The sequence below is a fragment of the Emys orbicularis genome, chromosome 20 (genome assembly GCF_028017835.1).
Source record: "Emys orbicularis isolate rEmyOrb1 chromosome 20, rEmyOrb1.hap1, whole genome shotgun sequence".
NCBI classification, from domain to species: domain Eukaryota; kingdom Metazoa; phylum Chordata; order Testudines; family Emydidae; genus Emys; species Emys orbicularis.
The window spans coordinates 22,651,361-22,721,961 of record NC_088702.1 but is presented as its reverse complement, the minus strand read 5'-3'; the positions used below and the strand labels follow the sequence as shown (position 1 = coordinate 22,721,961).

The 70,601-nt window shown below is 50.4% G+C and overlaps 3 protein-coding genes across 3 annotated transcripts in view; all 3 read left to right on the top strand.

Annotated features, from left to right (window-relative positions):
* The window catches only part of LOC135892131 (phospholipase A2 inhibitor and Ly6/PLAUR domain-containing protein-like), a 7,161-nt gene extending 2,069 nt beyond the window's left edge, over positions 1-5,092 (top strand). Inside the window, exons 2-6 of the mRNA XM_065419826.1 lie at positions 563-685; positions 2,234-2,389; positions 3,104-3,244; positions 4,014-4,239; positions 5,005-5,092. Coding sequence (XP_065275898.1) covers positions 563-685; positions 2,234-2,389; positions 3,104-3,244; positions 4,014-4,239; positions 5,005-5,092 — 734 coding nt within the window. The remainder of the gene's footprint in view (positions 1-562; positions 686-2,233; positions 2,390-3,103; positions 3,245-4,013; positions 4,240-5,004) is intronic.
* An 11,554-nt stretch (positions 5,093-16,646) lies between these two features.
* Positions 16,647-23,568, top strand: LOC135892136 (phospholipase A2 inhibitor and Ly6/PLAUR domain-containing protein-like). Its single transcript, XM_065419832.1, has 6 exons — positions 16,647-16,704; positions 19,977-20,099; positions 21,248-21,403; positions 22,107-22,247; positions 23,033-23,273; positions 23,472-23,568. Exons 1-6 carry the CDS (start codon positions 16,647-16,649, stop codon positions 23,566-23,568), a joined length of 816 nt encoding a protein of 271 aa, XP_065275904.1.
* A 13,306-nt stretch (positions 23,569-36,874) lies between these two features.
* LOC135892125 (phospholipase A2 inhibitor and Ly6/PLAUR domain-containing protein-like) lies at positions 36,875-47,005 on the top strand. Its single transcript, XM_065419820.1, has 5 exons — positions 36,875-36,930; positions 42,550-42,674; positions 44,962-45,120; positions 45,793-45,946; positions 46,696-47,005. The coding sequence occupies exons 1-5, from the start codon at positions 36,875-36,877 to the stop codon at positions 47,003-47,005; spliced, it is 804 nt and encodes a 267-aa protein (XP_065275892.1).
* Positions 47,006-70,601: the final 23,596 nt, after the last annotated feature.

The window sequence follows — 70,601 nt, the reverse complement described above, 5'->3', positions numbered from 1 at the left end:
CCAAGATTTGAAAGTATCTTGTCCCCTTATTGGTCCTTTGGGTCAGGTGTCAGCCAGGTTACCCGAGCTTCTTAACCCTTTACAGGTAAAAGGATTTTGGAGTCTCTGGCCAGGAGGGATTTTAGTACTGTACACAGGAGAGCTGTTACCCTTCCCTTTATAGTTATGACAGAGGGGCACACAAGGAGTTTGGGAGGGCCACGGGGGGCTGCCAGGAGCCCCGGGCCGTGCAATGGACTCAGCCTATACACACTGCGAAGTGAGCAACTCTCCAGTACTGTGAAAACCTGCACAATGGGAGCCACATCTGGGGTGGGCGGAGCTTATTTTGTGGGTGGGGCTTGGGAAGAGCACCATCCCCTTGACCTGTCCCCAGTCTGACCCCCGGGTACCGCTGGCCCAGGGGCTGAAAGTGTTCAATTACTGAGTGTCCAGGAGGAAATCGGGTCCGTTAGCCCCTCGGCTCGTTTGGAGCAGAGAGGGAAGACTGGGGCTAAGGGACGTGTCAGAGTGACACTGTCACGCCACAGTAAGAAGGAAATACTTGTTCTTCTTTCTCCAGGTGAGACCCTGACATGTAACACGTGCTTTGGCCAAACGGAGACCTGCAGTTTCGCTCCAGGAACCTGCCAAGTCAACAAGGCTACTGGTGGCTGCCTCTCCGTGGCAGAAGATATTACATTGGGTAGGTGACATTGCTGTCACACCAGGCACATCCTATCCTGCAGTCTGTCACCATCCTCACCGCTAAGGCCAACCCCAAACAGTCCATCAACAAAGCACATTCACCCGGCACAGAACACTCAGTCTGTGCTCGACGCTTCATTTATTCAGGCAACGTTACGGTGTCTTATGTAGCGACTGGAAGACACGGCGGTTCGAAATCCTGGCCCCATTGGAGTCAGTTGTAAATCTCCCATTGACTTCAGTGGGGTCAGGATCTCGCCCCTTGAGCTTTATCCCCACAATGGACGGCTGCGCTGCAACAAGCGAAGCTGCTTTGGGTGGAAATGCCCGTTCTGAATTGTGTTAAAAAAAAGAAATTGGCGCTGAGATCCCTTGTACACTGCCGCCTTGCTCCCAATGTGCTGTCTGAAGCTGTTAGTCACCTGCTCAGGGCTGGAGCCCTGCCTTACACGGTTCTTCCCCTTGCTTGGGATGCAAATTCAAGATACTTTTTGCCGTTTGACTTAAAGAGATTCCAAACCGTCTCCATGTTCAACTCCCTGAGGTCCTCACGCCAGCGGATTTCACTAGTTCCCTTCATTTCTCAACGTTTGCCCTTTGGAATCGAAAATCTGAGTTACAGACCTGGTTTTGTTCATCCTTCCATTGAATTACAGAGAGTAAATGGCTCCTTCCATTTACCTTGTAAGAAGGATGCATAGCACAGCATCAGCTTTAACGTGGGCTGTCTTTATCTACCTACCTATCTGCTTATCTATCTATCCCCATCCACCCCCTCCATCTATCTATCTATCCCCATCCACCCCCTCCATCTATCTATCTATCTATCCCCATCCACCCCCTCCATTTATCTATCTATCCCCACACCCCCCTCTATCCATCTATCTATCTATCCCCATCCACCCCCTCTATCCATCTATCTATCTATCCCCATCCACCCCCTCTATCCATCTATCTATCTATCTATCCCCATCCACCCCCTCTATCCATCTATCTATCTATCTATCCCCATCCACCCCCTCTATCCATCTATCTATCTATCTATCCCCATCCACCCCCTCTATCCATCTATCTATCTATCTATCCCCATCCACCCCCTCTATCCATCTATCTATCTATCCCCATCCACCCCCTCTATCTATCTATCCATTCCCATATGTGCACACCTGCCTCTCACCACACTCAGGAAATTTTCCCAGCACAGTCACAAAATGTTTTATTAAAACTTCCACCCACTCAGGGTACGGCTTCACTGCAGAGTTCATGTGGGCCGTGACCCAAGGTTTAGCCCTAACCCGCCCCCACGCCGCTCCCTACTCTCCACACACAAAACCCTTTAACTTCAGGCTAGCTGATGCAATTTGGGGTGTAGTTTAGATCCGGGTTCCTCTTTAATTTCTTGAATTGTGGGCCCCCTAACTAGACACAGGATCCCAGCAGCATCACCCCAAGGCCAAATATGGAGGGAAAATAACCTCCCTGCTGTTACTCGAGGTTCCCCTCCTAGCCTCTCATTTTCTTTTTTGGTTTTCTGTCTTTAACAAAGATGGGACAGAGAACACGAACTTCTACAAACAGTGTCTGAGTAGCTATAAGAGTGACATAGAAGTCCCCATCTCCTTCACTGTTGGGAATGGCAAGTATGTGAGGATCAACACCACACGATGCAACACAGATAACTGTAACTCAGCTGTACTTGGAGGTAAGTTATGAGTGTGTTTTTACCGTCCCTCTTTAATGGCTTGTCGACATGAACAGTGAGACGGCGCTGAGCTGGGGTGTGAATCCAGCTCTCCGTGTGCCCCCTGCCGATGCACGTGACTGTTCGGGCGCTTTGGAAGGGCACTAGCTCAAAGCACATTAACGAACAGTTCACGTGATTCAGCAGGGTGCACGTGGACAGCTAGGCCGTGGCAGGCTGGCGCAGGGTCGATTCACACCTGGTAGATCCTTACATCCCAGCCCCCCTTGCCACAGTCGCAGGGTTCATGTGGACAAGCCCCAGCACAATTGTATTTGTTCCCATTTCTCCCCTTTACTGCCCCCAACATCCATTCACTCGAATGTCATTTCTGTCTCCACTGAAATGCCTGTCGCTGGCAGGTCTCCAAACCAGGGGGTGGAACAGTCGGGGCCCATGTGAAATCAGACGGGTGAGGGCTGCACGCGAGAGAGGGGGCAGCAGCCGGGATGGGCTCAAATCTAAACCTCCCTGAACCTGTCAGGCTCCACCTTCAAACTCGCCGGGTCTGGAACTGATCGGATGCGGCGTTCACAGATAGTCGTGTCACAGACAGATGGAGAAATGCCGTGGGGCTGGGGGTGGGGCCTTCACCTGCTCAGGCAATGCAGGCCACATCCCCCAGTTTGAATGAGGTTTAACACACCCTGTCACCATCTCTCTCTCGGTTCTCAGTGCCCACGGGGAGCACCACCGAGAACGGGCTGCAGTGCCCAACCTGCTTCGCTCTGAACTTTGCTGTGTGCAACAACTCAGTCACCCCTTGTACCGGGGACGAGACCTATTGCATGGATTTCACTGGGTTTCTATACCAAGGTAAATGCTGCCAGCTGGCCGCAGTGTGGGAGCTACCCCGGGAATCTCACACCGCAGGAACTCCCCAGAGACTGGTGAAAACTAGTCTGTGCTGGGCCCTTGGGCAGGTGGGGGCCGCTAAGAGGGGTTTTTTACCGGAGGGAAGGAGAGAGGAACTTGGAAGTTTTTCCTTCCTCACCAGTTCCCCCCTCTCAGTGATGCCGCCCTGCTCCTGGAGTTATGACAATGCGTCTCTTGCCATGGGAAGGGTTGTTATGTCGATGATGCAGAGCTGGGGAGAGAACCCAGGAGTCCTGGCTCCCAGCCCTACTGCTCTAACCACTAAACCCCACCCCCTGTATGTTTAAGGTGGAGCTAAGCTATTGCTCAGTGCGGAAGCTCCTGTTCTCAGTGTGTGTCCAGGACTCCCAGTGCTTTGGGGTGTTTATACAATAACTGAACCGAGCGGTTGGGGCTGCCGGGGACGGTGAGAGCCGGGCGTGTTCCCCGGGGGAGCCGGGTGCTGGGGAAGGAGCCGCCCCCGGCGATCAGCTGGTTCCAAACTCCAGCTTCAGTCTCCTGTGGCGCTGCAGAAAGGGGCGCGGAGGAGGCAAGAGGGGATCAGACGCCCGCCCTGCCCTGGCCAGTTACAGCGAGAGCAGGGAGAGCACCAGGCGGGTGGGAACGGGAGGCAGAGGTGGGAACCGCTGGGTGATGGAGACAGAAGTTCTGGGGGCAGAGAAGGAACCAGAGCTGCCTGGTTGATTAACAGGCTGATTTCCTCCATCAGGTTCATCTCATTCACCATTTCAAGCAAAAGGCTGCGCTACTGCGTCTGCTCAGGCCATTAAACCTGGAACCAACCTGGCTACTGCACTCTACACATTTGACTTTTTTTGGGGGTCCTCTGTTCCGGCGGAGAAAATACCCACCAACCCCCCGCCCACAACCGGTGCCTCTCTAGAAACAACGACCACCACCCCTAATACAACCACCATCCCTGCAAGAACCACCCCGCCCAAAACAACTACCACAAAGAAAACAACCACCATCCCCAAAACAACGCCCACCCCTACAACCACCACCACCCGTGTTACAACCACCACCACCACCTCTGCTACAACCACCACCACCACCACCACAACCACCACCACCACCCCCTCAAGAACCCCCCCGCCCAAAACTACCACTAAGAAAACAACCACTATCCCCAAAACAACGCCCACCCCTACAACCACCCTCACCACCACCCCCTCAACAACCACCACCCCCAAAACAACCACCACCACCCCTGCTACAACCCCCACCACCCCCACCACAACCACCACCTCCTCAACAACTACCATGCCCAAAACAACGCCCACCCCTACAACCACCACAACCCGTGCTACAACCACCACCACCACCTCTGCTACAACCACCACCACCCCCTCAAGAACCACCCCGCCCAAAACTACCACAAAGAAAACAACCACCATCCCCAAAACAACGCTCACCTCTACAACCACCCCCCCCACCACGTCCAAAACAACCACCACCCCCAAAACAACCATCACCACTACCCCTGCTACAACCACCACCACCCATGCCCCCAACACAACCACCACCACCCCCTCAAGAACCACCACCCCCAAAACAGCTACCACAAACAAAACAACCACCATCCCCAAAACAACGCACACGCCTACAACCACCACCACCCACAAACCCACTACACCACCTAAAACACCCACCACCACCAAGACACCTACCACCACCGAAACAACCCATGCCACCACCAGTGGGGCCAGCCCGGCTCTGGGGAAATTCTCCTTTGCCCTCTACCTGCCTGGCCTGACTGGGCTGCTGCTGGTGAAGCTGATCTCCTGATCCCGCCCGGCACGGCCCACGCAGCACCTGGTGCCTGTGAATAAAGGCCTGGAGTCCCAGCTGCCCCCCCTCCAAGGCCTCTCCGTGCTGCTGGGGCGATGCAAAGGGGCCGCTGCATAGCCAAGAGTCTGCACAGCGTATGGGTGTGCGTCTGTCCCGGTACCTCACGGCTGGTTGGAATCTCTCTGTGCATTAGCAAATTCACTGAATAAATCAGGATCCGAAATAAAAGCCCCCGTTGCTGAGCCCGTCCGCAGGATGAAGTTTAATAAAGACAAAGTGCTCCACTTAGGAAGGAACAATCAGTTTCACACATACAGAATGGGAAGAGACTGTCTAGGAAGGAGTACGGCAGAAAGGGATCCAGGGGTTATAGTGGACAACAAGCTAAATATGAGTCAACAGTGTGATGCTGTTGCAAAAAAAGCAAACATGATTCTGGGATGTATTAACAGGTGTGTTGTGAGCAAGACACGAGAAGTCATTCTTCCGCTCTACTCTGCGCTGGTTAGGCCTCAGCTGGAGTATTGTGTCCAGTTCTGGGCACCACATTTCAAGAAAGATGTGGAGAAATTGGAAAGGGTCCAGAGAAGAGCAACAAGAATGATTAAAGGTCTTGAGAACATGACCTATGAAGGAAGGCTGAAAGAATTGGGTTTGTTTAGTTTGGAAAAGAGAAGACTGAGAGGGGACATGATAGCAGTTTTCAGGTATCTAAAAGGGTGTCATAAGAAGGAGGGAGAAAACTTGTTCACCTTAACCTCTAAGAATAGAACAAGAAGCAATGGGCTTAAACTGCAGCAAGGGAGGTCTAGGTTGGACATTAGGAAAAAGTTCCTAACTGTCAGGGTGGTTAAACACTGGAATAAACTGCCTAGGGAGATTGTGGAATCTCCATCTCTGGAGATATTTAAGAGTAGGTTAGATAAAAGTCTATCAGGGATTGTCTAAACAGTATTTGGTCCTGGATTGTCTAAACAGTATTTGGTCCTGCCATGAGGGCTGGGGACTGGACTCAATGACCTCTCGAGGTCCCTTCCAGCCCTAGAATCTCTGAATCTATGAGACTGGGGCGCTGTCAGATGCATTAGCTACATAAGAATTTGCTTGGCTTTGTGTGTGTGTGCGTGTGTGTGTGTGTATATAAATATAAAATCTGCAATAAAAATCTACATTCCAAGCACACCATGGAGGTTGCCCACTCAAGCACAGAAGTTAGGAAATTTCAGAACAAACGTTGCCAGTACAAGCTTAATACAATCCCCCGGTGTGTTTGCATTGTGCTACAGACTTTGATTCCACGATCACCCACTGTGTGTTCTCCACCGCAGCCCTGCCACGGTCAATACGTCTTTTCCTTCTCGTTGGGGCATTACCCCAGGCCATATTTCCCACCTGCCGTTCCTAGCCCGTGCTTCCCTGAATGATTAATGACACTTCCTGGGCCTCTCTGTGGAGTTCTCGCCACGGGATCTGAGGACATCACAGACATTCATCACTTGGTCTGTGCAACAGACCAGTGGGACCCGGGAAACTGAAGCACAGTGGGGCTCCACACAGGGAGTCCTGACACACATCTCCCCGTGCACGTGGCCACACTGCTATCCACACTCGAGCATAAGAACATAGGAATGACCATACTGGGTCAGACCAAAGGTCCATCTAGCCCAGTATCTTGTCTTCTGACAGCGGCCAATGCCAGGTGCCCCAGAGGGAATGAACAGAACAGGTGATCATCAAGTGATCCATCCCCCATTGCCAATTCCCAGCTTCTGGCAAACAGAGCTAGGGACACCATCCCTGCCCATCGTGGCTAATAGCTATTGATGGACCTATCTTCCATTAATTTATCTAGTTCTTGTTTGAACCCTGTTATGGTCTTGGCCCTCACAACATCCCCCGGCAAAGAGTTCCACTCCTCTTAGTCATCTCTTTTCCAAGATGAAAAGTCCCAGTCTTATTAATCTCTCCTCATACGGAAGCTATTCCACCCCCCTCATCATTTATGTTGCCCTTTTCTGAATCTTTTCCAATTCTAATATATTTTTTGAGATGCGGCTAACACATCTGCGCACAGTATTCAAGATGTGGGCGTACCATGGATTTATATAGAGGCAACATGATATTTTCTGTCTTATCTATCCTTTTCTTAATTATTCCTAACATTCTGTTCACTTTGACTGCCACTGCACATTGAGTGGGTGTTTTCAGAGAACTGTCCCACAATGACTTCAAGATCTTTCTTGAATGGTAACAGCTAATTTAGACCCCATCATTTTATATGTAGAGTTGGGATTATGCTTTCCAATGTGCATTACTTTGCATTTATCAACACTGAATTTAATGTGCCATTTTGTTACCCAGTCACCCAGTTTTGTGAGATCCCTTTGTAACACTTCACAGTCAGCTTTGGACTTAACTCTCTTGAGTAGTTTTGTATCATCTGCAAATTTTGCCACTTCACTGTTTACCCCTTTACAGATCATTTATAAATATGTTGAATAGGACTGGGCCCAGTTCAGACCCCTGGGGGACACCACTATTTACCTCTCTCCATTCTCAAAACTGACCATTTATTCCTACCCTTTGCTTCCTATCTTGTAACCAGTTACCGACCCATGAGAGAACCTCTCCTCTTATCCCACGACAGCTTACTTTGCTTAAGACCCTTTGGTGAGGAACCTTGTCAAAGGCTTTCTGAAAATCTAAGTACACTATATCCACTGGATCTCCTTTGTCCGCATGCTTGTTGACCCCCTCAAAGAATTCTAGTAGATTGGTGAGGCGTGATTTCCCTTTACAAAAACTATGTTGACTCTTCCCCAACAAATTATGTTCATACATGTGTCTGACAATTCTGTCACACATAGCCGTTGGTGTCTGGCCAGCCCAGCCACACTTTCAACCACCTCTGACTGTGTTCAGATCAAAGAACCAGTTGGTGGTGCCATTGACATAGTCCAGCCCATCAAAACCCCCCAGCCCAGCTCTGCCCAGCGTCCCCATGGAGCTTAACATGTTACACCCTGAGTGGCTGATCTCCCAGACAGAAAGAAGGATGATGGGGGGAGGAGAAATGCGGGGCACACAGCACCCCTGGCATGGGGGGAAAAGTGGGGAACCCTGTGTGGTGGGTGTGGGACTCACCCCTGTGGCGCCTCCTGCTGGTCGTCTCTGGGAATTAGCTCTCCAGCCATCGGAGCGCCCTCTGCAGGACGGTGTCCCACTTGCTGCTGGCCCCCCATGTCCCTCCCGGACCCCGGTGCCTTTTTACCTGGGGTGCTGCCCCTCCAGGCAATAGCCCACAGATCTGGGTCTCCCCTCCCCAGGTAACCCCCACCCTCTATCCCCACCTTGCCTCAGCCTATGGGCTACTGCCTGCCAGTCACCATCTAGCCCCCTTTCACTGGGGCCAACTGCAGTCTGTATAAGCCACTCATCATAGGCAAGGGAGGTTTTGACCTGCTGCCTTTCCCTGCAACCCAGTACCTCCCGGGGCCTTGTGCAAGGCCCTGCAGCCTCGGGAGTTGCTGGCCCGGCGCTCCCCAGCTCCTCTGGCCTTTCCCCAGCCCTGCTCCACTCCAGTACCCTTTAGCAGTCAGGCAGCCATGTCCATCTCCCTCCTCAGCTAGAGGGGGACTGCCTGCTCCTGGCCCACTGCCCTCTTATAAGAGCCAGCTGGGCCCTTATTAAGCCAGCCTCGGCCTGATTGGGACATGGCCCCCAGCTGAGGCTGCTTTCCCCAATCAGCCCTTCTTTTCCTTCCCTGCCACAGCCCTCTCCCCGGACTGTTTTAACCCTTTTAAGGCAGGAGCGGGTAACCACCCCGCTACACCCTGGTACAGGGGAGGGGAAATGGGGGGAACACAGAGCCCCTAGTATGAGGCGGGGGGGCTTACATGACGTCTCTGCAATAGAAGGGGGTGGGACTGGCACCCGAGGAGTCTGTGAGGGCCACGGGGGGCTGCCAGGAGCCCCGGGCGGCTGTAATGGACTCAGCCAATACAGGCTGCGAAGTGAGCGAGTCTCCAGTACTGTGAATACCTGCACAACAGGAGCCACATCTGGGGTGGGCAGGGCTCATTTTGTGGGCGGAGCTTGGGGAAAACACCATCCCCTTGACCTGTCCCCAATTTGCCCCCTCCCCCCACCTGGTACCGCTGGCCCAGGGGCTGAAATTGTGCAATTGCTGAGTGTCCGGGAGGGAAATGGGTCTATTAACCTCTCGGCTCGCTTGGAGCAGATGGTGCTGGGGGGGGAGGGGCACTATATGTGAGAGACAGCGTAGAGTCAAATGAAGTAAAAATCTTAAATGAACCAAACTGTCCCGCAGAATCTCCATGGACTGTAATTCCATGCTTGAATATTAAGAATATAGCAGGAGGGATATATAACCGACCACCTGGCCAGGATGATGATAGTGACTGTGAAATGCTCAGGGAGATTAGAGAGGCTATAAAAATAAAAAACTGAATTATAATTGGGGATTTCAATTATTCCCATATTGACTGGGTACATGTCACCTCAGGACGGGATGCAGAGATAACGTTTCTGACACCATAAATGACTGCTTCTTGGAGCAGCTGGTCCTGGAACCCACCAGAGGAGAGGCAATTCTGGATTTAGTCCTAAGTGGAGCAGAGGATCATGTCAAAGAGGTGAATATAGCTGGACCGCTTGGTAATAGTGACCATAATGTAATTAAATTTAATATCCCTGTGGGGGGGAACACACCACAGCAGCCCAACACTGTAGCATTTAATTTTAGAACGGGGAACTACACAGAAATGAGGAGGTTAGTGAAACAGAAATTAAAAGGTACAGCGCAAAAAGTGAAATCCCTTCAAGTTGCATGGGAACTTTTTATGGACACCATAACACAGGCTCAACTTAAATGTATACCCCAATTTAAAAAAACATAGTAAGAGAACCAAAAAGAGCTACCGTGGTTAAACAGCAATGTAAAAGAAACAGTGAGAGGCAAAAAGGCATCCTTTAAAAAGTGGAAGATAAATCCTAGTGAGGAAAATAGAAAAGAGCATCAACTCTGGCAAATGAAGTGTAAAAATCGAATTAGAAAGACCAAAAAAGAATCTGAAGAACAGCTAGCCAAAGACTCCAAAAGTAATAGTAAATGTTTTTTAAATACATCAGAAGGAGGAAGCTGCTAAACAACCAGTGGGGCCACTGGACGATCGAGAGGCTAAAGGGGCACTCAAAGCCGATAAGGCCATTGTGGAGAAACTAAATGAATTCTTTGCATCGGTCTTCACAGCTCAGGATGTGAGGGAGATTCCCAAACCTGAGCCATTCTTTTTGGATGACAGATCCGAGGAACTGTCCCAAATTGAGGTGTCATTAGAGGAGGTTTTGGAACAAATTGATAAACTAAACAGTAATAAATCACCAGGACTTGGTTTTATTCACCCAAGAGGTCTGAAGGAACTCAAATGTCAAATTGCGGATATGCTACTAACTGTCATCTGTAACCTATCATTTAAATCAGGTTCTGTACCAGATGACAGGAGGATCGCTAATGTGACGCCAATTTTTAAAAAAGACTCGAGAGGTGATCCTGGTAATTACAGGCCAGTACGCCTGACTTCAGTACCGGGCAAACTGATTGAAGCTAGAATAATGAACAGAATGGTCAGACACATGGATGAACATGATTTGTTGGGGAGAAAGTAAATAAGGAAGTGCTATTTACTTCTCATAACACCAGAACTAGTATCCACCAAATGAAATTAACAGGCAGCAGGTTTAAAACAAACAAAAGGAAGAATTTTGTCCAATCCAAATTGCCATTGCTTCTTGTCCTGTCCTCAGAGGTTAACGAGAACAATTTTTCATTCTTCTCCTTGTAATATAGAATCATAGAAGCATAGAATATCAGGGTTGGAAGGGACCACAGGAGGTCATCTAGTCCACCCCCCTGCTCAAAGCAGGACCTAATCCAAACTAAATCATCCCAGCCAGGGCTTTGTCAAGCCTGACCTTAAAAACCTCTAAGGAAGGAGATTCCACCACCTCCCTAAGTAACCCATTCCAGTGCTTCACCACCCTCCTAGTGAAAAAGATTTTCCTAATATCCAACCTAAACCTCCCTCACTGCAATTTGAGACCATTACTCCTTGTTCTGTCATCTGGTACCACTGAGAACAGTCTAGATCCAACGATGTTTTATGTACTTGAAAACTATTATCATGTCCCCCCTTGGTCTTCTCTTCTCCACACTAAACAAACCCATTGTGACGGGTTTGGTCACAGAGATCCCCTTGGGACTGTCATCTGATATGCTGAAATTACCTCTGCTTTCCCTGCCAGCTTGGGACTCCAGAACCCTGCCTTGTTGAGCCAGACACACTAGCCTGCTGCAACACAGACCCAGGGTCTGAATCACACCCCCAGAGCTGCAGACTTAACTGAAAACAGCTCAGCAGGTTACCTGTGTCCAGCACCCAAACACCCAGTTCCCAATGGGATCCAAACCCCAAATAAATCAAATTTACTCTGTATAAAGTTTATACAGGATGTGGCAAAGCTTATACAGGGTAAATTCATGAATTGTCCGCCCTCTATAACACTGATAGAGAGATATGCACAGCTGTTTGCTCCCCCAGGTATTAATCTCTTACTCTTGGTTTATTAATAAACAAAAGTGATTTTATTAAGTATAAAAAGTAGGATTTAAGTGGTTTCAAGTAATAACAGACAGAACAAAGTAAGTCACCAAGGAAAATAAAGCAAAAACACGCAAGTCTAAGCCTAATACATTAAGAAACTGATTACAGGTAATATCTCACCCTCAGGGATGTTCTAATAAGCTTCTTTCACAGACTAGACTCCTTCCTCGTCTGGACCTAATCCTTTCCCCTGGTACAGTCCTTGTTTGTTCCAGCAGACATCTCTGGTAGTAAGAAGGGGTTTTCTCATGACTGGAAGCCCCCTTTGTCCTGCTCCACTCCCTTTTAGAGCTTTGGCACAAGGTGGGAATCTTTTGTCTCTCTGGTCCCCACCCCTCCTTCTAAATGGAAAAGTACCAGGTTTAAGATGGATTTCAGAATCAGGTGACATGGTCACATCTCACTGTAAGACCCCTAGTCTCCATTCCCCATGGGCTGGCCCACACATACACAGGAAGGCTTTTAAGTGGCTCAGGCCATTTACAACTGGGGCATCCTTAATGGCCTCCACTTAATATGTTTCCATCAGTGATACAAGTTTATATCTTATTCTCCCAACTCCAGATATAGAAATAATACATGAAAACAAATAGGATGAACACACTTAGTAGATTACAAACTGTCTAATGACACCATACAAGGGGTATTTAGCATAAAGCAGTTATATCATATTCATAAGCATACTTCCATAAAGCTTATGGAGTGCAACATCACACCCATGTTTTTTAATCTTCCCTCATAGGTCATGTTTTCTAGACCTTTAATCATTTTTGTTGCTCTCCTCTGGACTTCCTCCAATTTGTCCACATCTTTCCTGAAATGTGGCGCCCAGAACTGGACACAACACTCCAGTTGTGGCTTAATCGGCGAATACAGCCCAAAATGATGTTTGCTTTTTTTGCAACAGCATTACACTGTTGACTCATACTTAGCTTGTGATCCACTATGACCCCCTGATCCCTTTCCGCAGTTCTCCTTCCTAGGCAGTCATTTCCCATTTTGTATGTGTGCAACTGATTGTTCCTTCCTAAGTGGAGCACTTTGCATTTGTCCTTATTGAATTTCATCCTACTTCCTTCAGACCATTTCTTCAGTCTGTCCAGCTCATTTTGGATTTTAATCCTATCCTCCAAAGCACTTGTGACCCCTCCCAGCTTGGTATCATCCACAAACTCTATCAGTGAACTCTCTATGCCATGATCTAAATCATTTATGAAGACATTGAACAGAACCAGACAAGAACTGATCCCTTCAGGACACCACTCGTTATGCCCTTCCAGCCTGACTGTGAACCACTGAGGACTACTTTCTGGGAACAATTTTCCATCCGGTTTTGACCCACTTTATAATAGTTCCATCTAGGTTGTATTTTCCTAGTTTGTTTATGAGAAGGTCATGGGAGACAGTATCTAAAGCTTTATTAAAGTCAAGATTATACCACATCTACTGCATTCCACAAGGCTTGTTACCGTGTCAAGGAAAGCTATCAGGTTGCTTTGACATGATTTATTATTGACAAATCCATGCTGGCTGTTACTTAGCACCTTGTTATCTTCTAGGTGTTTGCAAACTGATTGCTTGATTATTTGTTCCATTATATTTCCAAGTACAGAAGTTAAGTTGACTGGTCTGTAATTCCCCGGGCTGTCCTTATTTCACTTTTTATAGATTGGCACTAGATTTGCCCTTTTCCAGTCTTCTGGAATCTCTCCTGTCTTCCATGACTTTTCAAAGATAATTGCTCAGATATCTCCTCAGTCAGCTCCCTGAGTATTCTAGGATGTATTTTATCAGGCCCTGCTGACTTGAAGATATTTAACTTGTCTATGCATTTTTTTAACCTGTTCTTTCTCTATTTTAGCCTCTGAACCTACCTCATTTTTACTGGTGTTCACTACGTAAGACGTCTGATTGCTACTAATCTTTTGGTGAAAACTGAAACAATAAAATCATTTAGTTCCCCTGCCATTTCCATTGTCCGTTATTGTCTTTCCCCCCTTCACTGAGTAATGCGCCTACCCTGTCCTTGGTTTTCATCTTCCTTCTAATGTATTTGTACAAGGTTTTCTTCTTACCCTTTCTGCCTCTAGCTAGTTTAATCTTGTTTTGTGCCTTGGCCTTTCTAACTTTGTCCTGACATGCTTGTGTTGTGTTTTTATATTAACCCTTCATACTCTGACCTTGTTTCCACTTTTTGTGGGACTCTTTTTTGAGTTTCAGCTCATTGAAGATCTCCTGGTTTAGCCAGAGTGGTCTCTTGCCATCCTTCCTACGCAGTGGGATAGTTTGCTCCTGTGCCCTTAATAACGTCTCCTTGAAAAGCTGCCAACTGTCTTTAATACATGGATATAAATAATCCCCAGCTTTTCCATCACACTTTTCATCCGTGGATCTCCAACCACCCTCTCTCTTTAGATTCCTGAAGATCCCAACACCTGGATTCCGTCTGGAAGCCCCCTACCCACCTCGACAACCTCAGGGAGCAAAACTGGCCTGAAATACATCCAAGGCCGAAATGCTCTTCACCGCTCAGTTATTCTATAAATAAATTCCCCCAACTGGGTGCGATGTCATGTGCTTGAGACCCATTTTGCTGCAATGCCCTTGACATGGGGCAAGGAAGAAAATGTGTCAGCATGAATGTTTTCACAATTTAATGATAAGGATATCATTAAATTGTGTAAACATTCATGCTGACACATTTTCTATTTAGTAACCTGTTCTGGGAATGGGAGGGGAGCTGTCGTAATGGAGCCAACTCCATGGCCATCCTTAGTTTCCTTGGGATAGTTTCAGTGGACCCCCCATTTGGTGTCAATCGGCCATTGCTCCATTATTGTCAATGGAACCAGGTCCCCGGCTGCTGTCAATTGGCCATTGTGTGATTTCCAGCACCCGATGAACTGGCTAAACACCTCTAATGTGCAAACAGTCGCACATCTACCCTTGTGACTAAGCTGAATATCACCTCTTATCTCTGTTGCACGAACCAGCTGATTGTATGGAACAAGTTCTATAAAACACAAGCTGATGGGTTGATAAAGGGTCAGTCTGAATTGTATTTAAAGACATGAGGGTCGTGTAATATATTACATTTCAGTAAATCATTCACTGTTACTCCCTATGTATATATGAATCCGATTCTGTCTTTGGACTATATAGAGAGGAAAGGAGCTGTGCTAGACAGGTTAGTGCATCTCTTCAATTTATAGAGAACTTGGAGGTGAACGGAAGGTAAGAGTTTTTAAGCTGTGTAAAATTATGGTTTGTAATCTTTCATGATATGCTGCAAAGCTTGTAAAGGCTGGAGATATATTTCAAGTGCAAGCTCCCATTGTAAAAGCCCATGATGATGATAAATCAGGGATAAAGAGGCTCAGTTTGTGCAAAGGAAAAGAAACCTCACTCATGTGTGTGAGCGAAATAGGGAGATTTTCAAAGGCAAAACTGGCAGTGAGGGTGCCAGCGTCTGCTGAAACTCATTGGGAGTCGGGCCTCGAACTCCCTTCGGCTTCTTTGAACGTCCCAGGTTTAGAGAAGAGAAGAACCAGTTGACATAATTGATTTGGACTGTCAAAAAGACTTTGACAAGCTCCCTCACTGTAGGGCAGTAACAGGGCCAGCCCACAACTTTTTGGCACCTTAGGCGGGGAGCTCAAATGACGCCACCATGTCCTGGATCATCTAGACTTAAGGAACTAAACTCAGCAGCAGCTGTCTCTTGTGCCTCCACCACACTCTTCTCTGATCTACACTTTTCTTCAGGAATGTGCATGGTTACATCCATTTCAGATGGAGATATGGATGCTGCAGTAGCTGCTAGGTCACCTGCCCTCTGAGGCTACATCTACACTACGGGGGGGGGGGTCGATTTAAGATACGCAAATTCAGCTACGCGAATAGCGTAGCTGAATTCGATGTATCGCAGCCGACTTACCCCGCTGTGAGGACGGCGGCAAAATCGACCTCCGCGGCTTCCCATCGACGGCTCTTACTCCCACCTTCGCTGGTGGAGTAAGAGCGTCGATTCGGGGATCGATTGTCGCGTCCTGACGGGACGCGATAAATCGATCCCCGAGAGGTCGATTTCTACCCGCCGATTCAGACGGGTAGTGTAGACCAGGCCTTACTAACTGGAAGATCAGGCATCTTCTCACCATTCACATCCTCACTGGGGCCGGAAGGCTCACCGTGAACATTTGTGTCTACGTATCTCAGGAGATATGGTCCCACGCAGAGCTCTACCCTGGAGTTCCACTCTGTTATTTCTAGGCATGAAAGAGCTGAGAGAAATGCATGGTGTCAAGTATCGGGGGTAGCCGTGTATCCAGGAAAACAACAAGGAGTCCGGTGGCAGCGTAAAGACTAATAGATTCCATGGGTAAAACGAAAGCTGATGCCCAAATCAATCTATTAGTCTTTGAGGTGCCACCGGACTCCTTGTAGTTTCTGAGAAAAATATTTTCTCTTCACAATTCCAGAATTAAATGTTTTGATTTTTTCAACTCAATGTCATTTCAAAATTGACGGCAACATTTATCTTTAAACCATTTTAAGAATGTTTTTAAATGCCTGAAAATGAACCAAAACCATTTTTTGTTCGGCTTTTCAGTCGGATGAGAATTTTTGTTCAACCGAAAACGATTTTTATTTCCTGATCGTTTGGAACTGCCAGTGAACCAAAAAATCGGTTATTTGTGCAGCTCTGATCCCTGGTGCTTTCCCCACCAAATCTCTGCTAGAATTCCCTTTCCATCCTCATTTTGGTCTTTACTGTCTCCTCCTCCCCCCTGGCAGAGCTCGCTGTGTCAGCCGTGAGAAGCTCCGTTCAGCTCCGAGCCCAGCCCCGTGAGCCTACCAGCACCAGGATGGTTTCCTTCATCCTCTGCCTTCTCCCTGCTCTCCTAGCTACAATGAGTGCACAAGGTGAGTCATCCGCTGCTGTGGCCATGTAACCCACCCTGGACAGATCATCAGAGAACCTTCCCAATGGGGAGCAATCCCCACGAGCCTAGGGGCCAAGACAGCTGGCTTCTGCACCCCAAACCCTTCTGTCAGACCCCTCTGCTGGCCGGCTGCAGGGCCGGCCCACAACATTTTTGTACCTGAGGTGGGGAGCTCAAATGACGCCCCCATGCCCCGTCGCTTGGGCCAAAACCTTGAAAGGTCTCAATTCTGCCTTCTTCCTGTTCTACTCCTTTCATGGTACGGCTCTTCTACCTACGCCAATAAAGGAGAACTAACAACTTAAAATGCCTTCTTCAAAAATTTTAAGTAACACTTAACTTTCAAACGCCTGAACAGCAAATGTAACTTCTCTTGTCTGCATAGTAAACACTGGCATTTTTATCTGTTTGAATAATCAAAGTGGTGCTTTCCATGCCTTCTTGGTTGCAAAGATTTGAACTGCTCCCTGCTGAAGGTCCACAGTCTGGGCCAGCTCATGCTCTATTGAGATGGTTGCAAGGTCGACCAGCCTCTCCTGTATCATTGTGGAGCGCAGATGTGTTTTTATTAACTTCAGCTTGGAGAAGCTGCGTTCTCCACTGGCAACTGTTACAGGAAGTGTTAGAAGCATGCGCAGAGCAACAAAAGCATTTGGAAAGAGGGTGGTCATATTATTTGTGCACATATATTCCAGAACAGCCTTTGGAGTTGATCCTGCTGAAATGTATCTTGAAAGGGCTTTCAGTTCATCACCTAAATCACTCGCATCAATATTGTCTCTAGTGCCCTGCATTGCTGGTGTAGGTCTTCTTCAGGTATAGTGAGGAGTTTTGGAATATCATACAACATCCCAAATATACTGCTGGGTTCCTTGAGCTGCATGAAACGTTCTTCAACTGACTGTATTGCACAATCCAGCACCTGGTTAAAGAATTCAACTTTGAATTGTTGTTTGGGGTCTCTTATGGGATTATCCCGTGCCTTGTAATCAAAATGTAGTCTTCTTCTTCGGTTACTCTTGTATAATTGAATGCGTGGGAAAATAGTTTCAGTGTGAAGTTCCTCTGCCAATATCTCTGCACTCTTCAGAATGTTTTGAAATCCCTCATCTGACCAGTAAGACTGTAGGTATGACTTTGCATTGTCCAGTTGTTCCATTGCTCCAGTTATATCAAGGTCAACACCTTGGAGTCTCTTGCTTACAACATTTATTTCAAACCGTATGTCATGCCACAACACTACGCCACACAGAAATTTGAAGTTATGTGTGTTTCTGGTGATTCCATTTCCCTCTGCCACTGTTCTCCCACGAACAGTTCTTGTCATACCATTATCCTCCATAATGGCAACTAGGGCATCATCTATCTTCCCAATTTGGTGTTTGATAGGCTTTATCGCCTCCACTCGACTTTCCCATCATGTGGCACTCAGTGGTTTCAGTGTCAGAGAGGATGTTCCCAGATGTTGCTTCAAAATTTGCCATGGATGAGTTGATGCCAAGAAAAATACATAGATGCTTTGAATTACATTAAAAAATTCAGCAGCCTCACTAGAAGCTGATGCTGCATCACTGACCACCAAGTTCAATGAATGAGAACTGCATGGGACAAAAAAACCTACAGGATTTAACTCTTGGATCCGTGTCTGCACTCCTCTGTTCTTTCCTCTCATGTTGGCACCATTATCATAGCCCTGACCTCTCATGTCAGCTATCGCAATTCCTGTATCTTCCAGCTTTTTAAGTCATACTAGCTCCTGTAGTATCATCAATGTCAATAAATTCTAGAAAATGCTCTCTGACAGTCACCATTGAAGGGACATTTTTACTAGGTTCTGTTGTTGTTACAAAACGCACCATTAAAGTCATTTGTTCCGTATGGCTGATGTCAGGTGTGCAGTCCAGAATAGTATCTTGCTGACTTCAGATCTGCCACAATTTTCTGTTTGACTTTGTTGCCAGTAACTATATGATCTCATTTTGAATTGTTTTTCCAAGGTAGTGGTGTGTGTACATTTCTTGAATGATGACTCTCCTTAGATGCTCCTGGAGTACAGCATCAAACTCAGTCATCAGCTCCACAATTTTGAGGAAGTAAAGAGACTCTGATCCAATCTTCTCTTGATGCTGATCATCTATGGTGGCCTTTAACCTTAGTCTCATCTCAAGCTCTTTCCACCTATGGAATGCTCTCTGGTGATTTGCTGCCTTCTCATGAGCAGAGAGAATACATAGGCACCAGCAGCAGACACAATTTTCTACACTCTGTGTCCTAGTGATGCGTCTGCCTCAATTTGCCTCATTGTAAGGCCAGCCCTGGCCGGCTGGCAGCCCAGAGAGCCTGGCTGCACTCACATCAGTGGCTTTTCCCTATTTCTATGCAACCAAATAACTTTTGAACGCTGCGTTCCATTGACTCCAAAATGTCAGGGGATGTTCTAGGCATCACTGAGCCGAACCACATTGACTTTGGGGGAAATCAGAAAACAGGAAGAGGGAAATCGGGGACACACCGAACCCCTTGGCTTCTGGCCAACCACCTCTGTAACTGTGTGTACGTCAAAGAACCTGTTGATGGGACCATTGACATTTTCCCGCCCATCAACTCCCCCCAGCCCAGCACTGCCCAGCGTCCCCATGGAGCTTAATATGTTACACCCTGGGCAGCTGATCTCCCAGACAGAAAGAAGGATGATAGTGGGGGGGAAGGTGAGCTGAATTGGGGGCATACAGCAGCCCTGGCATGGGGAAGAATGGGGGACCCTGATATGGGGGTTGGGGAAATGGGGGGCACACAGAGCCCCTGGCATGAGGTGGGGGGTGGAGGGGGTTGCATGGTATCCATGAAATAGAAGGGGGTGGGAGGGGCACACAAGGAGTTTGTGAGGACCACGGGGGGCTGTCAGGAGCCCCGGGCCGTGCAATGAACTCAGCCAACACATGCTGCGAAGTGAGCAACTCTCCAGTACTGTGAATACCTGCACAACGGGAGCCGCATCTGGGGTGGGCGGAGCTTATTTTGTGGGCGGAGCTTGGGAAGAACACCATCCCCTTCACCCGTCCCCAATGGGAACCCCGGATACCGCTGGCCCAGGGGCTGAAAGTGTGTAATTGCTGAGTGTCCGGGAGGAAATCGGGTCTGTTAACCCCTCGGCTTGTTTGGAGCAGAGGGGGAAGACTGGGGCTAAGGGACGTGTCAGAGTGACACTGTCACACCCCAGTAAGAAGGAAACACTTGTTCTTCTTTCTCCAGGTGAGACCCTGACATGTGACACGTGCTTTGGCCAAACGGAGACCTGCAGTTTCAATCCAGGAACCTGCCAAGTCAACAAGGCTACTGGTGGCTGCCTCTCCGTGGCAGAAGATAATACACTGGGTAGGTGACATTGCTGTCAACCCAGGCACATCCTTTCCTGCAGTCTGTCACCATCCTCATCGCTAAGGCCAACCCCAAACAGTCCATCAACAAAGCACATTCACCCGGCACAGAACACTCAGTCTGTGCTCGACGCTTCATTTATTCAGGCAACGTTACGGTGTCTTATGTAGCGATTGGAAGACACGGCGGTTCGAAATCCTGGCCCCATTGGAGTCAGTTGTAAATCTCCCATTGACTTCAGTGGCGTCAGGATTTCACCCCTTGAGCTTTATCCCCACAATGGACGGCTGCGCTGCAACAAGCGAAGCTGCTTTGGGTGGAAATGCACATTCTGAATCGTGTTAAAAAAAAGAAATTGGCGCTGAGATCCCTTGTACACTGCCACCTTGCTCCCAATGTGCTGTCTGAAGCTGTTAGTCACCTGCTCAGGGCTGGAGCCCTGCCTTACGCGGTTCTTCCCCTTGCTTGGGATGCAAATTCAAGATACTTTTTGCCATTTGCCATTTGACTTAAAGAGATTCCAAACCGTCTCCATGTTCAACTACCTGAGGTCCTCACGCCAGCGGATTTCATTAGTTCCCTTCATTTCTCAACGTTTGCCCTTTGGAATCGAAAATCTGAGTTACACACCTGGTTTTGTTCATCCTTCCATTGAATTACAGAGAATAAATGGCTCCTTCCATTTACCCTTTAAGAAGGATGCAAAGCACAGCATCAGCTTTAACGTGGTCTGTCTTTATCTATCTATCTATCTATCCCCATATGTGCACACCTGCCTCTCACGACAGTCAGGAAATTTTCCCAGCACAGTCACAAATGGGTTTATTAAAACTTCCACCCACTCAGGGTACGGCTTCACAGCAGAGTTCATGTGGGCCGTGACCCGAGGTTTAGCCCTAACCCGCCCCCCCACCGCTCCCTACTATCCACACACAAAATCCTTTAACCTCAGGCTGGCTGATGCAATTTGGGGTGTAGTTTAGATCCAGGTTCCTCTTTAATTTCTTGAATTGTGGGCCCCCTAACTAGACACAGAATCCCAGCAGAATCGCCCCAGGGAAAAATATGGAGGTAAAATAACATCCCTGCTGTTACTCAAGGTTCCCCTCCCAGCCTCTCATTTTCTTTTTCTGTCTTTAACAAAGATGGGACACAGAACACGTACTTCTACAAACAGTGTCTGAGTAGCTATAAGAGTGACATCGAAGTCCCCATCTCCTTCACTGTTGGGAATGGCCAGTATGTGAGGATCAACACCACACGATGCAACACAGATAACTGTAACTCGGCTGTACCTGGAGGTAAGTTATGGGTCTGTTTTTCCGTCCCTCTTTAACGGGTTGTTGACATGAACAGTTCAGAAGGCGCTGAGCTGGGGTGTGAATCCAGCTCTCCGTGTGCCCCCTGCCGATGCACGTGACCGTTCGGGTGCTTTGGAAGGGCACTAGCTCAAAGCATATTAACGAATGGTTCACGTGCATCAGCAGGGTGCACGTGGCCAGCTAGGCCGTGGCAGGCTGGTGCAGGGTCGATTCACACCCTGGCCCCCCTTGCCACAGTCGAATGGTTCATGTGGACAAGCCCCGGCACAGGTATATTATTTCCCATTTCTCCCCTTTACTGCCCCCAACGTCCATTCACTCGAATGTCATTTCTGTCGCCACTGAAATGCCTGTCGCTGGCAGGTCTCCAAACCAGGGGGTGGAACAGTCGGGGCCCATGTGAAATCAGACGGGCGAGGGCTGCATGCGAGAGAGGGGCAGCAGCCGGGATGGGCTCAAATCTAAACCTCCCTGAACCTGTCAGGCTCCACCTTCAAACTCGCCGGGGTCTGGAACTGATCGGATACGGCGTTCAAGGACAGTCGTGTCACAGACAGACGGAGAAATGCCATGGGGCTGGGGGTGGGGCCTTCACCTGCTCAGGCAATGCAGGGCACATCCCCCAGATTGAACGAGGTTTAACGCACCCTGTGACCGTCTCTCTCTCTCTCTCGGTTCTCAGTGCCCAAAGGGAGCACCACCAAGAACGGGCTGCAGTGCCCAACCTGCTTTGCTCTGAACTTCACTATCTGCAACAGCGCAATCACCCCTTGTACCGGGGACGAGACCTATTGCATGGATTTCACTGGGTTTCTATACCAAGGTAAATGCTGCCAGCTGGCCGCAGTGTGGGAGCTACCCCGGGAATCTCACACCCCAGGAACTCCCCAGAGAGCTGGTGAAAACTAGTCTGTGCTGGGCCCTTGGGCAGGTGGGGGCCGCCAAGAGGGGTTTTTGGCCGGAGGGGAAAGAGGAACTTGGAAGTTTTCCCTTCCTCACCTCCTCCTTTCCTTTCCTTTCCCCCCTCCTTCAGTGATGCCGCCCTGCTCCTGGAGTTATGACAACACAGTCTCTTACCATGGGAAGGGATGTTATGTTGATGATGCAGAGCTGGGAGAGAACCCAGGAGTCCTGGGTCCCAGCCCTACTGCTCTAACCACTAAACCCCACCCCCTGTATGTTTAAGGTGGAGCTAAGCTATTGCTCAGTGCGGAAGCTCCTGTTCTCAGTGTGTGTCCAGGACTCCCAGCACTTTGGGGTGTTTATAAAATAACTGAACCGAGTGGTCGGGGCTGCCGGGCACGGTGAAAGCCAGGCGTGTTCCCCGGGGGGGCCGGGTGCTGGGGAAGGAGCTGCCCCCATCGATCTGCTGGGTCCCAAACTCCAGCTTCAATTTCTTGTGGAGCTGCAGAAAGGGGCGCGGGGGAGGCAAGAGGGGAACAGACACCCGCCCTGCCCTGGCCAGTTACAGCGAGAGCAGGGAGAGCACTGGGCGGGTGGGAATGGGAGGCAGAGGTGGGAACCACTGGATGGTAGAGACAGAAGTTATGGGGGCAGAGAAGGAACCAGAGCTGCCTGGTTGATTAACAGGCTGATTTCATCCATCAGATTCATCTCGATCAGCATTTCAAGCAAAAGGCTGCGCTACTGCGTCTGCTCAGGCCATTAAACCTGGAGCCATCCTGACTATGGCACTCTACACATTTGACTTTTTTTGGGGGAAATCTGTTCCAGCGGAGAAAATACCCACCAACCCCCCTCCCACAACCCCTGCCTCTCTAGAAACAACCACCACCACCTCCAACACAACCACCACCACCACCCCCACTCCCGCTACAACCGACACCACCCCCAAAACAACCACCGCCACCGCCCCCAACACAACCGCCACCACCATCCCCAAGACAACCACCACCCCCAAAAGAACTACCACAAACAAAACAACCACCATCCACAAAACAATGCCCACCTCTACAACCACCACCACCAAACCCACTACCTCACCCAAAACAACCACCTCATCCAAACCCACCCTCCCCGCCCAAAAAACCCACAGTGGAGCCAGCCCGGCTCTGGGGAAATTCTCCTTTGCCCTCTACCTGCCTGGCCTGACTGGGCTACTGCTGGTGAAGCTGCTCTCCTGACCCCCGCCCGGCACCGCCCACGCAGCACCTGGTGCCTGTGAATAAAGGCCTGAAGTCCCAGCTACCCCCCATCTGAGGCCTCTCCGTGCTGCTGGGGTGATGCAAAGCGGCTGCTGCATAGCCAAGAGTCTGCACAGCGTATGGGTGTGCGTCTGTCCCGGTACTTCACGGCTGGCTGGAATCTCTGTGTGCATTAGCAAATTCACCGAATAAATCAGGATCCAAAATAAAAGCCCCCAGTGTGTTGTGTTTGGGTTACCTGTTGCTGAGCCCGTCTGCATGAGACTGGGGCGCTGTCAGATGCATTAGGCATATACGAATTTGCTTGTGTGTGTGTGTGTGTGTGTGTGTGTGTGTGTGTGTGTGTGTGTGTGTGTGTGTGTGTGTGTGTGTATAAATATAAAATCTGGAATAAAAATCTACATTCCAAGCACACCATGGAGGTTGCCCTCTCAAGCACTGAGAAGTTAGGAAATGCCAGAACACACGGTGCCAGTACGAGCTTAATTCAATCCCCCGGTGCGTTTGCATTGTGCTACAGCCTTTGATTTCATGATCACACACTGTGCGTTTCCACTGCAGCCCTGCCACGGTCAATACGTCTTTTCCTTCTCGTTGGGGCATTACCCCAGGCCGTATTTCCCACCCGCCGTTCCTAGCCCACGCTTCTCTGAATGACTAATGACACCTCCTGGGCCTCTCTGTGGAGTTCTCACCACGGGCTCTGAGGGCCTCACAGACATTCATCACTTGGTCTGTGCAACAGCCCGGTGGGACCCGGGAAACTGAGGCACGGCGGGGCTCCACACAGGGAGTCCGGACACACATCTCCCCGTGCACATGGCCACACTGCTATCCACACTCGAGCATAAGAACATAGGAATGGCCATACTGGGTCAGACCAAAGGTCCATCTAGCCCAGTATCCTGTCTTCTGACAGCGGCCAATGCCAGGTGTCCCAGAGGGAATGAACAGAACAGGTGATCATCAAGTGATCCATCCCCCATTGCCAATTCCCAGCTTCTGGCAAACAGAGGCTAGGGACACCATCCCTGCCCGTCCTGGCTAATAGCCATTGATGGACCTATTCTCCATGAACTTATCTAGTTCTTGTTTGAACCCTGTTATGGTCTTGGCCTTCACAACATCCTCTGGCAAAGAGTTCCACAGGTTGACTGTGTGTTGTGTGAAGAAATACTTCCTTTTGTTTGTTTTAAACTGGCTGCTTATTAATTTCATTTGGTGACCCCCAGTTCTTGTGTTATGGGAAGGAGTAAACAACACTTCCTTATTCACTTTCTCCACACCCTTCAACATTTTATAGACCTCTATCCTATCCCCTCTTAGTCGTCTCTTTTCCAAGCTGAAAAGTCCCAGTCTTATTAATCTCTCCTCATACGGAAGCTGTTCCATCCCCCTCATCATTTTTGTTGCTCTTCTCTGTACCTTTTCCAATTCCAATACATCTTTTTTGAGATGGGGCGACCACATCTGCACACAGTATTCAAGATGTGGGCGTATCATAGATTTATATGGGGTAACATGATATTTTCTGTCTTATTATCTATCCCTTTCCTAATGATTCCCAACATTCTGTTCACTTTTTTGACTGCCGCTGCACGTTGAGTGGATGTTTTCAGAGAACTATCCACAATGACTCCAAAATCTCATTTTTGAGTGGTAACAGGTAATTTAGGCCCCATCATTTTGTATGTATAGTTGGGATTATGTTTTCTAATGTGCATTACTTTGTATTTATCAACATTGAATTTCATCTGCCATTTTGTTACAAAGGGATCTCACAAAACTGGGTAACACTTCGCAGTTAGCTTTGGACTTAACTCTCTTGAGTAGTTTTGTATCATCTGCAAATTTTGCCACCTCACTGTTTACCCCTTGTCAAGGCTGTATCCCCACTTTGAACTTTAGGGTACAAGAGTGGGGGCCTGCATGAGGACTTCTAAGCTTAACTACCAGCTTAGTTCTGGTCCGCTGCCACCATTCCCTACCCTGGGAAGCTTTTAGAAACCTCTCACCAATTCCCTGGTGAATACAGATCCAAACTCCTTGGATCTTAAACAAGGAGAAATTGACCCTTCCCCCCTCCTTCCTTTCACCAACTCCTGGTGAATACAGATCCAAACCCCCTTGGATCTTAAAACAAGGAGAAATTAATTAGGTTCTTAAAAAGAAGGCTTTTAATTAAAGAAAAAGGTAAAAATCATCTCTGTAAAATCAGTATGGAAAATAACCTTACAGGGTAATCAAACTTAAAGAGCTCAGAGGACCCCCCTCTAGCCCAGGTTCAAAGTATAGCAAACAAAGATAAACACTCTAGTAAAAGGTACATTTACAAGTTGAGAAAACAAAGTAAATCTAAGACGCCTTGCCTGGCTTTTACTTACAATTTTGAAATAAGAGAGACTTGTTTAGAAAGATGGGGAGAACCTGGATTGATGTCTGGTCCCTCTCAGTCCCAAGAGCGAACAACCCCTTAAAACAAAGAGCACACACAAAAGCCTTCCCCCCCCCCCAAGATTTGAAAGTATCTTGTCCCCTTATTGGTCTTTTGGGTCAGGTGTCAGCCAGGTTACCCGAGCTTCTTAACCCTTTACAGGTAAAAGGATTTTGGAGTCTCTGGCCAGGAGGGATTTTAGTACTGTACACAGGAGAGCTGTTACCCTTCCCTTTATAGTTATGACACGCCCCCCAAATCACAGATAGTGTTGGACGTTTGGTTCCACACTGGCTGTGATTTCTTCCTGGAGTTCTAGGAGAAAACAGAGTTAATAAGACACATGTACATTTAGACATACTACTGATTATATAAAAAACTAACAATATGTTTTATTCCAAGAACAATTGTTAACCAGTTTACTCTGGGAAACTTTCCTGGGAGAGTGCATCAGCCACTTGTTAGAAGCTCCCGAAATGTGTTGTATTTTAAAATCAAAATCTTGGAGAGCTAAACTCCACCGAAGAAGTTTTTTGTTATTTCCCTTGGCGGTATGAAGCCACTGTAGCGCAGCATGGTCTGTTTGTAGTTGGAAACGCCGTCCCCAAACACATGGGCGTAGCTTTTCCAGCGCGTACACAATGGCGTAGCATTCCTTTTCGCTGATTGACCAGTGGCTTTCCCTCTCAGCCAGTTTCTTGCTGAGAAACACGACAGGATGGAATTCTTGATCCGGTCCTTCCTGCATTAAAACTGCTCCCACGCCTCGCTTGGAAGCATCTGTGGTTACTAGGAACGGTTTGTCAAAGTCTGGGGCCCTTAGCACAGGGTCAGACATGAGTGTTGCCTTAAGCTGGTTAAAGGCCTTTTGACACTTATTAGTCCACTGAACTGCATTTGGCTGTTTCTTTCTGGTTAGGTCTGTCAGCGGGGCGGCGATTTGGCTGTAGTGTGGTACAAATCGCCTAGAATATCCGGCCAAGCCTAAGAAGGATTGGACCTGTTTCTTTGACTTTGGAACTGGCCACTTTTGGATAGCATCCACTTTGGCCTGTAGGGGATTTATAGTTCCTTGACCCACCTGGTGCCCCAGGTACGTCACTCTGTTTTGGCCTATTTGACACTTTTTAGCCTTAACAGTTAGTCCTGCCTGCCCGGATGCGCTCAAAGACTTTTTCCAGGTGCTCCAGGTGTTCTGCCCATGAATCAGAAAAAATGGCCACATTATCGAGGTAGGCAACTGCAGATTCTCCCAATAACGCTAAGAGACCATCTACAAGTCTTTGGAAGGTGGAGGGTGCATTTTGCAACCCGAAAGGGAGTACATTGAATTCATACACCCCTGCCTGGGTGACGAAGGCGGACCTTTCCTTAGCGGGTTCATCTAGTGGTACTTGCCAGTACCCTTTGGTTAAGTCTAAAGTAGAGATGAATTGGGCATGTCCCAATTTTTCCAATAGCTCATCTGTGCGTGGCATTGGATAGTTGTTAGGACGAGTTACAGCATTTAGTTTACGGTAGTCCACGCAAAAGCGTATTTCCCCATCTGGTTTGGGAACTAGAACCACTGGAGATGCCCATGCACTGCTAGAGGGGCGGATTATACCCATCTGTAGCATGTCCTGGATCTCCCTTTGTATAGCAGCTTGGGCATGAGGTGACTCCCGGTAGGGTGGGGTTCTAATTGGGTGAGCATTCCCTGTGTCAATGGAGTGGTATGCCCGTTCGGTCCGTCCTGGAGTGGCTGAGAAAATCGGTGCAAAGCTTGTGCACAGCTCCTTGATCTGCTGTCGCTGCAGACATCCAAGGGTCGTGGAGAGGTTCACCTCTTCCACGCCACCATTCCTTTTTCCTTCATAGTAGACACCTGCAGGCCACTCCGCGTCATCTGTTTCCTGGGCTGTAAACTGGCAAACGTTTAATTCTCTGGAATAAAAGGGCTTAAGAGAATTAACATGGTATACCTTAGGCTTTATGTTGGAGGTGGGGGAGGCTATGAGATAGTTAACAGCTCCTAGGCGCTCCTGGACCGTGAATGGTCCTTCCCACGACGCTTCCATTTTATGGGCCTGGAGCACCTTTAAGACCATGACTTGGTCTCCTACTTTGAAGGACTGTTCTCTGGAATGTTTATCATACCAGGCCTTTTGCTCTTCCTGAGCATCCTTTAGGTTTTCTTTAGCAAGGGCTAAAGAGTGTCGGAGGGTGCTTTGTAGGTTGCTTACAAAGTCTAGAATGTTAGTTCCTGGAGAAGGCGTAAACCCCTCCCATTGCTGCTTCACCAACTGTAATGGCCCCTTAACCTCGCGGCCATACACAAGTTCAAATGGTGAAAACCCTAAACTGGGATGTGGTACAGCCCTGTAGGCAAAAAGCAACTGCTGCAACACTAGGTCACAATCATTGGAGTGTTCATTTACGAATTTACGTATCATGGCCCCCAAAGTTCCATTAAACCTCTCCACCAGACCATTGGTTTGATGGTGATGAGGGGTGGCAACCAAGTGATTCACCCCATGAGCTTCCCACAGGTTTTTCATGGTCCCTGCCAGGAAATTAGTTCCCGAATCTGTAAGGATGTCGGAGGGCCACCCTACCCTGGCAAAAATGTCTGCTAATGCCTGGCACACACTTTTAGCCCTGGTGTTGCTTAAGGGTACAGCTTCCGGCCATCGGGTAGCAAAATCCATGAAAGTCAGTACGTACTGCTTTCCTCTGTGTGTCTTCTTTGGGAAAGGACCCAGAATATCCACAGCTACTCGCTGAAATGGGACCTCAATTATGGGTAGTGGCTGGAGAGGGGCTTCGGTTCCACCACCTTTGTTTGGGTCTCTGGTAACACAGACGGGGCCCTGGTGGACGGCTCAGGAACAGGGATGGGGGTGGAAGCTTGCTTAGCCTGGCTGCGGGTGACTATTCCCACCCTCTTGGCTAGCTTCACATGGTTGGCCAAGTCTTCCCCCAGCAGCATGGGGATGGGATAATTGTCATAGACTGCAAAAGTCCACATTCCTGACCAGCCCTTGTACTGGACATGCAACTTGGCTGTAGGCAAGGTTACAGACTGTGACACGAAGGGTTGAATTGTCACTGTAGCCTCCGGGTTGATGAGTTTGGGGTCCACTAGGGATTGGTGGATAGTTGACACTTGTGCCCCAGTGTCCCTCCAAGCGATAACCTTCTTTCCGCCCACTCTCAAGGTTTCCCTTCGCTCCGAGGGTATGAGAGAGGCGTCTGGGTCTGGGGATCTTTGGTGTGATTGGGGTGTAATGAACTGTAATCGGTTGGGGTTCTTGGGGCAGTGAGCCTTTATATGCCCCAGTTCATTACATTTAAAACATCGCCCTGCTAAGGTATTACCGGGGCGATGTTGGTTGATGGAGACTGGTGTGGTGGGGTGAGAAGGCGTCTGGGCTTTCCCTTGGGATGTGGGTGGGGCCTTGGGTTGTCCCCGGTGATAAGGTTTTGTTTCGGCTTGCCCCTTCTGATATTCGCTCCAACTGCTACTAGCTTTTTTCTTTTCTGTCACCTCCACCCATTTGGCTCCAATCTCCCCCGCCTCGGTTACAGTTTTGGGCTTCCCATCTAGGATGTACCTTTCTATTTCCTCAGGAACACCCTTTAAAAACTGCTCCATTTTTACTAGGGAAAGCAGATCTTCCAGAGATGTAACATTTGCTCCTGATACCCAGGCATCACAATTTTTCCCAATGTGGTAGGCATGTTGGGTAAATGACACATCAGGTTTCCACCTTAGGGCTCTGAACCGCCGACGGGCATGCTCAGGTGTTAGCCCCATTCTGATTCTGGCCTTGTTTTTAAAAAGTTCATAACTGTTCATGTGTTCCTTCGGCATTTCAGCCGCCACCTCTGCTAAGGGTCCACTAAGCTGCGGCCTCAGCTCTACCATGTACTGGGTTGGAGTGATGCTGTATCCAAGGCAGGCCCTTTCAAAATTTTCTAAGAAGGCCTCAGTATCTTCGCCTGCCTTGTAGGTGGGGAATTTCCTGGGATGGGAAGTGGTACCTGGAGAGGAGTTGCTAGGATGGTCTGATGCATCCTGCCTAGCCCTTGCTGCTTCCAGTTCATGCTTCCTTTCTTTTTCTCTCGCCTCCTCTTTGGCTTTTTCCAGCTCCATCTCTCTCTTGTGGGCCTCCTCTTTGGCTTTCTCTTCTCTGTCTTTCAGCTCCATCTCTCTCTTGTGGGCCCCCCTCTTTGGCTCTCTCTTCTCTGTCTTTCAGCTCTATCTCTTTTTCTTTCAGCTCCATAGCTCTCTTGTGGGCCTCCTCTTTAGCTTTTTTTTCTTTGGTAGTCATTTTCCTGTTTTTTTGTGCTGGGTCACCCCCTCTGCAGTTGACTGAAACTGGGATGTACTTAGCTCTGGCTGCTGCTGAGTAAACAGAGACTTTCTAACAAGCTACTCCCGAGGATGTAAAAAGAAAAAAAAACAATTCAGCTTGTAAATTGCCTTTACCAGTCAAAGTTTGCTCGCTTTGAACCCTTCTCTTAACAAAGGCCCTCGTTAAAAAAAACTTAACACCTCTGCCTTCAGGCAAGGAGAGATAAGATATGCATCTACCTTCAGCTCTGCTTTCCAAGCAGCTAGAAGGAAAAAAAAAATCTCTTACTGGCTTTTGGGTTTAAAACGATCCCACCTCTGCCACCATGTCAAGGCTGTATCCCCACTTTGAACTTTAGGGTACAAGAGTGGGGGCCTGCATGAGGACTTCTAAGCTTAACTACCAGCTTAGTTCTGGTCCGCTGCCACCATTCCCTACCCTGGGAAGCTTTTAGAAACCTCTCACCAATTCCCTGGTGAATACAGATCCAAACTCCTTGGATTTTAAACAAGGAGAAATTGACCCTTCCCCCCTCCTTCCTTTCACCAACTCCTGGTGAATACAGATCCAAACCCCCTTGGATCTCAAAACAAGGAGAAATTAATTAGGTTCTTAAAAAGAAGGCTTTTAATTAAAGAAAAAGGTAAAAATCTCTGTAAAATTAGTATGGAAAATAACTTTACAGGGTAATCAAACTTAAAGAGCTCAGAGGACCCCCCTCTGTCTTAGGTTCAAAGTACAGCAAAGAAAGATAAACACTTTAGTAAAAGGTACATTTACAAGTTGAGAAAACAAAGTAAATCTAAGACGCCTTGCCTGGCTTTTACTTACAATTTTGAAATAAGAGAGACTTGTTTAGAAAGATGGGGAGAACCTGGATTGATGTCTGGTCCCTCTCAGTCCCAAGAGCGAACAACCCCTTAAAACAAAGAGCACACACAAAAGCCTTTCCCTCCCCCCCCAAGATTTGAAAGTATCTTGTCCCCTTATTGGTCCTTTGGGTCAGGTGTCAGCCAGGTTACCCGAGCTTCTTAACCCTTTACAGCTAAAAGGATTTTGGAGTCTCTGGCCAGGAGGGATTTTAGTACTGTACACAGGAGAGCTGTTACCCTTCCCTTTATAGTTATGACACCCCTTTTTCCAGATCATTTATGAATATGTTGAACAGGACTGGGCCCAGTACAGACCCCTGGGGGACACCACTGTTTACCTCTCTCCATTCTGAAAATTGACCATTTATTCCTACCCTTTGCTTCCTATTTTGTAACCAGTTACTGACCCATGAGAGGACCTTTTCTTTTATCCCATGACAGCTCACTTTGCTTAAGAGCCTTTGGTGAGGGACCTTGTCAAAGGCTTTCTGAAAATCGAAGTACACTAGATCCACTGGATCCCCCTTGTCCACATGCTTGTTGACCCCCTCAAAGTATTCTAGGAGATTGGTGAGGCGTGATTTCTCTTTACAAAAACTATGTTGACTCTTTCCCAACAAATGATGTTCATCTATGTGTCTGACAATTCTGTTCATTATTATAGCTTCAAAGAGTTTGCCCAGTACTGAAGTCAGGCTAGCCTGGGTCCCTTTCCCTGAGCTGGGCTGGACCCCTCCCAGCTGCAGCGTGGCCACATCCTAAATGGTTAACAGTGGCAGACTAGTGGCCCTCCCACAGCTGGGGAGAGAAAAGGCTGCAGGGCCAGAGCAGGGGAGCAGCCGCTGGGAAGGTGGAGGGAACCCTTGGGGAAAAGTCCTTGGGCAGCAGTCTATCTGGGCTGCCACAGGCAGAGGATGAATGGGAGTCGCAGTGCAGTTGTTGATTTCAACCCTTGTCTCTGTTCAAGCAACTGGGCTCCTCTCTGTGGATATTTAATCTCCCAAGGCACATTTCCTAAACGCTGCTGTCATTAGACATTCCCCAGGCTGGGGTTCACCCCCATCCCAGAGGTGGCTGCATTTCAGTGCTATCCTAGCCTGGAGGGATCTGAGGTTCCTTGGCATGTAAGAGAGAAATAAATGTACTAGGGTAATACCTAGAGATCAGGGACGTGTTGTGCCAAGCACTTCCCAGACTCTAACAAGATCGGGGCCCCCGTTGTGCCAGGCGCTGCACAGACATGTTGACACAGTCCTGCTCTGAAAATCTTTCGAGATAGACAGTGGAGGTGTATGGGGATAGATAAGTAGTACAAGGGTGACAACATCAATCAAATATTGAACCCACCTCTTTCACCCTCAGGCTCCACCCACTTGTCACCGTAAGACTCACCCCCTGGGGTACTACTTCTGGGGTGAAGATGGACACATGACCAGAAGGAAGGGGTGGCATGTGACCCTTCTAAGAACTCCTCCCACCACCCTGTACCAATTGGGGAGGGTTTCAACCTCATAGGACCTCCCTGAGAGCAGATTCGACCAATCAGGGCAGATTCTGGGGTGGGGTGACCATCCCAAAAAGAGGTCTGTGTGACCCCTCTAAGAACTCCTCCCACCACCCTGTACCAAGGGGATTTCAGCCCCCCTTAGAGCATCCCAGAAGGGAAACATGTACTAATCAGGAGAGGTGTAATGCGAGAGTCTAGGCTGGAACCCCCCCCACACACCCCGATCTCTGGAGTTTGACAGTGATTGCAAGTATATCTTAACAGCAATAGACAGTCTCTCTAAATAAGCCTGGGCCTTAGGCCTCAAAGATAAAATGGGCAGTGAAGTACCATGGCCTTTAAAGCTGTTTTCAGTGAAGGTTGCCTGCCTCATAAATTACAGACAGATCAGAGAAAAGAATTTCTAAATAAAACTTTAAGCAGATTGATAAAGTGGTATGATGTGGGGGTTGCGGAGCGATTTAACAGAACTTTACAAACTTGGAGGTGGAGAAATTTTGCAAACCACAACCCCATTGGCTACCTCGACGTGTTGTAAAGAGTGACAACCGGAGCTTTCACAGAACTCTACGTACCAGACCCGCTGATGTCAACCCCTCACATTCTCTGAAGATATGGAAAATGGTTTACGGAGACAGTTTTAAAATAAAACCAGATGTTGACACTTTTAGAAAAGACGACCACGTGAGACCATCTAAAACCGAAAGAGCTTTTGAAAAAGGTTTGCGGGGGACTTTTCCATTCCCCTTATTCTTGTGTTTTCAATGACAGACGAGATTCTAGAGAACAAGGCTGCAAAGTCGGTGAGGCACTGATACAAAACCACCACCTACCAGTTGAATCTGAGCCTTGCATTAATATAACTAATCCCCAGGTTTTCCATCGCACTGTTCATCAGCCGATCTCCGACCACTCTCTCTCTTTAGACTCCTGGCGATCCTAACACCTGGCTTCTCTCTGGGAGCCCCCTACCCATCTCGACAACCTCCAGGAGCAAAACTGGCCTGAAATAAAACCAAGGCCGAAATGCTCTTCTCCACTCAGTTATCCTATAACTAAATTCCCCCAGCCGGGTGCAACGTCATGTGCGTGAGACCCAGTTTGCCGCAATGCCCTTGACATGGGGCAGGGAAGAAAATGTGTCACCAATGAATATTTACACAATTTAATGAGAAGTACTTTAGCAACCTATACTGGGAGTGGGAGGGGAGCTGTTGTAATGGGGCCAACTCCATAGCCAACCTTAGTTACCTTGGAAGTTTCACTGGACCCCCCATCTGGTATCAATTGGCCGTCGCTCCATTAGAGTTAATGGAACCAGATCCTGGACTGGTGTCAATTGGCCCTAGCCCCATTGGAGTCAGTGGGGCCTGATCCTCATTTGCTGTGAATTTGCCGTCGCTCTATGATCTACCCCATCCTATGATCTGGTTAAACACCTCTAATGTGCAAACAGCCGCACCTCTACCCTTGCGACTGAGCTGAATATCACCTCTTATCTCTGTTGCACGAACCAGCAGACTTTATGAAACAAATTTTATAAAACACAAGCTGATGGGTTGAGAAAGAGTCGGTCTGAATTGTACTTAAAGAGGGAGTGGCCAGGCGTGAGGATCGTATAACATGTTACATTTCAGTCAATCATTACGCCCAATGTATATATGATTCCAATTCTATCTTTGGCCTATATACAGAGGAAAGGGGCTGTGCTAGACAGGTTAGTGCATCTCTTCAATTTACAGAGAACTTGGAGGTGAACGGAACCATTGTGTGGCTGAAGGTAAGAGTTTTTAATGCCATGTTATATTATCCTTTGCAATCTTCCATGATCTGCTGCAAAATGTGTAAAGGCTGGAGCTATATTGTGAATGGTGAAACCCCATGACGATGATAGAGCAGGGATAAAGCAGCTCAGTTTGTGCAAAGGAAAAGAAGCCCCACTCATGGAATGGCATGTGAACGAAATGGGGAGATTTTCAAAGGCAAAACCAGTAGCGAGGGGTCAGCATCTGCTGAAACTCCATGGGAGTCGGGCCTCGGACTCCCTTCAGCTGCTTCGAACATCCCAGGTTTGGGGAGCAGAGAGGAACCGTCGACATATTTGATTTGGACTTTCCAAAAGCCTTCAGCAAACTCCCTCGCCGTAGGGCAGTAAGGAATCGAAGCAGCCCTGGGGCGGGAGGCAATGGAGTGTCATGGAGCAGAAACAGGACAACAGCCAGAGAACAGAGGAGTTTGCAGCATTGTTGTAGCCGTGTGGGTCCCAAGGTATTAGAGAGACAAGGTGGGTGAGGGAATAGCTTTTATTGGACCAGCTTCTGCTGGGGAGAGACACAAGCTCTCGAGCTCCGCTGACCCGCAGAAGAGCTCTGTGTTGCTCGGAAGCTCGTCTCTTCCCCCACCTTGTGTCTCTAGAAAACAGAGCGGGAATTCATGGGAATTTTGTGTGATGGCAAAAGCTTAAAAGTGGAGGCCTCCAAGCTCTATCCTAGACCCAGCGTTCAAGGTACTCAAATGATCTGCAAGGGGGGTGAGCGAGGAGGTGGTGAAATCTGCAGAGGAGGCAACTTACTGAGGTTAATCGGGAATTTCAGCGAGATCCAACGGAGCTGGGTCGATGGGCAACACGATGGCAGATGAAGTTGTTTTGATCAATGCAAAGTAACACACATGGGGAGGTCGGGGGTTTGTAGCACGCCTAGACCTGACAGGTTCTAACTGAACCGGGTTGGTTCAGGGAAGGGACCAGAGCATCCCCGTAGGAAGATCAATGGACACCTCAGCTCACTGTGCAGCTGCAGAAGAGAAAAGCGAAGAAGCCGTTGGGCTGCCCAAGGGGGTGGAGATAATGTGGAAAACACTGTAGTGCCCCTCTGCAGATCAGCAGGATGCTCTGACCCTGGCATCCCTCAGGCAGCGCCGGTCGCCCCATGTCAGAAGGGACAGTGCAGACCTGGAGACAATACGGACGAGAGAGTGGAAACCTGGGCCAGCCTAGACCCCTGCAGCGGGACTGGGATCCCATGGGACCCGCAGGACCTGCTACCATAATAAAAGTACGGGTAAAAGAGCGGGTAAAAGTACTTTGTTGTGGGCAGGATTGGGTGGGCAAAGAAAGCAGAGTGTGGTAATATGCGGGAAAACACAGGGCAGCAGCTTGTCATCAATAGAGTTTCAGCAATATAAAGCAAGTTGGTTTTTACCCTTAAATTTAACCAGAGGATAGAAAGAGATTCGGTGTCCGTTATAACAGCAGTTAAACTACTTTTTACATGGTTTAAGTAAGATTTGTTTCATGCTTTTAATGGTAAAAATTATGTCTGTCTTCCGTTTATATGTATAATATATTAACCAGACTGTTTTGTTTAAAAGTAGCCCGAGGGACTCTGTTTCTCTTGTGGGATTTGCGGGATCTAAGGTCTTTGCGGATGGGAGCGAAATAAAAATGCAAGGAACAGTTCAGGAGCGGGTGGGAGTGGGATTTAAAAAATAGCCCCATGCAGGGGTCTGCCCCAGAACTCCCACTCTGTTATCTCTGGGCATGTCTGTGGCGTGAGAGCATTGGGAGAAATTTTTCGACCAAAATGTTTCTCCAGTGAAAAATGTAGGTTCAGGGAGACTGAAACATTTTGCAAATTTGTGTCAATTTCACCGCCCTGTTTCAGCTGAAAAAAATATCCTAGAAAAAAAAATCTTGACAAAATGGAAACGTTTGGTCTGGGTATTTCCAGAATTAGACGTGCTGATTTTTTTTCAACTCAAAATGTCTTTTCATTTAAAAAATGTTGGCAACATTTCTATTTAAGCCAATGTTAAAATCTTCCTAAATGCTTGAAAATGAACCCAAACCATTTTTGTTTGGCTTTTCAGTTGGACAAGAAATTGGGCCAACTCAAAACAATTCCCCCCCGCCCCCCCAATCTTTTAGAACTGCCAGTGAACCAAAGATCTGTTATTTGTGCAGCTCTGTTGCCTGGTGCTCCACCCTGCCCCAGATCTCGTCTGGAATTCCCTTTCCTTCCTCATTTCGGTCTTGACTCTCTCCTCCTCCCCCCCGGCAGAGCTCGCTGTGTCAGCCGTGAGAAGTTCCGTTCAGCTCCGAGCCCAGCCCCGTGCACCTCCCAGCACCAGGATGGTTTCCTTCATCCTCTGCCTTCTCCCTGCTCTCCTAGCTACAACGAGTGCACAAACTACCCCACGTGAGTCATCCGCCGCTGTGGCCATTTAAACCGTCCTGGACTTGGACACTTTATACCCCACGGATCCCCAGTCAGGGGAACATCCAGCATGTGCAGGGAGGGGGGATTAGTTCTGTGTATTGTATAAGGCACAGTCTACACTACAACTACTGTAGCCGCTTAGCCACAGCGCCGTAGCTGGGCCGGCAGAGCCCCGGAGTGAAGGCGTCGCCTATCCCAATGGATGGGGCTTTTCCATCATTCTAGGAACTCACCTCCCTGAGCCAGTAGCCAGGCTGAGGGAAGCATTCACCCGTCAGCCCAGCTGCGTCTACTCCAGGGGTTGGGTTGGCCTAGATGCGGCACTCATGGTGTGGTTCCCCTTCCTCCCAAGCGCCGCAGTTATATCAACTTAACTGTATAGTGTAGACCAGGCCTGAGGGACACCATTACTAGATACTGCCCTGAATTCTTATGTCTATTAAAGCCCCTCGGCACTGCTTTTGCAAAATAAAAGGGACTAAATATAGGAGTAAATTACACTATAGGGCATTGAGGATAACCTGGAATAAGGCCTAAAATTTCTGATCGCACCAGGCTCTCCAACCTAGCAAACAGAGGCAGAATGAGATCTCATGGCTGGGAGTTGAATTTAGACCAATCCAAGGTGGAATTAATTCTGTCAGCAGCTTCTCAAGAGGCAGGGCAGCTTCTCCATCCCTTGGACACTGTCTATGGAGATTGGACGCCCTTCTAAAATATTGGCTGTAGCTCAACCATCAGATATGGGCTGGATGGCAGAATGGCTGGGCCAGGTTCTCTGGCTTGGACGATGCAGGACCTCAGACTAGATCAGCATCAGAGCCTGAAAATCTTAGATTCTCTAAAAGAAAAGTTGTGAAGCTGCTGCACTTACCCAGCTTCTGTGCAGGGCGCTGTACATAAGGACTGAAGGGCAGAGATTGTTCACTTACATGTCCCCAAGAGGTCCCCAGCATGTCCATGTGCTGTGGTTATTGCCACTTGTATCAATGGTAATTTGGGGAACACGGGACAATGTTCCTTTTTGTTCTGTTTTTGCCTGGCAATTTCCATCCTTCCCATTCCCCACAGATTGGGAACGGCTGGGCTGATCCAGAGGGATGTGTGCAAAGTTGGCTTTACCTTAAGCCACCTTTACATCCCAAAGACTAAGGGCCGTGGAACCGGGTTGTAAACCTTGGGGACCAGTCATCACAGAGCCTCCCCAACGGGGAGCAATCCCCATGAGCCTAGGGGCCAATATAGCTGGCTTCTGCACCCCAAACCTTTTTGACAGACCCCTCTGCTGGCCGTCTGGCAGCCCAGAGAGCCTGGCTACATTCACATCAGTGGCCTTTCCCTATTTCTATGCAACCAAATAACTTTTGAATGCTGCATTCCATTAACTCCAGAATTTTTGGGGATGTTCTAGACATCACTGGGCAGAACCCTATTGATTTGGGGGAAAATCAGAAAACTGGAAGAGGGAAATCGGGGACACACTGAGCCATTGGTGTTTGGCCAGTGCAGCCACACTTTCAACCATCTCTGTGACTGTGTATGTCGAAGAACCAGTTGGTGGTGCTATTGACACCTTCCAGCCCATCAACCCCGCCCCCCAGCCCAGCTCTGCCCAGCGTCCCCATGGAGCGTAACATGTTACGCCCTGAGTGGCTGATCTCCCAGATAGAAAAAAGGATGATGGTGGAGGGGGGGAGGAATGGGCAACACACAGCGCCCCTGGCATGGGGGGAGAAGGGGGGACCCTGGTATGCGGGAGGGGAAATGGGGGGAAGACAGAGCCCCTGGCACTGGAGTGAATCAGGGACCCTGGTATGGGGCGGGGGGGCTACATGGCATCCCTGAAATTCAGCGGGGTGGGAGGGACACACAAGGAGTTTGTGAGGATAATGGGGGGCTGCCAGGAGCCCCGGGCCGTGCAATGGACTCAGCCAATGCAGGCTGCAAAGCGAGCGACTCTCCAGTACTGTGAATACCTGCACAACGGGAGCCACATCTGGGGTGGGCGGAGCTTATTTTATGGGTGAAGCTTGGGGAAAGCACTGTCCCTTTGACCCGTCCCCAATTTGTCCCCCCTGGGTACCGCTGGCCCAGGGGCTGAAATTGTGCAATTGCTGAGTGTCTGGGAGGGAAATGGGTCTGTTAACCCCTCGGCTCGTTTGGAGCAGATGGTGCTGGGGGGGGAGGGGCATTATATGTGAGAGACAGCGTAGAGTCAAATGAAGTAAAAATCTTAAATGAACCAAACTGTCCTGCAGAATCTCCATGGATTGTAATTCCATTCTTGGATAATAAGAATATAGCAGTAGGGATATATAACTGACCACCTGGCCAGGATGGTGATAGTGACTGTGAAATGCTCAGGGAGATTAGAGAGGCTATAAAAATAAAAAAACTGAATTATAATGGGGAATTTCAACTATCCCCATACTGACTGGGTACATATCACCTCAGGACGGGAGGCAGAGATAAAGTTTCTAGACACCATAAATGACTGGACTTGGAGCAGCTAGTCCTGGAACCCACCAGAGGAGAGGCAATTCTTGATTTAGTCCTACGTGGAGCACAGGATCAGGTCCAAGAGGTGAATATATCTGAACTGCTTGGTAATAGTGACCATAATATAGTTAAATTTAATATCCCTGTGGTGGGGAACACACCACAGCAGCCCAACACTGTAGCATTTAATTTCAGAAAGGGGAACTACTCAAAAATGAGGAAGTTAGTTAAACAGAAATTAAAAGGTACAGCGCCAAACGTGAAATTTCTGCAAGCTGCGTGGTAACTTTTTAGGGACACCATAACAGAGGCTCAACTTAAATTTATAATTCAAATTAAAAAACATAGTAAGAGAACCAAAAAAGAGCCACCGTGGCTAAACAAAGTAAAAGAAGCAGCGAGAGGCAAAAAGGCATCTTTTATAAAGTGGAAGTTAAATCCTACTGAGGAAAATAGAAAGGAGTATAAACTCTGGCAAGTGAAATGTAAAAATATAATTAGTAAGGCCAAAAAAGAATTTGAAGAACAGCTAGCCACAGACTCAAAAAGTAACAGCAGAAGCAGGAAGCTGCTAAACAACCAGTGGGGCCACTGGACGATCGAGATGCTAAAGGAGCACTCGGGACAATAAGGCCATTGCAGAGAAACTAAATGAATTCTTTGCATCGGTCTTCACAGCTCAGGATGTGAGGGAGATTCCTAAACCTGAGCCATTCTTTTCAGGTAACAAATCTCAGGAACTGTCCCAGATTGAGTTGTCATTAGAGGAGGTTTTGGAACAAATTGATAAACTAAACAGTAATAAATCACCAGAACCTGGTTTTATTCACCCAAGAGGTCTGAAGGAACTCAAATGTCAAATTGCGGATATGCTACTAACTGTCATCTGTAACCTATCATTTAAATCAGGTTCTGTACCAGATGACAGGAGGATCGCTAATGTGACGCCAATTTTTAAAAAAGACTCAAGAGATCATCCCAGTAATTACAGGCCAGTAAGCCTGACTTCAGTACCTGGCAAACTGGTTGAAACTATAATAATGAACAGAATGTCAGACACATGGATGAACATAATTTGTTGGGGAAGAGTCAACATGTTTTTTTGTAAAGGGAAATCACACCTCACCAATCTACTAGAATTCTTTGAGGGGGTCAACAAGCATGTGGACAAGGGGGATCCAGTGGATCTAGTGTATTTAGATTTTCAGAAAGCCTTTGACAAGGTCCCTCACCAAAGGCCCTTAAGCAAAGTAAGCTGTCATGGGATAAGAGGGAAGGTTCTCTCATGGATCGGTAACTGGTTAAAAGATAGGAAACAAAGGGTAGGTATAAATGGTCAGTTTTCAGAATGGAGAGAGGTAAATTGTGGTGTCCCCCAAGGGTCTGTACTGGGCCCAGTCCTGTTCAACATATTCATAAATGATCTGGAAAAAGGGGTAAACAGTGAGGTGGCAAAATTTGCAGATCATACAAAATTACTCATGATACTTAAGTCTAAATCAGACTGCGAAGAGCTACAAAAGGATCTCTCAAAACTGGGTGACTGGGTAACAAAATGGCAGATGAAATTCAGTGTTGATAAATGCAAAGTAATGCACATTGGAAAACATAATCCCAACTCTACATATAAAACGATGGGGACTAAATTAGCTGTTACCACTCAAGAAAGATCTTGGAGTCACTGTGGATAGTTCTCTGAAAACATCCACTCGATGTGCAGCGGCAATCAGAAAAGCGAACAAAATGTTGGGAATCATCAGGAAAGGGATAGATAATGAGACAGAAAATATCATATTGCCTCAGTATAAATCCATGCTATGCCCACATCTTGAATACTGCATCGCCCCATCTCAAAAAAGGTATATTGGAATTGGAAAAGGTACAGAAAAGGGCTACAAAAATGATTGGGGTATAGGACAGGTTCCGTATGAGGAGAGAATAATAAGACAATTTTCAGCTTGGGAAAAAAGATGACTAAGTGGGGATAACGGCATATTGGGCTGTATTAGTAGGAGAATTGCTAGCAGATCGAGGGAAGTGATTATTCCCGTTGATTCGGCACTGGTGAGTCCATATCTGGAGTATTACATCCAGTTTTGGACCCCACACTACAGAACGGATGTGGACAAATTGGAGAGAGTCCAGAGGAGGGCAACGAAAATGATCAGGTGGCTGGGACACATGATTTACGAGGAGAGGCTGAGGGAACTGGGATTATTTAGTCTGCAGAAGAGAAGAATGAGGGGGGATTTGATAGCTGCTTTCAACTATCTGAAGGGGGGTTCCATAGAGGATGGATCTAGACTGTTCTCAGTGGTACCAGATGACAGAACAAGGAGCAATGGTCTCAAGTTGCAGTGGGGGAGGTTTAGGTTGGATATTAGGAAACACTATTTCACTAGGAGGGTGGTGAAGCACTGGAATGGGTTACTTAGGGAGGTGGTGGAATCTCCATCCTTAGAGGTTTTTAAGGCCCGGCTTGACAAAGTTTAGTTGGTGTTGGTTCTGCTTTGAGCAGGGGGTTGGACTAGATGACCTCCTGAGGTCTCTTCCAACACTAATCTTCTATGATATGATAGAGGTCTATAAAATCATGACTGGTGTGGAGAAAGTAAATAAGGAAGTGTTATTTACTCCTCATAACACAAGAACTAGGTGTCACTGAATTAAATTAATAGGTTGCAGGTTTAAAACAAACAAAAGGAAGTATTTCTTCACACAACGCGTAGTCAACCCGTGGAACTCTTTGCCAGAGGACGTTGTACAGGACAAGACTATAATAGGGTTCAAACAAGAACTAGATAAGTTCATGGAGGATAGGTCCATCAATGGGTAATAACCAGGACAGGCAGGGATGGTGTCTCAGCTCTGTTTGCCAGGAGTTGGGAATGGATGACAGGAGATGGATCACTTGATTACCTGTTCTGTTCATTCCTTCTGGGACACCTGGCATTGGCCACTGTCGGTAGACAGGATACTGGGCTAGGTGGACCTTTGGTCTGACTCAGTTTGGCCGTTCTTATGAAGACATGTCATAGGTGACACTGTTACACAACAGTAAGAAGGAAACCCTTGTTCTTCTTTCTCCAGGTGAGATCCTGACATGTAACACGTGCTTTGGCCAAACGGAGACCTGCAGTTTCACTGCAGGAACCTGCCAAGACAACAAGGCTACTGGTGGCTGCCTCTCCGTGGCAGAAGATATTACACTGGGTAGGTGACATTGCCTTCAACCCAGGCACATCCTATCCTGTAGTCTGTCACCATCCTCATCGCTAAGGCCAACCCCAAACAGTCCATCAACAAAGCACATTCACCCGGCACAGAACACTCAGGGTATGTCTACACCCAGCCGCTAGTTCGGCGGCTGGCAATCGAAGTTCTGGGTTCGACTTATCGCGTCTTGTCTGGACGCAATAAGTCGAACCAGGAAGTGCTCGCCGTCGACTGCGGTACTCCAGCTAGACGAGAGGAGTACCGCAGAGTCGACGGGGGAGCCTGCCTGCCGCGTGTGGACCGAGGTAAGTTCGAACTAAGGTACTTCGAACTTCAGCTAAGTTATTCACGTAGCTGAAGTTGCGTACATTAGTTCGATTTGGGGGTTTAGTGTAGACCAAGCCTCAGTCTGTGCTCGAGGCTCAGGCAACGTTACGGTGTCTTACGTAGCGACTGGAAGACACGGCAGTTCAAAATCCTCACCCCAAATTGCAAATATCCCATTCACTTTAGTGGGGCCAGGATTCCACTAAGTTTTCATCTCCACAATGGATGGCTGCGCTTCAACAAGCGAAGCTGCTTTGGTAGAAATGCACATTCTGAAATGTGTTAAAAACAGGAGATTGGCGCTGAGATCCCTTGTAGACTGTCGGCTTGCTCCCAGGGTCCTGTCCAAAGCCATTATTCACCTGCTCAGGGCTGAAGCCCTGCCTTACAAGTTTTTCCCCTTGCTTGGGATGCAAATTCAAGGTAGTTTTTGCCCACTTGACTTAAAGAGATTCCAAACCCTCTCTGTGTTCAACTCCCTGAGGTCTTCAGGGCAGTGGATTTCACTGGTTCCCTTAACTTCTCAACGTTTGCCCTTTTAAAATGAAACCCTGAGTTACAGACTGTGACGGTCCACGCCCCTAAGGTTGCAGGCGGCGTGGACTATCCGCCACCGTCTGTCAACTAGCCCTTTAATCCAGGGCTGTATAGCCTAGTGGCCAAAGTCTATGACGTCCCCTTTCCCTCAAGGGGACGCAGCCTAACGGCAAGAGTCTGGAACCCAGCCCGTGGCTACCGGGCGGTAGGGCCTAGCGGCCAGAGTCCCCAGAGCGACCCTCGGGAGGAGGGTAGCGTGGCCTAGCGGCCAGAGTCCCCAGAGCAACCCTCGGGAGGAGGGTAGCGTGGCCTAGCGGCCAGAGTCCCCAGAGCAACCCTCGGGAGGAGGGTAGCGTGGCCTAGCGGCCAGAGTCCCCAGAGCGACCCTCGGGAGGAGGGTAGCATGAGGCTTTTTTACCAACTCAGCGGGGGGTTCCGACCGAAACACGCTGAGATTCCCCGGGGGGGGGGGGGGAGGTACCACTCTGTCACCCTCCCGGGGTCCCTTCCTACCAGAGTCTCCGCTGGGGTCTCCCAGGAGTCGACGGGTACTTGGTGCTCGGCGAGTTCGGTCGTCCCCTGGGTCTCCTCTAAGCACCGGGGCGCCGGCGGGCCGTGGACAGCGTCTCTTCCCGGCGTAGCCACCGGCTGTGGCTGGTCCGCCGCAGGAGCTTCCCCGGCAGGTCCTGCGCCTACGGGCTCCACCCCAGACTGAGCTGGTCTCCCTCCCTTTATACTCCTATAGCACTTGGAGCATGCCCAGTCCGCCTAGGGAGGCGGGACTTCCGCTGTCAGTCCCTGGGGCTTAACTCCTTCCGGGTTAAGGCGGGGTTGCCTGGCCCCTCCCTCTAGTCCCTGGGGCTCAACTCCTTCTGGGCTAAGGCGGGGTTGCCTGGTCCCGCCACACAGACCCATTTTTGTTCATCCTTCTATTGAATTAAAGAGATTTAATGGCTCCTTCCATTTACCCTATAAGAAGGATGCATAGCACACCATCAGCTTTAACGTGGTCTGTCTTCATCTCTCTCTCTCTTTCTCTCTCTCTCTCTCTCTCTCTGACAACACTCAGGAAATTTTCCCAGCACAGTCACACATGGGTTTATTCAAACTTCCACCCACTCAGGGTACGGCTTCACTGCAGAGTTAACATGGGCTGTGACCCAAGGTTTAGCCCTAACCCCCACACCACCCCCTACTATCCACCCACAAAACCCTTTAACCTCAGGCTAGCTGATGCAATTTGGGGTGGAGTTTAGACCCGGGTTCTTCTTTAACTTCTTGAATTGTGGACCCCAAACTGGACACCGGATCCCAGCAACTGTTGCCCCAGGGCCAATCATGGAGGTAAAATAATCTCACTGCTGTTACTTGAGATTTCCCTCTGAGTCTCTCATTTTCTATTTTGGTTTTCTTAACAAAGATGGGACAAGGACCCCGTTCTTCTACAAAGAATGTCTAAGTAACTATAAAAGTGACATCAAAGTCCCCATCTCTTTCACTGTTGGGAATGGCAAGTATTTCAGGATCAACACCACACAATGCAACGACACAGATAACTGTAACTCGGCTATACTTGGAGGTAAGTTATGGGTCTGTTTTTACCGTCCCTGTTTCATGGCTTGTCCACAGGAACAGTTAGATGGTGCTGAGCTGGGGTGTGAATCTAGTTCTCCGCGTGCCCCTTGCTGATGCACGTGAACAGCTCGTTAGAGCACCCTGAAATTGGACTAGCTTAAATCACATTCATGAACGGTTCACGTGCATCAGCAGGGGGCACGTGGACAGCTAGGCCATGGCAGGCTGGCTCAGGGTCGATTCACACCCCAGCGGATCCTTAGACTCCCCTGCCCCTTACTACAGTCGAATGGTTCATGTGGACAAGCCCCGGCACAACTGTATTTGTTCCCATTTCTCCCCTTTACTGCCCCCAACATCCATTTACTCGAGTCGGAGCCCATGTGAAACCAGACGGGCGAGGGCTGCACGCGAGAGAGGGGGTAGCAGCCGGGATAGGCTCAAATCTAAACCACCCTGAACCTGTCGGGCTCCAACTTCAAACTCGCTGGGGTCTGGAACTGATCGGATGCAGCGTTCACAGATAGTTGTGTCACAGACAGATGGAGAAATGCCGTCGGGCGGGGGGTGGGGCCTTCACGTGCTCGGGCAATGCACGGCAGTGGGCACATCCCACAGGTTGAACGAGGTTTAACCCACCCTGTGACTGTCTCTCTCTCTCTCCGTCGGTTCTCAGTGCCCACAGGGAGCACCACCGAGAACGGGCTGCAGTGCCCAACCTGCTTCGCTCTGAACTTCACTGTCTGCAACAGCTCAGTCACCCCTTGTACTGGGGACGAGACCTATTGCATGGATTTCACTGGGTACCTAATGAGCGGTAAATGTTGCCAGCTGGCCGCAGTGCGGGAGCTACCCCGGGAATCTCACACCCCAGGAACTCCCCAGAGACTGGTGAAGGTGGATGGGGGCAGCCAAGGGGGGGTTTTGGCCGGAGGGAAGGAGAGAGGAATTTGGAAGTTTTCCCTTCCTCACCAGTTTCCCCCTCTCAGTGATGCTGCCCTGCTCCTGGAGTTATGACAATGCGTCTCTTGCCATGAGAAGGGTTGTTATGTCGATGATGCAGAGCTGGGGAGAGAACCCAGGAGTCCTGGCTCCCAGCCCCACTGCTCTAACCACTAGACCCCACTCCCTTTATGTTTAAGGTGGAGCTAAGCTATTGCTCAGTGCGGAAGCTCCTGTTCTCAGTGTGTGTCCAGGACTCCCAGCGCTTTGGGGTGTTTATAAAATAACTGAACCGAGTGGTTGGGGCTGCCGGGGACGGTGAGAGCCGGGCATGTTCCCCGGGGGTGCCGGGCGCTGGGGAAGGAGCCGCCCCTGGGCGATCAGCTGGGTCCCAAACTCCAGCTTCAGTGTCTTGTGGAGCTGCAGAAAGGGACGTGGGGGAGATGAGAGGGGACCAGACGCCCGTCCTGCCGTGGCCGGTTACAGCGAGAGCAGGGAGAGCACTGGGCAGGTGGGAACGGGAGGCAGAGGTGGGAACCGCTGGGTGATGGAGACAGAGGTTATGGGGGCAGAGAAGGAACCAGAGCTGCCCACACCTAATAACAGGCTGATAGTGAAATAGCTGAAGCTGAGGGAGACAATTTGTTGGAAAAGGCTGCGCTACTGCATCCACAAAAGAGATTAAACCTGAAACCACCCTGATTTCCGCAGCCTACAGATACGTCTTTTTATGGGGGGCCTCTGTTCCGGCGGAGAAAATACCCATCAACCCCCCTTCCACAACCGCCACCCCCGCTAATACTACCACCACCACCACCCCTTCTCCTATAAATATCACCCTCCCCAAAACAACCCCCAGTGGGGCCAGCCCGGCTGTGGGGACATTCTCCTTTGCCCTCTACCTGCCTGGCCTGACTGGGCTGCTGCTGGTGAAGCTGCTCTCCTGACCCCCACCCGGCACGGCCCACGCAGCTCCTGGTGCCTGTGAATAAAGGCCTGAAGTCCCAGCTACCCCCCCATCTGAGGCCCCTCCGCGCTGCCGGGGCGATGCAAAGGGGCCGCTGCATAGCCAAGGGTCTGCCCAGCGTATGGGTGTGTGTCTGTCCCGGTACCGCACGGCTGGCTGGAATCTCTCTGCATTACCAAATTCACGGAATAAATCAGGATCCGAAATAAAAGCCCCTGGTGTGGTGTTGTGTTCGGGTTGCCTGTTGCTGAGCCCGTCCGCATGAGACTGGAGCGCTGGCAGATGTATTAGCCACAGAAGAATTTGCTCGGCTGTGTGTGTGTGTGTGTGTGTGTGTGTGTGTGTGTGTGTGTGTGTGTGTGTTGCACACGGAAGCAGTGGGAAGTTAGGAAATGCCAGAACACATGGTGCTGGTGTAACTCACACACCTCCTGGGTGTGGGGTTCTGTCCCATCTAGTCGCACTGAGACCACTTAGGCCTTGGCTACACTGGCGCTGTACAGGGCTGCAACTTGCTGTGCTCAGGGGTGTGAAAACGCCCCCCCCAAGCGCAGCGAGTGCAGCGCTGTAAAAGCGCCAGTGTAATCAGCGCCTGCAGCGCTGCACGCTCGCTCGCAGCACTGCAAGCTACTCCCCTCGGAGAGGTGGAGTACATACAGCGCTGTGAGAGCTCTCTCGCAGCGCTGGCGGCGCGACTACACGCGCTGTGAAGTCCCGAGTGTAGCCAAGGCCGGAGAGCAAATGAATCTGCTCTACAGCCTTAGCTACCAGCCAGTTGGCTTTTGGCTCATGCTGTAGACAGAGGCTCATGCACTAAGCTGGGTCTGTCGGCCTTACCCCAGTACAAGCTTAATCCAATCCCCGGCGCGTTTGCATTGTGCTGCAGCCTTTGATTCCACGATCACACACTGTGCGTTCCCCACCACAGCCCTGCCACGGTCACTACGTCTTTTTCCTCTCATTGGGGCATTACCCCAGGCCGTATTTCCCACCCGCCGTTCCTAGCCCTTGCTGCCCTGAATGATTAATGACACCTCCTGGGCCTCTCTGTGGAGTTCTCGCCCCGGGATCTGAGGGCATCACAAATATTCATGACTTGGTCTGTGCAACAGCCTGGTGGGACCCGGGAAACTGAGGCACAGCGGGGCTCCACACAGGGAGCATCTCCCCATGCACGTGGCCACACTGCTGTCACGGAGTGTGGGGGGACACAAGGCCCTGCACCCCCGGCTTCCTGCGATTCACCATGACTCTCAGCCAGCCAGTAAAGCAGAAGGTTTATTTAGACGACAGGAATACATTCCAAGACAGGCACAGACAACAGGACCCCCCTCAGTTAGGTCCATCTTGGGGTCCCAGGGCGCCCCAGCCCCCTTGGGAGGTCAGAGCCCTGTCTGCCTCCCAGCCAGCTCCCCAGCCAGCTCCTGAAACTCTCCCTTCAGTGACCCCTCCCACAGCCTTTGTTCAGTTTCCCGGGCAAAGGTGTCGCCTGGCCTCTAACCCCTTCCTGGGTTCTCATGTTACATGCTCAGGTATTCTCCGTCGGTCAGTCTCCCATCCCCCAATGCAGACTATCCTAGCCACACTCCCCTGTCAGCATTCAAAGCCCACAGTAAGAACAGTCCCAGTTCGTCACATCTCTCCCCCCTTCGAGACCGAACTGAGCGGGGTCACTTTAGCCAGTGACCCGGGGAAGTTCGAATCTACCCCCGTTCCCATGGATGCCCCAGCATCCCTCCCATTCCTTGCTGAGAATTACCCCAGGCCCCTCCAGTTTCACGCCCCCCCTTAGGTCGGGGGTGCTCGACGGCACTCGTAGTTCGCATGTGGGAAGGTTTATGCGGCCTGTGCCCTTTTCCCACCCCAATACCCCTGGGGTTCCAACTGGGCTGGGGTCTTCTCCCTGCGTTCCAGTCTGGAGATCTGTGATTCGGGCTCTCTTGGTTCAGAGCCCCCCTTTTAACCTTAGCCACCCTCCGGAAAGGCTCCTCTATGCTGGGCAAGGGTCCTAAAGCCGTTTTCCCCTTGTCCCAGGCCTTCCTCCCCCTCTGACAGGGGTCACAGGATCGGCAGTACTGTCGGACAGTAACAAAGACCCCAGGCCAGTAAAAGCTCCGTAGCAGCCTCTGCTGGGTACGCCAGGGTCCCTGGTGCCCTGAGAGGGGAATGTCATGGGCCCGGTACAGCAGCTGGCGGCGATACTTCTGGGGTACCACCAGCTGCCTTCTGATCCCCCCGACTCCATTTTCCCTGGGGGAGCCCATTCTCGGTACAGGAACCCTTTCTCCCACAGGAACCTTTTCCGGCCACCTCTCCCCATGGTCTGTACCGCCCTGAGGTCCGCCAGGTCCCTTATCTTCCGCAAAGAGGAATCTTTCTGCAACTCGGCCTGGAACTCAGCAGCTGGGACAGGGATGGCCACCTGCTCTTTCTCGCCGGCTGGGTCTGAAGTCGCAGCCTCCCTGAGCCGTGTCCGTGGGCGTTCCCTCCCCACCAGGTTAGGGTCCTGCGCCTCAGGCAAGGCACCCTCCCCAAGGCCAGGGCGCTGTGCCCCTCGCCGGCTCTGACTGTGGGTCACGACCAGGGCACCCTGGGGGTTGCTTAGCCAGTCCTTCAGGTCTCCCCCCATCAACACCTCAGTGGGCAAATACGGGTGTACCCCCACGTCCTTGGGGCCCTCCTTGGCCTCCCACTTCAGGTGCACCCTCGCCACAGGTACCTTGAATGGGGTCCCACCCACCCCCATCAGGGTCAGGTAGGTGTCAGGCACCACCCGATCTGGGGCCACCACCTCGGGCCGGGCCAGCGTCACCTCTGCGCCCGTATGCCAGTATCCATTGACCTTCCTCCCATCCACCTCCAGGGGAACAAGATACTCTCTCCGGAGGGACAGCCCCGCGCCCACCGTATAAACCAAAAACCCTGATTCTGGAGCATCCAGCCCCCCAGAGGAGCTGGCTTGGAGCTCTCCTCCCTCCTTAGCAGGTGGTACTCTACCAGCCCCCCCTTCCCTGGGAATGCTGCCTCTCGCCCGGCTGGGTCTCTACCCAGTCAACCCTCTGTGGGTTCAGTCTGCTCAGTCTGTCCCTGAGCCTGGGGCACTGGGCCCGTATGTGACCTCTCTGGTCACAGTGATAGCAGCCCATGTCCCATGGGTCCGCTCAAGCGGGTTGGCTGGACCTGACGCTGGATCTTCCCCTTTGGTGGGGGTTCTCCATATTTCCCCGCTGGGAGGTCCCATGGTGACTCTCGCTCTGCATTGTGGTGGGCCTGTTCCTTTGGGACTCCTCCCGGTTATCCCCTGCCCGACTGTTCACAAACTCGTCGGCCAGCTGGCCTGCATGCTGCGGGTTTTCTGGCTTTTGGTCCATCAACCATCGCCTCAGGTCGGATGGGCACTGCTCATACTCATGCTCCAGTACGAATAGGTCAAGCAGGTCCTCTATAGTTTGGGCTGCAGCTGTCCACTTGCGGGCATACCCCTGCGCCCGGTTGGCTAGTTGTAGGTATGTGACCTCACGGGTTTTACGCTGACTCCGGAACCTTGTCCGGTACATCTCAGGGGTCAGCCCAAACTCGCGGAGCAGGGCCTTTTTGAACAGTTCGTAGTCCCCTGTCTCCGCCCCTTTCAGTTGGCTGTACACCTCCCTGGCTGTGGGGTCCAGTGAGGGGATGAGAAACTGGAGCCTGTCTGCAGGGTCAATCTGGAGCAGGTCACAGGTATTCTCAAAGGCTGTCAGGAAGGTATCCATGTCCTCCCCCTCCTTACGCTGGGCCAGGAAGCACTTATCAAAGCTCTTTGCAGTCTTGGGTCCCCCCTCGCTCACCACAGCCGGGGGCTCGCTGCTCCTCAGCCTGGCCAGTTCCCGCTCATGCTGACGCTGGTTCTCCTCATGCTGACGCTGCTTTTCCCGTTCTTCCCGCTCATGCTGATGTTGTTTCTCCTTCTCTTCCTGCTCCTGCTTCAGTTCTTGCTGCCTTAACTCGAGCTCTTTCAGTCTCAGCTCCCTGTCACATTCCAGTCGCAACCGCTCCCGGGACGGGGAGCTCCGCCGGGACGATCCCCTGCTGGCTGCCGGGGTCAGGGTGCCCTCGGTATTCGCTGGGCTTCCCCCAACCCCTCCCCTAGGTATAGGTAGGCCGGGTCTCGGGATGTCCTCGGCAGCAGTCTGCCCCCTCCCAGCCAGGTCAGGCCCCGGGGCCCACGCTGCATCCGCCGGGCGGCTTCTCTCAGGGACAGGGCTCGGTTCATCCAAGCGATCCCTCTCCTCCAGCTGGGCAATGAGCTGTTCTTTGGTGGACCTCCCAATGCGCAGCCCCCTCTGCCTGCACAGCTCCACCAGGTCGCTCTTAAGGCGTTTAGCATACATCCTCCTGCTGGCCACTCGCCGGCCTGTGCTCTCCGCTTTCCACCATTCCAGGGGGACCCCTAGTGTGCCAGCCCCTCTTCAGGTCACCACCTCTCTGCCAGGGTCGAGCTGCAGACTCCTCCGCCCCGGGACCGCTCGCTGCGACTCCCCGGGGGACCCTATTACCGCAACAGTCCTTCTCTCTGGTCACACACTCCCAGGGGTTAATCGCCCCCTGAACCGTCTCTCCCTGACTCTTCAGCCCACCTGGTCCCCGTCGATCCCCCTTCGTTTTACTGCTCCCCAGTCACTTACTGCAGGAAGTGCCGTCCACAGGGTGCCGTAGATCCCACCGCTGCCACCAGTTGTCATGGAGTGTGGGGGGACACAAGGCCCTGCACCCCCGGCTTCCTGTGATTCACCATGACTCTCAGCCAGCCAGTAAAGCAGAAGGTTTATTTAGACGACAGGAATATAGTCCAAGACAGGTCTTGCAGGCACAGACAACAGGACCCCCCTCAGTTAGGTCCATCTTGGGGTCCCAGGGCGCCCCAGCCCCCTTGGGAGGTCAGAGCCCTGTCTGCCTCCCAGCCAGCTCCCCAGCCAGCTCCTGAAACTCTGCCTTCAGCGACCCCTCCCACAGCCTTTGTTCAGTTTCCCGGGCAAAGGTGTCACCTGGCCTCTAACCCCTTCCTGGGTTCTCATGTTACATGCTCAGGTATTCTCCGTCGGTCAGTCTCCCATCCCCCAATGCAGACTATCCTAGCCACACTCCCCTGTCAGCATTCAAATACCACAGTAAGAACAGTCCCAGTTCGTCACAACTGCTATCCACAGCTCAAGCATAGCTAACGCGTGTCCCTTTCCCCGAGCTGGGCCGGACCCTTCCCAGGTGCAATGTGGATATACTCCAAAGGGCTAACACGTCCTCCCTGTTTCCTCGTTGGGGCGAGAAAAGGCTGCAGGGCCAGAGGAGGGGGGCAGCTGTTGGGAATGGGGGAGGGACCTCTGGGGACAGAGTCCTTGGGCAGCAGCCTAGCTGGGGTGCCAGAGGCAGAGAGTGAGTGGGAGTCGCAGTGCAGTTGCCAATTTCCAACCTTGTCTCTGTTAAAGCAACTGGGCCCCCTCGGAGGATATTTAATCTCCCAGGGTCAGAGGCGGCAGGTTTGTATAATTTTTGGTGGTGCCCAAAATGGTGGTGCCCCCCCCCCCCCGCTCCCGCCCTGTAAGCCGATATATATATTTTATTAAATAGTGTAAACATGGACTGGAAGCCGTAAGCATTTAAGTGCAATGTTTCTCTTTATTGCACAATATCACTATCAGAAAAATCCATTGTTGATTATTAGTGGTCCTACAAATCAAGAATTTGTTGCTGGGATAAAATGAAGCTACAACGCATCAGCGCCACAAGATTACAAGGGTCAATTAAAAGTGGAAAGTCAGAAGCAGCACTTGCCTGCTTCAATACACAGTATTCTATTTTGTTGCACCTGTTGTGATGAAGTGGGAATGTTCTTAATGTTTTCTCTGAATACTGTGTGGGTGCCTCAGTTTCCCCTGCAAGGTGCCAACTGAAGGTGTTGGGGACAAAGAGATCAGGTGGCCTCCTTGTCCGGAAGAGACACAAAGGCCAGAGGAGGGAGTGTCAGTTTGGAGCTGGCTCAGGAAATGGGGAGAGGCCCAGAACTTGGGTCTGGGCTCCCCACCCCCCAAGATGGACCTGACTGAGGGGTCCCGTTCTCTAGACCTACAAGCTCTGTTTTAGACTGTGTTCCTGTCGTCTAATAAACCTTCTGTTTTCCCGGCTGGCTGAGAGTCATGTCTGACTGCGGAGTTGGGGTGCAGGGACCTCTGGCTGCCCCAGGACCCTGCCTGGGCGGACTCACTGCGGAAAGCGCACGGTGTGGAAGGGCGCGCTGAATGCTCCGAGATCAGACCCAGGAAGGTGTAAGCTTCTTGCCCTGGAGACAGTCTGCTCAGAGAGAGGAGGCTCCCCCAGAGTCTGACTCCTGACTGGCTTTGTATGGAGTGGTTCCAGAGCATCCCAGCATCCCCTTCCACACCGTGCGCTTCCCGGAAGTCCGCCCAGGCACTAACATTCCCTCCTCTGGCCTTTGTCTCTTTTCCAGGCATTAGGAGGCCACCTGATCTCTTTGTTCTCCAACACCTTCAGTTGGCACCTTGCAGGAGAGCGGCCCAGGCCATTAGTTGTCCGGAGACAGGGTTTTGGCCATTCTCTGTGCAGACACCATCACACTGGCCCTCTCGGGCTCTACAACAATCACATCCCCTTATCCCACCATCTAGATCCTTAAGAACTGCATAGGGGAAACTGAGGCACCCACACAGTATTCAGAGAAAACATTAAGAACATTCCCACTTCGAAACACCTGTATACGACTAGTTATATACTTTAAAGGGTGTAAAATAATCAAGTATTGTGCTAAACATAATGATACTCCAAACTGACCACCAACTTTAAGTTGTGTGTTTTTCCCCTCAGGTGAGGGCTCTGGGGTGGGGCTGGGGATGAGGGGTTCACAGTGCAGGAGGGAGCTCAGGGCTGGGGTGTTGGGGGCGCAGGCTCTGGGGTGGGGCAGGGCTGGGGATGAGGAACTTGGGGTGCAGACAGGCTGCCCCAGGGCTAGGGCCAGAGAGGACTCACCCCCCACTGGCAGCAGCAAGCTCCAGGGGAGGGACCCCTCCTCTTCCCCTGCAGCACACTCACTCTGCACCACGGTCACTGCACATGCTCCTAGGGCCTCTCAGGTCCAGAAAACCCACTCGCCTCCCCTATGGTGGGTACCGGGGGGGGGGTTGCTATCACGTGTGGCCTGCTGCTGCCCCTCACCATAGGCTCACTGGGGATGGGTCTGCCCCTTGCCCAGCGTGGGGCAGGAGTAGGGACTGCAGGGTGGTGGCTGTGGGGGGGGGCAGGGTGTCACAAAATTCACCCAAGCCCCAGCTGCTCAGGTCTAGGAAGCCCCCCTCCCCAGTGGCGTAGGCAGGTTCTAACATCAGGGGGAGCGAACACAGAAAAAAGGTGCCCCTGACGTATCAAATTACTAATCAGGTAGTAGGGTTTACAATGTTCTAACAAGAGATTCTGCTATTACCATTCTCCAGTCAACTTGCACACTACTCTTTTGAATTAGTGATAATTCACAGAGAGAGAAAGAAGAAAGCTGAATTTAGAGAACAATTATTAACCAGATTCCTGGTTATTCACCAGCCACTTTGCTCCAGTCCATAGCACAAAGCACCATAAACCCAGTAGAATCTGGGCAAGACACTATTCACCTCAAATTGGCATCTGCTACCCCCGCCCCCATTCCCAGTCACCACTATTCAGGAGATAGCGAAGTGAAAAGGTGGCATGGCTGAAGCATTTAGCAGGCAATTGAAAACTAGTCTAGAGTCTGTACAGGCAATAAGCCTCCTGGTCCTGCCGCTCCCTCAGCCCCCTCCGCTGAAGAGAGACCACGAGGAAAAAACATCCCCCACCCCTTTTCCTTCCTTCTCCACCGGCACCAGCTGGGCTTCAGAGTCCCCTTCCCTGCCGCGCGGCTGCTTTGCTCTGCATGGAGCTGCCGGGGACTGGGGGCTGCTGCTCCTCAGCCCCCCGCTGCGCTGCCACCCCTTCCCCTCCCGGCAGAGTCCACCCGGCCAGGGCCGGCTCCAGGGTTTTGGCCGCCCCAAGCAGCCAAAAAAAAAAAAAAAAAAAAAGCCGCGATCGCGATCTGCGGCGGCAATTCAGCGGGAGGTCCTTCGCTCCGAGCAGGAGTGAGGGACCGTCCGCCGAATTGCCGCCGAACAGCTGAACGTGCCGCCCCTCTCCGAAGTGGCCGCCCCAAGCACCTGCTTGGTAAACTGGTGCCTGGAGCCGGCCCTGACCCCGGCTTAGGGAGCCTCCTCCTCCTCATCCCCAGGGAGCCTGGCAACTAGCCGACGCTGCCTGCAGCCCGGGAGCTAGCGAGCAGGGCTGGGGATGCGGGGGGGGGGGGGGAGGGGACAGTGCGGAGCCCAGAGCCAGCCGGCGGCCACACGCAAAACCCAGCTCCAGACTCCGAGTCCGGAGCCCAGTGCTGGCTGCCTGGAAAGTGGCAAGGCGCCGCTTTTGGAAAATGTGCACAGAGGGGAGTGGCCGCTCCCCCCCAGCTATGCTATTGGACGGGGGGGGGACGCTCCGGGGCGGGGGGGGGTGGCGGCAGGGGCCGGTGCCCGCTCCAGGCACGTCCAGGGGAGAAACCCAGCTCCGGATATTGGTGGAGCACAGCCCCCAGCCTTGAATGTTCCTGGTGCTCGGGCACCACAAGCCCATATAACCTGCCGCCCCTGCTCAGGGCCTGTTTCCTAAACACTGCTGTCATCGGACATTCCCCAGGCTGAGGTTCACCCCCACCCCAGAGGTGGCTGCGTTTCAGTGCTATCCTAGCCTGGAGGGATCTGAGGTCCCTTGGCACGTAAGAGAGAAAGAAACGTACCAGGGTAGTACCTAGAGACAGGGCCGGCTCCAGGCACCAGTTTAACAAGCAGGTGCTTGGGGCGGCCAAGGGAGAGGGGCGGCACCTGCGGCAATTCGGGGGCGGCAGGTCCCTCACTCCCTCTAGGAGCGAAGGACCTGCCGCTGAACTGCCGCCGCCAATCGCGGGTGGGGTTTTTTGTTTTTTTTTTGCTTGGGGTGGCAGAAATGCTGGAGCCGGCCCTGCCTAGAGACCCATTGTGCCAGGCGCTGCACAGACATGTTTACACAGTCCTGCCCTGAAGATGATAGATAGATATAGATAGTGTGACAAAGTTCCTCCTCTATCTTGGTGGGTCCTCTGCTTATTGGCAGATTTTCTTGCCTCAGAGATTCACCATGTGGGTTGGGGAACAGCCCAGAGACCTTCCCCTCTGGAAGAACCCACAGTCCAGGTCAATTGGGAGGTTTGAGGGGAACCTGGGCCCGCCCTCTACTCCGGGTTCCAGGCCAGGGCCCTGTGGACTGCAGCTGTCTGTAGTGCCTCCTGGAACAGCTGTATGACGGCTACAACTCCCTGGGCTACTTCCCCATGGCCTCCTCCAAACACCTTCCTTAGTCTCACCACAGGACCTTCCTCCTGGTGTCTGATAACGCTTGTGCTCCTCAGTCCTCCAGCAGCACACCCTCTCACTCTCCGCTCCTTGCGCCTCTTGCTCCCAGCTCCTCACACTCGCACCACAAACTGAAGTGAGCTCCTTTTAAAACCCAGGTGCCCTGATTAGCCTGCCTTAATTGATTCTAGCAGCTTCTTCTTAATTGGCTCCAGGTGTCCTAATTAGCCTGCCTGCCTTAACTGGTTCTAGCAGGTTCCTGATTACTCTAGTGCAGCCCCTGCTCTGGTCACTCAGGGAACAGAAAACTACTCACCCAGTGACCAGTATATTTGCCCTCTACCAGACTCCTGTACCCCACTGGTCTGGGTCTGTCACATATCCCTCCCCCTGCTCAACGCCAAGGGGTTGGGCAGCTTGGGACGCCAGACAGTGCACACGTGACAAGGCATCGGCGTTGCCATGACGGCTCCCTGCTCTGTGTTGCACACGGAACTGGAAAGGTTGGAGGGATAAGAACCATCTGGTCACCCTTGTGTTCTTCTCCTTGTTCCGCTGCATCCATTGAAGAGGGGCATGGTCGGTCACAAGGACAAATCTGCACCCGAGCAGGTAGTAGTGCAATGTTTCCATGGCCCATTTTACAGCGAGGCATTCTCTCTCCACCACTGCATATTTTTGTTCCCTTGGAAGGAGTTTCCGACTGAGGTATAGAATTGGGTGTTCCTCCTCCCCGACCATCTGTGATAGAACGGCCCCCAACCCTACTTCCGATGCATCCATCTGCAGGATAAACTCCTTGGTGAAATCAGGGGCTATCAGTACGGGGTTACTGCAGAGGGCAGTCCATAGGTCTGTGAATGCTTCCTCTGCTGCGTCAGACCATCTCACCAGATCAGGTCCACGGGCTTTCACTAGGTCTGTCGGGGGGCTTGCCTTTGTGGCAAAGTGGGGGATAAATCGTCGGTAATACCCCACCACACCTAGGAACGCCCGGACTTGTTTCTTGCGACTTGGTCGGGGCCAATTTTGGATGGCCTCTAACTTGTTCACTTGGGGTTTTACCAAACCTTTCCCCACAATGTAGCCAAGATATTTGGCCTCTGTAAACCCTACAGCGCACTTGGCAGGGTTTGCTGTAAGGCCAGCTCGCCTGAAGGTATCGAGGACTGCCTCCACCTTCTCCAGGTGGGTTTCCCAGTCTGGGGTATGAATGACCACATCGTCCAAGTAGGCAGCAGCATAACTGTTATGCGGGCGTACTAGCTTGTCCATGAGGCGCTGGAAGGTAGCTGGGGCCCCATGTAGTCCAAAAGGGAGGACAGTATATTGAAAAAGACCCTCTGGTGTAGAGAACGCAGTCTTTTCCTTTGCATCTTCTACAAGGGGAATCTGCCAGTACCCCTTTGTCAAGTCTAGGGTAGTCAAGTACCGGGCATTACCCAGACGGTCCACTAGCTCATCTATGCAAGGTATTGGGTACGCATCGAACTGGGATAATTTGTTTAGTCGCCGGAAGTCGTTGCAAAATCTTGTGGTGCCATCAGGTTTGAGCACCAGCACGATTGGGCTGGACCACTGACTGTGGGATTCTTCGATGATCCCCAACTCCAGCATTTTTTTTACTTCTGCTTTTATTTCCTCCCTTTTTGCCGCTGGCATCCGATAGGGCCTCTGTCATAACTATAAAGGGAAGGGTAACAGCTCTCCTGTGTACAGTACTATAAAATCCCTCCTGGCCAGAGACTCCAAAATCCTTTTACCTGTAAAGGGTTAAGAAGCTCAGGTAACCTGGCTGACACCTGACCCAAAGGACCAATAAGGGGACAAGATACTTTCAAATCTTGGGGGGGGGGGAGGCTTTTGTTTGTGCTCTTTGTTTTGGGGGTTGTTCGCTCTTGGGACTAAGAGGGACCAGACATCAATCCAGGCTCTCCACATCTTTCTGAACAAGTCTCTCATATTTCAAACTTGTAAGTAAACAGCCAGGCAAGGCGTGTTAGTTTACCTTTGTTTTCTCAACTTGTAAATGTACCTTTTACTAGAGTGTTTATCTCTGTTTGCTGTATTTTGAACCTAAGGCTAGAGGGGGGTCCTCTGAGCTCTTTAAGTTTGATTACCCTGTAAAGTTATTTTCCATCCTGATTTTACAGAGATGATTTTTATCTTTTTCTTTAATTAAAAGCCTTCTTTTTAAGAACCTGATTGATTTTTCCTTGTTTTTAGATCCAAGGGGGTTGGATCTTGATCCACCAGGAGTTGGTGGAGGAAGGAGGGGGGATGGTTAATTTCTCCTTGTTTTAAGATCCAAGGGGTTTGGATCTGTATTCACCAGGGAATTGGTGAAAAGTTTCTCAAGGCTTCCCAGGGAAGGGAATTAGCTTTGGGAATGGTGGCAGCGGACCAGATCTAAGCTGGTAGTTAAGCTTAGAAGTTTTCATGCAGGCCCCCACATTTGTACCCTAAAGTTCAGAGTGGGGAAGCAGCCTTGACAGCCTCATTGTTATTCTGGCCCCAGGGTTTGTGACGATGTGGTGATATGTCTCGGTTGTTCGACCCGGTTTTGTCGAGAACACATCTTGGTTCCGGAAGATCATCTCAGACACCTCATTCTTCTGGTCTGGTGTTAAATCGGGAGACACTCTCACCTGTTTGGAAGGCTTGTTTTCCTGGGTTAGGTCTTTTTGGACCGTTGTGCATGCCTCTTGTGCATGCCAGGGTTTCAGAAGGTTAATGTGATAAATCTGTTCTTGCTTTCTGCGTCCTGGCTGCTGCACCTTGTAGGTTACTTCCCCCACGGGTTCAACCACCTCATAGGGCCCCTGCCATTGGGCCAGAAGCTTGCTTTCTGCCGTGGGTACCAACACCATAACCCGATCCCCTGGTTGGAACTGTCGCACTTTTGCCTGGCGATTGTAATGGGTTCGCTGGGCCTCCTGTGCCGTCTCCAAATGTTCCCGTACAATAGGGGTAACCCGGACTATCCGGTCTCGCATCTGCATTACATGCTCTATTATATTTCTCCCCTCATTGGGTTCCTCTTCCCAGATCTCTTTGGCGATATCTTGTATGCCACGGGGGTGACGCCCGTATAATAACTTGAAGGGGGAAAACCCAGTTGAGGCCTGTGGTACCTCCCGGATAGCAAATATAAGGTAGGGTAGTAGGGTATCCCAATCCTTCCCGTCCCGACTTACCACCTTCCTTATCATAGCCTTGAGGGTTCGGTTAAACCTTTCTACCAACCCATCAGTCTGTGGATGATAGACCGAAGTTCTCAGGGTATGTATATGGAGCAGCGTACAGAGGTCTTTCATTAGCTTCGACATAAATGGGGTTCCTTGGTCGGTTAATATCTCCTTCGGTAGCCCCATTCGGGCAAAGATCCCCACCAGCTCTTTGGCTATAGTTTTAGAGGCCGTGTTCCGCAGGGGGACGGCTTCTGAGTAGCTAGTAGCATAGTCCAAAACAACAAGTATATATTGGTGGCCCCAAGCCATCTTCTCCAGTGGTCCCACTAGCTCCATGGCTGTTCGCTCGAAGGGGACCTCTATGATGGGAAGGGGTACTAAAGGTGCCCTCAAGTGGGGACGGGGACTGTGCAGCTGACACTCCGGGCAGGAGGCACAGTACCTCCGCACTTCTTCATGTACTCCGGGACAGAAGAACCGTCATAGGACTCGTACCAGGGTCTTCTCTACCCCCAAATGCCCCCCCAAAAGATGACTATGAGCCAGACTTAATACAGCGTTCTGGTGTTTTTGAGGTACTAGGATCTGCTGTACCTTCTGCCCCTGTACTGGTGCGACCCGGTATAAGAGATCCTTCTTCATTATGAAGTAGGGTCCTGGTCCCTGGGTTTTTCCTTCCACGGGGACCCCATCTATTTCAGTCACCTCCTTCCTAATGTTGTCATACCTTGGGTCTTCTGCCTGGTCCCGTCCAAAATTTCCTCTCCCGGGGCTAATCTGCCCAAGATCTAGGGGCCCAGTCTCTGTTGCCTCTACTGGTTCAGAAGCATTAGGGTGGAGGTCAGCCTCAGGTGCTTCTCCCTCCTGCGTGGCCTCCTTTTCAGCTGCGCGGGTCCGCCTACCTACAAGAGCGACCCTCTGGCTTTGGGTCAGTATTCGGGTTCCCAAGGCCTTAGCTGCCCTCCTTTCCCTTTTTGTCTTTCTACCCTGTTTGGGAGTGGAGAACAAATCTGGGGATATTTCAGAGAAGATTGGGGGTTGACAGTCTGCTGTGGATGCCTCACCAATTTTAGGGTCCCCATCTTTCTCCAATCCCCCTACTGGGAGTAATTTTCCAAACCCTGGGAAGTCCCTCCCTATGAGCACCGGGTATGGGAGTTTAGGGACTACACCTGCTGCTAACTCAGTAGTGTTCCCTTGGATCTCGATTTTTACTGGGATGGTGGGGTAGTAACTAACTGTCCCATGGATACATGTTATCCCCGTACGTTTAGCCTGCAGCAGCTGACTACGCTCCACGAGCTTCCCTGAGATAAGCGTGATAGCACTCCCCGAATCAACCAGTGCCATGGTCCCTACCCCATTTAGTTTCACTGGTCTGGTATACATATGTGGGGTTAGTGAGACCCCCACAAGGTGGATTAGAGAGCATGGATCTGCCCAGTTCCCCAGGTTACACTGCATAGGCTCCTCAGCATTGGGACACTGTGCAGCTATGTGTCCCCACTCCCCGCAGGCATAACATCTGTATGGAGCCCTAGGCGTTCCCCCGGTCTCTTGGTTTGGGCAGTCTAACATCACGATCCTCTTCTCCCTCAGTGCTCCGACTCTTTGTGGCCTCTGATGGGCCTTCAGCCTCTCTCTTTTTCCACCTGGGCGCTCCTGACCCACCCACTCCTGGAATAATTCTCTCCCTTGACTCAGCTTTTGAAGTCCCCAAATCATGATTTAAAGACTTCAAGTCGCAGAGAATCCTCCAGCAAGCGACCCCTGCCCCATGCTGTGGAGGAAGGCGAAAAACCTCCAGGGCTTCTGCCAATCTACCCTGGAGGAAAATTCCTTCCCGACCCCAAATATGGCAATCAGCAGAACCCCGAGCATGCGGGCAAGATTCTCCAGCCAGACCCGCATTGACCATTAATACTAATTACCAGCGATGGCACGTTATTGACTAAAATCCCATTATCCCATCAAGCCATCCCCTCCATAAACGTATCAAGCTTAATCTTAAAGCCAGAGAGGTCTTTCGCCCCCACTGTTTCCCTCGGAAGTCTGTTCCAGAACTTCACCCCTCTGACGGTTAGAAACCGTCGTCTAATTTCAAGCCTAAACTTCCCGACGGCCAGTTTATATCCATTTGTTCTCGTGTCCACATTAGTACTGAGCTGGTGTCTGATAACGCTTGTGCTCCTCAGTCCTCCAGCAGTACACCCTCTCACACTCAGCTCCTTGCACCTCTTGCTCCCAGCTCCTCACACACCCACCACAAACTGAAGTGAGCTCCTTTTTAAAACACAGGTGCCCTGATTAGCCTGCCTTAATTGATTCTAGCAGCTTCTTCTTAATTGGCTCCAGGTGTCCTAATTAGCCTGCCTGCCTTAACTGGTTCTAGCAGGTTCCTGATTACTCTAGTACAGCCCCTGCTCTGGTCACTCAGGGAACAAAAAACTACTCATCCAGTGACCAGTATATTTGCCCTCTACCAGACTCCTGTACCCCACTGGTCTGGGTCTGTCACAATAGATAGAGGCCGTTGGGCTAGCTAGCTGTAGCTAGGAAGAGAACCTAAGACATAAGCCCTTGAAGAATCAGAGGCCTGGTATGAGGCAGGACCTGCTCACAGAATTGGGCAAGAACAGGGCTGATATTGCAGAAATACACATTCCTAAGAAGTGCTAGGCACAGAGTGCTCATGCAAACACTTCCCGATATCAAATAGTACCAGAATATCCTGATATCAAGGATGGTACAAAACCATTCCCCATGGATAACAGGAACACACTGACCCCTCCTAAAAGATAAGGTCAGGATGACAGTACGGAATAGAGATGTTTTAATCAAACCAACATGTACAAGGTAATCAGTAATAACTAGCCACGTCAGGAGACAGTAACTATGTCAGAGGGGCAGTATGTAACTTCTTTGTATCGGGGTATGGGGATGTATCTCAGAGGGAGTATCTTTGTCTAGCCTAGGGAGGAATGGAAAGTCCCACCGTTCACTGAGCTGGTCCATTGTTACGGGCATACCTGTATTCGTGGTCTGGTAGAGTCTGCGGGATACTAATACCGTGCTTCGTCAACAATAAACCTGGCTGGGTGCCTTCGTACCTGAACGGATCTTGTGGCCATTGGGCTGTTCGCTCAAGGTCTGCTGTGCCAGCTGTCTACGCAGGGCTGGGGCGGCACACAGAGGGAATACACACACACAACCAAACTCTATGAGCATCCAACCACACTAGCTAGAGGGGTGTATGGGGACAGATCTCATAGAGCTGGAAGGGACCCTGAAAGGTCATTGAGTCCAGCCTTCACTAGCAGGACCAAGTTTTGATTTTTGCCCCAGATCCCTAAGTGGCCCCCTCAAGGATTGAACTAATAACCCTGGATTTAACAGGCCAATGCTCAAACCACTGAGCTATCCCTCCCCCCATAAGTAGTACAAACATTGAACCCGCCCTTTTCTTACTCTGGCCCCACCCACTTGTCACCATAAGACTCACCCCCTGGGGTATTACTTCAGGGGTGAATATGGACACATGAACAAAGCAAGGGGTGGCATGTGACCCCTCTAAGAACTCCTCTACCAAGTGGGGTCGGTTTCAGCTGATAAGAAGATCCCTGAGAGAAGATCTGACCAATCAGGGCAGGTTCTGGGGTGGGGTGACCATCCCAAAAGGGGTCTGTGTGACCCCTCTAAGAACTCCCCCCATTGTCCTCTACCAAGGGTGTTTCAGCCCCCCTTAGGGCATCCCAGCAGGGAAATGTACAATTAGAATAGGCGTAGTGTGTGGGTCTAGGCTGGAACCCCCCCAATCACTGGAGTTTGAGAGTGATTTTAAGTATATCTTAACAGCAACAGACATTCTGTCTAATTAAGCCTGGGCTTTAGGCCTAAAAGACAAGATGGGCAGTGAAGTTTCCATGACCTTTAAGGCTATTTTCAGAAAAGCTCACGTGCCTCAAAAATGACAAACCATTCGGGGGAAAGAATTTTTAAACAAACCTTCAAGCAGATTGTTAAAGCGGCGTTAATGACGCTCCCCATTTTGTTACTAATAATGAAGTCAAAGCGGGGGTTGTGGAGCCATTTAACAGAACTTTAAAATCTCAGCTGTGAAGATATTTTGCATCCCACCAAACCGCTCGCTACCTCGACGTGTTCCCTGAGTTTATAAAGAGTGACAGCAGGAGCGTTCACAGAACTCTACGTACCAGACCCGCTGATGTCAAGCCCTCAAATTCTCTGAAGGTATGTGTAATGGGTCAGCCTCTCGCGAGCACCCTCTTTTCTCTGGCCAATATACCTGCAATCACAGTCTTTTTCATGGGGCGGCACCCACCTCTCGTGGCTGGCCCCCTTTCTCTCGGTTAGGTGTGACCTGATTTTCTTGTTCAGTCTTACATTAGGGTGGCAGCTGCCTCTTGCAAGCACCCCCCGGCTGCTGGTTCTCTCGGCTGGTCTTCGGCAGCTCAGTCTCCGGCAGAGCCGCACACACTGTCCCCACTTCCGGGGTATACAATCCCGAGTTCTTAGCACGGCCCTGGTATGGGGCTGTAGCTCAAAGGCTTCTCCCCCGCGGCACTGCCTTCTTCAACCACCCAGCGGGGGCCCATCTCGGTACTCGCAGCTGGTGACCTTTTCAGTAGCCCTCCCTGGGCTCAGTCTGCAACCAGACCAGCAGGGCCCATCTCAGTTCCCTCCTCAGGTCTGGCCAGGTCCTGGGCTCAGTCCCCTGGGCTCAGCCTGCCCGCACTGACCTTTTCATGGTCCTGCTGCTGCGCTATCCAGCCAGCCAGACACCCAGTCTTTGGCAGCCTTCCCTGGGCTTGGTTCTGCCTGATGATCTGTCCGCAGTGAACTGCCCATGGCCTGCTGCTCGTCTAGCCAGCCAGCCAGGCACCCAGTCCTCCCTCATCAGGTCTCACTCAGCCACTGAAGGCTCTGCTCTGTGGCTTGCCTTTTATCTGGCTCTTCTGGTGCCTTATTGGTCGCTTCATCAGCCCCTCTGATTGGCCGCTCCTCTGCAGCCACTCTAGGCTGCATGGAGGACTTCTCGCTGCTCTATTCTGGGGCAGGGTGATACAGGACAGTGAGGCCTCCAGCGGGGGCCTCCAGATCTAGTGCATCCTGCCACAGTATGGAAAACGGTTTACAGAGACAGTTTTAAACCCGGTTGTTGCCCCTTTTAGAAAAGGCGACCGGAAGAGCTTTTGAAAAAGGTTTGTGGGGGACTTTTCCATTCCCCTGTTACACTGTGTCCCCGTCCAAGAAAGGAACAACCAGTTTGTCACCATCCCCTATGATAAACCGCATTACCTGCCTGTCAGGAAACACCACATCCACGCAATCCCCCCAAAAGAAAGACAGACCAGAACAGACTTTGCTATGGTGACCCTAATAAATTATGGGGACCCCACCGTCTACAGCAACTATGATAAAGCCCAGGCTGGATACATCCTTCCTGGATATCATGGGGTCCCGGTGATGTACGGGGCGGGTGTGGGTGGAATATTCTGTAGCCTCTTTCGAAACGCTGTACTGCTTTTGAGGAGGGGGCTAGAGATTATTAACCCCCCTGTAAAAACCGCTGCTCAAAACATAGCTAGAGACATGGTAGGCTACGTCTCCTGCGATGTTCTGGAGAAGGTGGGGAATGCAGATGTGTAGGAGGGATCGGGGCTGATGTACATTAAAGGAGGAAGAGAGAGAGAAATGTGTCATACCCGTGACACACGGGTCCCCCGAAACCCTTTAAAAGAAGGGCTTTGACGCGCAGGGCCAGCCGTAAGCGAAAGTCCAAGAGGAAGCCTGGGCGAAAGAGGAGACGCTCTCCACCTGGTAAAAGAGAGAGATTGTAATCAACATGGCTTCTGTTCACTGCGGGTCTGAAGAGTGCCCCAAATCCGGACTAGACTTGTTCCAAATAGCCCCTACGCAGACCAGCATCGAGAAAAGCATCTACGTTGCGGTGTCGCCTCTATCAGCCGTTACGGAGTCTGCCCCCGTGGACATTTTTATAGCAGGGAATGGCATTGATTATATTAAACAGCCCGCTGCTGTAGCTTTGTTGCGAGATTGTGAAAGGAGATGGAACCAAACTCATCAGGGGGGCTGAGGTGGGCCTGGTGAATTACCCCATGGAGTCTATTTTCAGGCAGTTGGATGTCACTCTGAGAGGCCGCCAGAGGGTGTTGTGAAGGCCAATACTATAACGGGGTTCAAAAGGGAGCTAGATAGATTCATGGAGGATAGGTCCATCAACGGCTATTCACCAGGATGGACAGGGATGGTGTCCCTAACCTCTGTTTGCCAGAAGCTGGGATTGGGTGACAGGGGATGGATCACTTGATGATTACCTGTCTGCTCATTCCCTCTGGGGCACCTGCCATTGGCCACTGTCGGCAGACAGGATATTGGCCTTGATGGCTGTAGAAGTTCCGGGGTGGGGCTCGTCTCTTCCAGGGGCGGCTGGGAGCCAGGCCGCCCCGCTACAAAGCTAATAACAGTTTAAGGCTCAGGCCCTTGGGCAGGGATTGAGCACACAAATAACAGTTCAGGGCTCAGGCCCTTAGCAGGGGTTGAGCACACAAACAACAGTTCAGGGCTCAGGCCCTTAGGCAGGGGTTGAGCACAAAAATAACAGTTCAAACAGCGGCCCAGGCCTTGTAGCAGGGGCTGGGTCGCTTTGGGGCAGCCCTGGCCCCTAGGCAGGGAGGAGGAGAGACTGCCACCCGGGGTGGGGTGGCAGGGGGGAACACAGGCCCACCCACTCCACTGTGTTCCAGCCCGGGGCCCTATCCGCAGCAGTCCGTCTGCCGCGGGGTCAGTGGGGATCCTGACTGCAACACACTGACATAGGTTCGGGGTCTGCTATCCCCGGGCCACTTCCCATCTCCTCCTCCATGGGTACCTGCTCATCCTGAGTCTCGTCTGTCGTGTCCCAGACCATGGGCTCCTCCGGACTCCGAGTGCTGGGTAGGGGGATCGGGTCCTCCGGACCCTCGGCGGGGGTTAGCTCAGGCCGCTCCTCCGGATACCGGGTTCGGGGTCGGCTCGGCCAGTCCTCCTCAGGGTACCGGGCTTTGGGCAGGCTCGACCAGTCCTCCGCAGGAAACCGGGCTCTGGGCAGGCTCGGCCAGTCCTCCTCCGGATACCGGGCTCTGGGAAGGCTCGGCCAGTCCTCCTCCGGATACCGGGCTCTGGGCAGGCTCAGGCCAGCCGGAGCTCGGGCACCAACGTCTGTCCTCTCCCGCTGCCGGGCGGCTACTGAGCGCTCTGGCTTGGCCTTTATACTTCCTGTCCTGCCCCTTGACTTCCGGGGGGCGGGGACAGGCGGCGGTGGCTCCGCCCAGTCTGGCGGCTGGTCTGGCTCGTCCCTTCCAGGGGCGGCTGGGAGCCAGGCCGCCCCGCTACAATGGCCCTTCGTCTGACCCAGTAGGGCCGTTCTTATAAGCAAAAGCAACAACTGTTACCGTCACAGGGTCTTTATAGAATCGGTCCTCAATTACAGCCACCACACCCTTGCCACACAATTTTCCGCCGGCCTGTTTTCTAAAGACAATCCCGGACAACATGGAGCAGCAGGGCTGGGTGGCAAGCACTGAGGGTTTGTGAAGTGGGTAAAGACCCCTGCTCTGTCGGCTGCAGCTATCACTGTGTGTTTTCCTTACATCGCCATAGCAAGGGCTTATCTTTGACCAGATTTTAAAATGGTGTTCAGTGACTTAGTGCAAAGTGACCAGATGGTGCCTGTAGAGGTGCTGGCCGGGGCTCGACCCTCTCTGGGGCGGTGGGGAGCCACACCGGCTCACTGCACACTGCTGAGGTGTGGGGAATTAGTCCGGCTGTGGGAGTCTTTCCGGGCGGCCCTTGCGGTAACTGGAATAAGCACCGTAAGCCCAGGCCCTGGGTCAGGACAGGGCAGCAATGAGTCAGGGGCTCAGGCCCTCAAGCAGGGCTGAGCAACAACAGTACAAATAGTATCAAGCCCTGGCCCTAGGTGAGGGCGGGGCAATACGGAGTCGGGGGGGGCAGGACCCCATGGAGTGTCCTCTTTTTTAAAACCTTAAATATGGTAACCCTACCATATTGCCCCGCCCTGACCCGGGAGGGGAAGCGCCCGGCCAGGGGTGCAGGGTCTGGAGGTCTGGAGGCTGCCCGGAAAACCGTGAAGCCGGTAGCACTCGGGCAGCTCAGCTCTTCAGCTACACAGAGCTGAGGTGTCTGGGGGGAGCAGCAGGCCCGGCAACTCCTCTGGGTAGCGAGCGCTGGGCAGATCTGGCCAGTCCTGGCCTGCACCTTGGGCCGCGGTGGTTTCCCAGTTGCGGGCTAGGCTGGAGAATGTCCGGCCTCTCCGGCGGCTGGGGCCCTACTGAGCTCTGAGGGCGAGCCTTTATATTTTCAGGTCACCGCCTGACCCTCTGAGGGGCGGGCTTAGAGCTCCCTAGCTCCGCCCACTCTGGCCTCCAGATGGGCTCGTCCCGCTCCGGGGCGGCGGGGAGCCACACCGCCTCACTACAGTGATGAATTTCATAAAATCTCAAGTGAATCTAGGCTCGCTCAAAAGGCGTTTCAACAAGCCCAGACGCTGTCTCTTGAAATGACTTTCAGAGCCATGTTTCTGAGTAAAGCACCCCAGGTGAGGGAGCGGGGAAGGGCGAGTTTTTTTTTTTACAACGACCAATTCAGAGAAAGTATACACAGATATATATATATATTTTTGGAAAAGCATAGAAGTGTGTTTTAAAGCAAAACATTACCATTTCTAAAACTACTTTCTTAAAGCATGAAAAACATTAGACATTGAGCCATTCGGGTCTTTTAGCCAATTTTTGCCATTTAAGAGGCCAAAAAAAAAAAAAAGGGAGGGGATAGTGGTGTTTTTTGATCACACTGGTGTCGGTGGTCGAGGCCTGCAGGCATTCCAAAAGATCTCCGCATTGTCTGTGATGGAAGATGGGACATTCAGCTCTGCCATGGCGTTCATAAACACATCATCAATAATAATAAATCATTAAACCGACAGATACATGTTTAATGCGAAATGTTGAACGTCTTCTTCGTTCAGCAAATGACAAAATCTTGCTAAGAAAGAACACTAAAAGTTAGAGCGTGTTTGGGGAACAAAACAGGCCGTGTTGTAAAATAAAATGCCAGCTGAAAATAACTGTGTGAAGTGTGGTTTTTATGAAGTTCAAGGAGTGTGCGGTTTGTCAAAAGGGAAGTAGGTTGCCCCCGTAGTATGCCTGCAGTTCGGTTACCGTTTGTCAAAAACAACAAGAGGTATATGAGCGGCCTGTTCCTCTAACAAAGGCCCACTCACTCCACCCAGCCCTAGTGCTTGTGCATGAGGGATATAGGCTGTTGGGGCATCTGGACCATTGCAAAGCAGCCCCAGAACCCCTCTTAAATCAAACCGTCTCCCGCTTCGGCTGGACCTTTTCATTCCCCCCCCCCAAGGCCCTCTGCATTAGGACTTAATCATGACCCCTCTGATTTCAACAATGTCTCAGGTTTCTTGTCTACCGGTTCATGTTATTTAATGCTGTACAGCATCTAGGGTTACTGTTTGCATAAAAGTGTTTTATAAAAACAAAACAAAATAAAATATTCCCTAGGGGCTTAGACAAGATAACGACCAACACAATTGTAATTGTTGCTTTGCAGGCCCTGCTACAAAGTATCTTTAAGTTTGTTTTTGTTAATATTTCCGATAGGTCGTAGGATGGGGGAGATAATACCTCGGAAAGTGGGAAGTGCTTCTGAATGACAAACGCTTGCCCGTGTTAACACACAACAAACACGGAATGGCTGCCTACAAAACTGTTTCACTAAAAGAGTTATCAACATTCCCCCTAAAACTCAGGACAGCTTTCTTACCCCCAGGGCCTGAGCTCTGTGGCTTTTTTAAAAATGTGTTTGTCCTCGGTTTAGATTTTAAAAAACATTAAAAAAAGAAGAAAGTGTGTGTGTGCGCGGGGGGGGAGGGGAGGCAGACGTCTCATCTCTGGTAATAAACAGCTAACTTTTTTTTACATAAGCTAATTTTTTCTTGTGTTTTTTGTATAAATCCAAACTTTAAAAAACAAGCTTGTTTTTTTTTTGTTAATTTTGTTTTTTTATTAAAACACATCTGTAAACTCCCCTCAATTGCCAGTTTTCATATTCTTACCCAGTTGCTGTTTTGGTACTTTAAGAACACTATTTTTTAAAGGACAGGCTAGTATCTTAAGCCTTTTTAGTTCACTAAACTTCTACAAAACATCCCTAAGAGTGGCTTTGTTTCGTTACAGCTCAGTCAATACTGATTTTTCATGTTCAACTTTTAGAAAAACAAACATAATGCTTCAAATAGGCCTCACTGCATACAGAATATCCTTAAAAACGGTCATGTTATGTTAAAACTGGGTCAATGCTGTATTTTCATGTTAAATGTTAAAAACCCGTTATATAATGAAACACCGCATGTTTGGAAAGCGTTAAAAGTGTGGGGGAAAAGTTGAGGGGTGTTCTTCAGACAGGCAATCTCTGAGCTGCATACAGTCACAAAGTTTTTGTCTTTTACAATCAGTAAATGGAATAAAATACTTGTTATAACTTTCACAAAGTGTCTTTCAATGCAATCTCACCATTGGTTAAAACTTTAACAGAGTTTAAAAAGTTAGGAAAGAAGTCTGTAAAAAAACAAGCAAACTGAAGGGGTGACCCTAGAGCCTTGTGAAGGCAGACTATAGTGCATGGAGCACTGGCTAGCCTAATTGGTCGTATCTGTTTTTAACATGTAGAAAAAGCCACAGTGGTTTTCACTCTGGGGTGTTTCTGCATGCTCATTTCTTTTTAATTGAAACACACCTGTAAAACGTTAAATAAAGGGCTCTGTCTTCATATAGGTTTGTCTTCTAACTGTTTATTCCTTTACAAAACTTAATATAACTTTCACTTGTATTTGTTAAAC

Bases quoted from the DNA above. Each gene is read 5' to 3' on its own strand.
- LOC135892136 (XM_065419832.1), top strand. From the start codon at position 16,647: ATGGTTTCCTTCATCCTCTGCCTTCTCCCTGCTCTCCTAGCTACAATG. The intron at 16,705-19,976 runs GTGAGTCATCCG...TTCTTTCTCCAG, and splicing joins AGCTACAATGAGTGCACAAG to GTGAGACCCTGACATGTGAC. The intron at 21,404-22,106 runs GTAAGTTATGGG...CTCGGTTCTCAG, and splicing joins TAACTCGGCTGTACCTGGAG to TGCCCAAAGGGAGCACCACC.
- LOC135892125 (XM_065419820.1), top strand. From the start codon at position 36,875: ATGGTTTCCTTCATCCTCTGCCTTCTCCCTGCTCTCCTAGCTACAACG. The intron at 36,931-42,549 runs AACTACCCCACG...TCTTCTTTCTCC, and splicing joins CTAGCTACAACGAGTGCACA to AGGTGAGATCCTGACATGTA. The intron at 45,947-46,695 runs GCTGGCCGCAGT...AAGCTGAGGGAG, and splicing joins ATGAGCGGTAAATGTTGCCA to ACAATTTGTTGGAAAAGGCT.